Genomic DNA, 55451 nt, shown 5'->3' with positions numbered 1-55451 from the left:
GCTTCTTTCCTGAGCTATTTGAAGCTTAAGTATTGCATAGCTTTGCTCCGTGTGTACTATATTATGAAAGAATATGTAAAGAGAGTGTTCAGTAACACACAGTTTTAATTTGTGTATAATGGAATGTTATTTACAATGTAACACTGTAAATAAGAAAGCAAAAAATTTATGGGAAAATTCAATATTATCTTTGTTTCTTGTTTAAATATATTTTTAAGATAAAGGTACAAAAATAAAAGAAGCATATTACTGGGTATGGTGTGTGACTGCTTGTCTCCAACTAATCTTTTGAATCCTAGACTGGTGATCTGTGTTTATTTCCTTCACAGAAAACTTCCAGAATTTTATCATTGCCTGTCTTGCTAGCGTAGCTCCATGAAGCTACAGCCAATACTAGCAAGAGGGAAGGCACATAAGGTGACTGAAGTCTCAGTATAGAAACACCTACAGTTTCCATTGCAACTTAATATAAATAACAAAGGGAACGAGCAGGAATACTCTGCTTTGAAAAGTTGTAGTGGCAGCTGAAAGCTTAATGTGGTGGTTGATAAATTGTTCCTAAATGTTATATTTAGGGACTCTAGAGCCACATAAGAAAACCCAGACTTTCCTTTTAATTTTTTTTTTTTTTAATGTAAGAAGTGGTTATCAAGAAGATACTAAAGATAGACTCGCTCAGGGGGAGGAAGTTTCCCTGCAACATATAATCATGGCTCTGGGCAGGAACTGATAAAACCTCAGATGAGATTATATACTTGACATGGATGTATGGCCAAATTATAAAGGAAAGACAACCAAAATGAAGAGGGTGTAAACATGAATGATTTGAGAGTTGCTGATTTATAGTCCTTGTACAGGCAGTTACATTTGTCTCGCTATGTTCTCCTAGACAGGTTGGTGCCGCAGTATCTGTTTCTCATTCTTAATGAGACTGAGAACTTAGGAAGAGATGGACTGGCTGCTAGGGAGCCTTTGGTTTCGAATGCTTTCAAAGACCTGTTACCTGTTGTCAGGGATTTTCCCCCCTCTGTAGCTGGATTGGATCACATAAAACTATCAGGACATTTGGAGACTGAAAATCATCTGACCTATTTCACCAGGAACTCAAGTTCTTTCATCCCCCTCCCTCCTAACTTACTCTAGTCATATTTAAAAGTCTTGAGTTTGTTTAAGACCCCTTCTAGAGAGAGTTTAAATACTGGTCAGCAAAATAGGATACCAGCCCTCTAAGAACAGTCTGTCAAGACTATTCTCCAGTATCCTAAATGCTTAAGAGATATTGTAGATTCTGAAGCAGGGGAAGCACTATGGGGAATCATGGAGCAGAAAAGAAATGTGTTTCTAAATTCATTCATGGTACAATCACGCTCAGTTTTAGGTACTGAATCCAAACGTATCAACAGATATAAAATAATCATCACACAAAAGCAGGACAGGTGGAAGCAGATAAGAAGATAACTGTGTTCTCCAACTCCGGGCTCTCAAATTGTGTTTTAAGAAGTCCACTTTTAACATGGATGGCCTCAATTATATGCCCGTTTTTTAATCTTTTTAGGAGTCAAGAATTAGATGCTTTAATCTCCTAGTACAATAAAACCTGGCCTGGATTTCTTAAGACCATCACTGTAACTCCGCTCTGAGTTTGAAAGTGGGACATCTCGAGGGCTTGGTGAGAACTAGGCTATTATTACTTTTACTCTGGCAGATGGTGCACTGTGCTGTCCAGGGCAGTGGTGAACATGTGATTTGGTCAACCTTGCTTGTCTCTTTTGTGGGTCTGCCTGTGACAGATCCTGTTCCGTCTTATATATTGATCTCTACTTTTAAATGTGAACTTGACCTGGTATCTGCTTATATACCCATTGGAATTGTATCTATAATATGCATAAATAAGTTCCATGTGTTATTTTATAGTGTTCCTTTAGGAGCAAAGACAATTAGTTTTGGTTGATAAATACGAAGGCATCTCTTGGGCTGCTAACGATCCCTAGAACATGATTGTTCTTTTGACATAGTGAATGAAGAGAAAGGTCATTCTAGTCTTGTTCTTGATTTTAGTAAAAATACTTTGAGAGGCTAAAGCACAGGAGGATCACGAATTTAAGTTGAGTCAAATCCACATAGGAGGACTTTCAGGGCATTTGGAGGGAAGTCATTCTTGGGTGGAAGACCTCTGTTTTAGTCAGGGTTTCTATTCCTGCACAAACATCATGACCAAGAAGCAAGTTGGGGAGGAAAGGGTTTATTTGGCTTACTTCCACATAGCTGTTTATCATCAATGGAAGTCAGGACTGGGACTCAAGCAGGTCAGGAAGCAGGAGCTGACGCAGAGGCCATGGAGGGATGTTCCTTGCTGGCTTGTGTCCTCTGGCTTGCTCAGCCTGCTCTCTTATAGAACCCAAGACTTCCAGCCCAGGGATGGCACCACCCACAAGGGGCTCTACCCTTTTGATCACTAATTGAGAAAATGTCCCACAGCTGAACCTCATGGAGGCACTTCCCCAACTGAAGCTCCCTTCTCTGTGATAACTCCAGCCTGTGTCAAGTTGACACACAAAACCAGCCATACAACCTCCTAAGGCAATCTAGGTGAAAGCTGTTCCTCCTCCCAAGGAACACTGACACAAGAGAAGACTGAGCCCAGAAGAAGTGAACCATTGTGCATTTTATAAACCTTTTATAGAACCCTATTAACCAGAGAGAAAGCATGATTGGGTAGGTGTCATGGGCTATTAGTAGGAATGGAGGGGAGATTGGCGATGTAAAATTATGCCTTTTAAATTCACATTTGTTTAGGGACATTAAGAATTTCTAAGTAATGTACAGCTTTTCTTCAGCATAGTTTGGGTGCAGGTCTACAAGGTATTAGCCCAGATGTCTGTGATCAGAGAGACCCATAGGCTGACCAGACTGACTGGGCAGTTTTTCTTTTCCCACAAGCTGCTGTCCAAAGGAAGGATTAAATCGAACATTGGCCAGGGCTGCTCCCCAAGGAGCCCACTCAGCTTCCAGAAGCCAACAGCCAAGCCCTAGGTGGTTTACCATGACTAGTTGTGGAGAGTGTGGAGGGAACGTGAGCTCAGTGGTTTCTCCTTTACATGACACTATTACCAAAGCCCTAAAACCGCAGCAAACAAAACCAGGGACAGGGGAGAGATTCCCTGCCATTCACAGCCACAGGGGCTCCTCTGATTAATAGCCTCAGAAGCTGGAGAGAGAAAAACTGAAATAACCCCTGTAACTTCGGCTGTTATATCAGTGTCTATTCATGTGGCCTCGTCCATCAGTGCTTAAGAGATAGAGGATTAAGAAAACTTGGCATCTACCTGCTTCAGGTAGAAGTGGTAAGATTTTAATTTCTTCCACAAACTTTTAACCATGCCCACCACTCTAGTTGATGCTAATTCAATCCTCTAGGTGCTGTGGCTGAAACTCTTGGGTCATCTATTTGACAGTCCTGTGCTAAATAACCAAGCTAGATTTTAGTAGCTTTAAACTATTTGCTCCTGCTTCTGTAACTGGGTTTGGCTTCCCACCCTCCGTGCATTCTCTGCTATTCTTGCCGATAGTGCCTGGTGTGCTATGGTAAGTTGGAGGGTCACCTAGAGGCTGGACCCATCTGGCATACTGGTGTTTCATTCTTCCTGCATGCTCGGGGCTCCTCTTTGTAATCTGTCATGCCACTAACTTGAAAGATAGTACCATAAGACTTTCAAGAGCACAAAAGCAGAGGTTGCTTAGGACTAAGGTTTGGATCCAGACTGGCCCAGCATCACTTTTGTTACACATCATTTATAGCAAGTTGCTTGGGACAGAGCAGGTTCAAAAGGAAGGAATTAGAGAAGGGCATTAATACCAGAAGCCACCAGAAGTTCACTGGGGGCCACTAACTGGACATCTTGTGTGTGTCTTTATCTTCTTTCTTATTCTACAGTTAATCCACCAGGGAGTCCCATGGGCTCCGCTTTACAGGACATCCTGAATCCAACTACGTACCATCTTTACCGATTCCATTAAGATCTCTGTTTGCCAGGACAATTACTACTCTTGGCTGGCCTCACCACTTCCATTCTTTCCCTCACAGTCACTTGTGTACTGGAGCCCAAAGTAGGAAGATTATGGTACCCATTTTGTTCAGAATTTTCATTGTACTTTGCTCTATAGTCCTTCAAAGTTCTAGGATTTGCTTTCCCTTGTTTTATGACTGTTTCTTTTTGTTCCTTTGGTCATTCTGCTCTAGCTACTTTGGCCTTCCTTGCAGCATGTCAGAATTATTACATGTGATTGTACCCTACTTAGAAAATACGCCTGAGTCAGGATCTTCCTCTAGTAGCCCAGACTGACGCCAAACTTATGACTTCCTACCTTAGCTCCCAGTATGCTAAGGTTGCAGTAAAGTGTTGCAGATGAATCCACATGGACTGCTTATCCCTCTGCAAGTCTTTGCTGAATATCACTGTATTTGTTACTTTTCTCATTCTGTTACAAAGTACCTGAGAAAATGCAGCTTAAGGGAGCAAAAGTGTGATTCTTAATTGACCTTCAACGCGGCAGGGTCTAGAATCAAGTAGGACATAGGTCTCCTCTCATGCTTCAGGGGATTATTCATGTTATTATCCTCTGGGCAGGCATGTGAACAGCTACCTAGATTAGGTTAACTGATGTAGAAAGATATACCTGAACTATGAGCCTCACTGTTCTTTGAACAGAAGTTGTCCTGGGTTGAATAAAAAGGAAAAGTGAGGTGAGCATCAACAGTTAGTTACCAGTCTCTGCTTCCTGACTGAATGCAGTGTGGCCATCATCACCCTGGAGATCCTGTCATCATGACTTTCCTAACAACTCTGAGCCAAAATAGACCCATTCTCCCTTAAACTGGCTTTGTCTGGCCATTTTTATTGCAGCGCTATGTAGCAATTACCTCTAAATTGAAATTTTCCATATTGGAGGGAAGCTTGTTAAGACTTGGAAAGTTCTGAAAGGAAGCTGTTAAAACTCAGGAAGTAAACAACTCACAATTCTCAGGAAGTCTCTGAAACTGATCAAACTCACAAGACCCTTTCTTCCCAAAGCTTATACAAGCAGTAAGGATGCTGAGAAGAGAACCCTCCCTAGCCAGCTGCCTGACAGTTGTTCTGTGAGGTCTAGGCTTCTATCTCTTGAGTAGTCAGTCACCCATGTTGAAGAAGGCATTCTGTGCTGCAGCTGCCTTTGAATAGCCAAAGTAACTCCACGAAACTTGCTAGTTCATCAACTTGGACTTTGGTGTCATTATTTCTTGGGTCTGTTGATATTTTCTTATATATGGTGTGTCATGTCTCCTCAGGCACGATGTGGCATAACACACAGCAACAGAAGTCACTTACACTTTGAGAGGAAAAAGTACATTATGTTGAGGAAGAAGAAGGCGTGACAGGAACTTGAGTTGTCTGGTCTCATTGTATCCAGTCAAGAAGCAGAGCCATAGGAATGCTGTGCAAGGCCTGCCTTCTCCTTTTTGTTCAGTCCAAGTCCCCAAACCATGGATGATACCATTCACATTTAGAATGGCTTTTCTTGGTTAAATCCAGAGGTCTGTTTCCATGGTGATTCTAAGTCTGATCACTTTGACAGTTAAGATTCACTGTCCTAGTGGCCTTCCTCAGTGCTCATTCCCTGACCTCCTTCCTTATCACCTTTCTTCTAGTGCTCCAACCTCTCCCTGAAAATGGATCTTTGTATCATATATGCTAATTCTGCAGTTCTTTAATACTTATAAAACCTAAGTGCCTAACACTTAGGTCCTCAGTAAGTGCTTATATACAAGAAAGTTCCTCAGAGTGACATGGAAGGAACAATGAGAAGATGTGTATTAGTTGTCTTTTGCAACAATAAGTTGCTACAAATCCAGCAGCTAAGAACATCATTTTTATCTTCTTACATATCAACAAGTAAGAAGTTCAGTCACCCTAGATGGTTTTGCTGTGCAACTTCCATGGTTAAAGTGACAAACCTGTGTTTCTTTTAGGACGTGCTGGTGATGACTTGTTTCCAATGCATTCATACAGGTGGAAGAATCCGGATGCAGATTGTAAGAGATCTCCAGTTCCTTTTTGTCTGTTGGCTGAGTGTTGCTTTCAGCTTTCACTCACATTATTCCTGGGTACCAGCCATCTTTACAAATGTTCCCAATTGGATAGAACCCCTCTTGTGCTTCAGATCTCTCACCTGTCCTTTGGCCTCATCTTTGCCACGTACACCTGCAAAGCCCTTTTGCTTGTACAAAACATATTCAGAGTGAGGGTATCTTTGAGGGTTGGTCTTCTGCCTTCCAGATCAAGTGGAAACTGTACATTGATAAACTGATAGGAAGGTATCAAGAGCTAGTCCTGGGTTTGTCACTATGTTCCTGTATGCACTTACACATGCCTGAGACTTGAGGGCCCACTTTACACATTTGTCAGATTAAAGATAAAGGGTTAGATCAGAGATCCTTAGGACTTCCTTTATTGTGTCAAAAAGTGCTGGGCCACTACCACAAAATCTTCTGGAGAAGAGGCTCTCACTCCAGCTTTCTTCATATGTCGTGTGACCTCCTGTGAGGTGCCCTATCTTTTCTAAAACCTTGGTAAACTGTATTGAAATTAACTCTCAAACATTTTTGGTAAAAGATAAAAGTCTCAGAGTGCTTCACCCCATCCTCCCTTTTCTCCCATACTCACTGTCTCCTGTCTGTGGGGACAGAGCAGTTTGTCCATATGTAGCAAGATGATAGCAATGTACAATGTAACTCAGCAACACAAATATACAGATCTTACCACTGCACCCACCACAATCACAACGGAGGTATATGCTAGGACGTTCGATGTGGTATGGTCATGTTAGATCACTGAAGGAAACTAATAACTACTCTAGGGCTATAGAATTAACTGCCATCTTCATATCAGAATAGTATGCTGTGTTAAAAGGGTAGGTATTTTTCTCTTTTTGTTTTAAGGAGACTAGCCTTTGGATATAGTAATTGCAAAAAGCAAAATAAAGATTAATGTGCACACCTTGTGGTCTTCAAGTTTAAGAATCAGGACAAAGACTGCATTTTAAAATTTTTCTATAATCTTGAAAGAAATAGGGAGAAAGGTAGCCCTGAAGGATGTAGCCCACTGGCTGAGCAGGGCCTCTGGTTTAATCTTTAAGACTGGAGAAAGAAAAATGTTAGTATTTTAAAAAGATGTTACAAATTCTCAAGGATGCAAGGGGAGAGGGTAAAACCCAGGGATAGTGATTATCTGTTCTCTTAGGGAGGTCTCTTGCTCTTGTATCTGTTTTCTCATCCTCTGAATGGCTGCCAAAGCAGAATCTTTACCAGATGTTAGTGTCTGTGAAAACTGGCATGTCATTCTAAATGTACATGGAGATATACAGGCTGGTAGTAGCCAAGACCTCCGTGACCAGAACAATAGTGACAGGCACCACAAGGTGTCAACACTTACTGTAAAGAATATTCATTGGCACAAACATTAAGGAAAAGAACAATCTAAAAGAACGTAGGGTCCATAAATAGAAGTACCATGCAAGTCCATGATCAATTGACTTCCAACAAATATAGCATAGCAAAGCAATTGAGAAACGTTTTTTTGTAGCAAGTGTTCCTGAGGCAATTAGCTGTAAAAATGGGAAACATGAGCTACACCTCACTCTATGCACACAAGTATCAGCCAAGTGAGGAAATGGTATGCAAGAGAGTCTACCAGAACTGGCTAAGAACAGCTAGAGTCTGTGGCATTTGCACCACGAACCCCAGTTTTCACCTTAACTTGATGCATGGTTTATTCTGGGTATATGACACCAAGGAAACAGGTCCCCCTCTTTCTTTGTTATCCTATTTAAGTGTTTGGTGGAGGGGGTTGGTAGATGGCCTTTGACTCTTGGAGGGAGTATTGTCAGCCCAGAGAAGAAAGTTGCCTTTAAATTACATAAATTTATACACTGACCTACACCTGTTATAAGTAATTTCAGGGAGTTTTTTTTTTTTTAATAGTGTGATTTTTATGACTTTTTCAGACATCCTTAGTGTTATCTTGCTCTCCTCATTCCTGTATTTGTCTTGCTCTCCCTTCCTAATTAGAGCCCCACACCTACACCTACACCATCAGATCATTTATCTGCTAATCCCCTCTATTGGTCCCCAACCCTGGCAATGATTCCTTTTTACTTTGCTGGTTTCTGAAGTTACTACAGGATATATACTGACATTTGAAGAGTTGGAACCAATAACCTCTGATGAGAAAGCATTTGTCTTCCTGGGTCTAGGTAACCTTACTCAATGTGATCCTTTCTGGTTCTATCCATTTACCCTCAAAGTTCAGGATTTTGTTTTCTAGTTGTCACCAAAGGTCAACTAGAAAAATTCTGGAAATGATGTTTTAAAATGCAGCAGTGTGGAAGGTTACAGAATCAACTTGAACAAATCACTAGCTGTTCTATATAGAACCACAAACATACCCATAGAGAGATGGAGATATTCTTAACCAAAGAGGTGCAGGGGACGCTAAGCCACCAAAGAAAGAGGAAAAACGCTAAAAGATTGAGGTATCTCTCACACCCAAGTGTTGGTAGAATTAATACTGTAAAAAATGACCAATTTCTCCTTTGTGCTGATTTTAATGTCACAGATCTAAAAATTCAAGAGAGAATGGACTATCTAAAGGGCAACATTCTGCTTTTGAGTTTGTTTGGTGGTAAACAAATTCATTGATAAGAAAGTGTCTGTGAAGTCCAGGCTGTCAATACCATGAGAGAGCCATTTTCTGTCAAAACTATTCAAGTCTGCCACTGTGAAAACAGTCGTTCTACTAAAAACTATTTACACATCCAGTGCAATCACTATCAGAGTCCCATCTCGTTTTTCACATAAATAGAAAAAAATAAAAGGACTATCCTAAAATTTATATGGAACCACAAAACAAACCAGATAGCCAAACAACCCTGAGCAAAAAGAACGAGGCTGGAGGAACTACCATTCCAGATTATAAGATAAACTGCAGAGCCATAGAAATAAAAATAACATGGTACTGGCACAGAAACAGACATGTGACCAATGGAGAAAAATTGAAACCCCACACATGTACACAAAGCTTCAACCATTTAGTGTTTGACAAAGACCTCAAAAAGATGTGCTGGAGAAAAGAAAGCATCTTCAACAATTTCTACTGGGAAAACTGGATGTCCACATGCAAAAGAAAGAAGTTAGATTTGTATCTATGACCTTGCACAAAAACTAACTCTATAGGTGGACCAAAGAACCAAATGTGAAACCTGAAACACTGAAACTGCTAGAAAACATAAGCAGTAGCCTTCATGACAGAGGGATAGGACAGGACTTTCTGAATCGGACTCTATTTGCCCAGGAGTTAAGCCAAACAACTGGCAAGTGGGGCTTCATAAAACTAAAAGCTAAAGAAACAATTAACTAGGTGAAGTGGTAGCTCACAGAAATGGGAGAGAATCTGCCGGCTGTACACCTGACACGGAATTGATATCCAGAATATATAAAGAACTCAAAAAACGTTCAAAAAACCAAATGACCCATTCTAAAAAATGGGCTATGGATCTGAGCACGCAGTTCTCAGAAGAAGGAAAAATGGGTAAGAAATTCTGCCTCGCTCCTATTGTGTCTCATCAGTAGGGGCAGGCTGCTCGGATTTCCTACCCTTCAGATTCCAAGATGAAAAGGTGAACTTCCTGGTGCGAGCATCTGGGGAAACGTGCAAACTGGACAGACTGATATGCTAATCTAACTATGCATGCTAAAGATGGATCCACTGAATGAGGAGTGAAGACCACGGGGCATCTAGTGTACTGTCATGCAGCTTAGAAGCTGTAGCAAGAAGAGAAGGGAGCTGACTTGGGAGGTAGAGGCAGGCGGATTTCTGAGTTCGAGGCCAGCCTGGTCTACAGAGTGAGTTCTAGGACAGTCAGGGCTACTCAGAGAAACCCTGTCTCAAAAAACCAAAAAAAAAGAAAAAAAAAAAAGAGCAACTGAAACTTGCTGCACAAAAAGCACTACATTTAAGCTCAGGAAACTGTAAGTTGGAAGTGAAGAAATCAAGCAGTAAAGGAAGGATAGAGGCTTCAAATGTACATATAAAATTAAAAAAATCAAGCGATGTAACTTTAGCGGCCAAGGAGTGAGGGCCGCCAACTGAAGAATTCCCCCATGCTCCAAGAGGCTCCTCTCATTGTTCTGCCTGAACGGTGAACTCATTGCTTTCCAAATGTGTAATTTTTCATGTAATTTATGAGACATGGAGACTCTACCTAGAGCCATACAGGAATATATAAAGTGTAGTTTGGGAAACTTAGGGTTTGATTCAAGCTGTTTAATGAGAAAAGTACCTAATATACTGCTGGTGGATCAGAGATCCGTGGTTTTGGGCAGGGCTCGTGGGGTAGTGGCGGTAGCTGGGGGCTTTTTCTTTTCTCTGGATCACTCACTGGCGGCCCTCCAGAGCAAGCCCTTGATCTCCACTACTGCCAGAGTGCTGGAATCCATTTCCGAGGATGCTTATCTGTATCTCTGCCTGAGGAGTCTTCAAGTCCTCCTCAAGAGACTGTTCTGCCTCTGGCCGGCCAGTAGTGACATTCCTGGAGACCATCAATTCAGGGCTCCCAGGAGGTGCATCTCGTTTGACTCATTTGGCTGTTCTGGAAGGAGGAGGGAAGTAATATTAAACAAGACCTGCAATAGAATAAAAAATCCCTTTATCTGTTTCTTCCTCTCATGTATTCCAAGAATACCATTTGGCTCATTATACGTGCTGATTAAATGATTGGCAAATAATGGGAGAAATGGAAGATATTCCTGTGAGTAACTTGATGAAACTGCTGCAGGTATAGCCAGAATTTTAAAGTAGTCTTTGGGCTCCAGTCACCATGTGCTTGTTCTCTATATCTCTGTTTCTCTGTCTCTCTGTCTCTCTCTTTGTGTGTGTGTGTATGTGTGTATATATAGAATATATGTTCGACTATATATACATATTTGGATACATGTACATACATGTACCCAAATTTCTGTTCCTGACACCAGTAGTCTCAGTAATAGTTGTAGATGAACTTAAAAATTACATTTATAGGGGCTGGACTTAAGAGCACTCACTGCTCTTCCAGAAGACCTGTGTTCAGTTCCCACCACCAAGGCCAGGCAGCTCACAACCACCAGTAACACCAGCTCCAGAAGAGCTGGTGTCCTTTTCTGGTCTTTGCAAGCACCTGCATTTATATGCACACAAACACACAGAGACAGCAATTTGAAAAATATAATATTTTAAGAGATTATATGTATATATTACTTTAAAAAATTATTTTGTTGTACTGATACTTGAATCTGACCTACATTCATACTATATAAGTATTGTGTGAGCTATATGCCTGATTAAAGATTATTTAAGTGTGTTACTAGTACCATCAGTTAGTTCTGAAGCAGAGATTTGGCAACGGTCACAAGGTATTTGTGAGACCGAATGCCACATGTGTTTGCTTCTGTTTCAGACATGTGAGAGTCACAGTTCCTACGGTAGCCACTTGGAGATACGTGGAGATGTAACACATTTTTCTTTACTCCGAGGTAGCTGGAATTCAAGTTAATAGTGAGCTTTAAAATGTTTTCTTCTCCATTTGGTGAGGATCTTACTCCATGCTAGCGAGGGCATTTACGTCAACTTCGGGGAATTTCATTCTTTGACATCTAAGTAAAGTTTAGAAAATCATCTCATAAGGATTCTAGTGAGTTACTTAACGACTAGACAAAACCATATTTAGCGTTACAAAGAATATCCATTGTAGTTAGCTATTAGATTAGATACTAATTCATTAATCAAGTTTTGCATAAGTCACACATGTTCCCTGATGGAGAGTTGTTCTGTGAGGCTGCAGTGTTTCCCCCAAAACTCCTTACAGCCATCAGGCACATTAAAGGATATCCAGTTTCATTGGTCTAAGCTGAATGATCGCAATTCATCAAGGCATGAAAAGTCTGTCCAGTCTTCTGGAATATCATTAAATGGTCCAGGGACATTTCCAATCTTAATGATGGCCAAGGGGGAACAACTATTATGATGATGAATGGGAATGAGTATCTGGAAAAAGTTCAAGGCATGCTATACTTCCAAAGACTAATACATGTTGTTTATCTAAATCATCCAACTGATTAAAGAAACACACAAAGCCCAAGACAGTTAAAAGCAAAGAACCAAATAGGGTCTGACCTACCCTGGTATATTTATCGCTGACCATGTCATGCATGTAAAATGTATTGCTCTACCAAAATACTGTGTATATAAATCGGGAGGGCCTTTTAAGGCTGCTGTTGGGTAATATAGGCTGTCCAGTTTATTGCCTGGCTAAATATTTACATAAAATGAGTTCATTGATTGTCGGGAAACTCCATAAAAGGAGTCTTTCAATGTTCCTAACTGATTAGCTACAACTCCTAAGGTTTAGCAAGAGCTGGGAGGTGGTAACATTTAGTACTCCCGTTCCTATAATCAGTGTTTACTTGTTCTGTGGTTTTCATGGCTGATCTGAATTACATTTGGGTGTGTATCCAAGAAGGCAAACCCTTCTCAATTTCAAGAGCAATGCTAAGTTGGCAAGAGAAGTAGGAAATGCTGTTCAGTACTCACCTGGAAGTCTGCTCTTTGCATTCCCCCTTCTTCTTTTCTAGGTGCACATGCCCATTAAACATGCTGTTATTCGTACAGGGAAATCAATGCTAGGTGAATGAAACAGTGGAAACGTGATTTTGGAAAGGACAGAGAAATAAATCCTTTATGCAGGGAAGATTTATTTTTGGCTGACTTTTCCCTGGACAAGTTGGGAGGGAGGGAGTGTTAGCTCCATAGGTGTATGGCAAGGTAGTCCAAAAACAATGTAAGTAGCTCTTCCGCAGGTCTGGGAAGGATCCATTGTGGACGGGAGGCATGCCAACACTGTTTAAGGGAATGCTTATAGATGAGGAAGAATACTAATAGTAAATGATAAAGACATAGGATTGCAGACTTAACTCATTTGGATGCTTGGACTCTTCCCACTTCTGGTTTCCTCATACCTCCCTGGCTTCCTGGCCAGGAATTGTCCTTTGACTGTTTTCTCTTCCTTACTGCTGAACCTTGGTAGTCTCTGTATGTGCTTCTCAGCCCTCTGCTCACTACTCGGGATGATCTTCTTAAGCCTGATAGTTAAACATGTGTCTCTCCTATCTCCAGCATGGACTAGAAAGCTGCACCTAAACTCCAGGTTACCTCCTGAGGTGTCACTGTGACACCTAATGAATCCTCCTCAAATTACTGTCTCTAACCGAGAATATTGAAGTCCTCTTCATCGCCTTTCTCCGTGCTCCTCTTAACATAGAACCCACCATGTAAATTTATGCTTGGTTGAACTCCCTGTATACAAGTTGTCTTTGAGTCCTTATGGACATATATTTGAAAGCTTAGACTTTATCAACATATCTACCCATGCTGCTTTGACATAACGTACTATCTTGCTCTATCCAGACTTGCTCTCTGCTAGTTTCCATGGCCTCTCCACCAGGCACAGGGATCTTTTAAGATATGAAAATCACATCTCTTTCCTAATAACAGCTTCCCATGGTTTTCTGCAGTCAAAGTAATGAAAAGTTCCCATCATGACTTGCAGTGGTCGTCATACCTTGGTACCCCAGATCCTTCCAAACCCATCTCCCCTTCTCTCTCATTTTGTCAACTCCAGCACAATGGCCTTGCCTATGTTCCCTCCATGGCCTAAGCTTATTGCTGGTGGAGGGTTTTTCTTACTAGTCATTCCATCTATCTACTAAGACTGATGTTCTTGTCTCTTTTCAGCTACTCGGGCCTTTGCCCACCCATCCCCACCTCTAAATAGCCTTCAAGGCACCATAACTTAAAATCTTTATCACACATTTTACATCTCCTCTGTTTCATTACCTTGTTTAATTTCTTATCATAGCACCTATGGCTTTTTGACAGTTTTTATTAGCCTGCCCATTTTCTGTCATTTCCATTATATATTTGATGAAGCTAGAGCATACACTATCTTGGTTCTACTCCTTTCTAGAGTAATGTTTAGCACAGAATAGAGATTAAGCAGATATTTATTTACTGAGTTAAGATCGATAAGTATAAGATATCTCTAGAATAATTAGAAAAACTAGGAAGATTTGTCAATGAATTACCCTGACTGTTTATAAAGACAGAGTGTGGGAAAACCTATAGCAGAAGATAATACAAAAGTGAGAGGTAAGGCTTTTGTTTGATCAAGCTGAATTTTTGACTACTAATTATGTTTAATTAAATCAAATTGATCTGGTGGGTCAGAAAAGTGTCTCAAAATCCATCTTTTTACTTGTTTACTTGGATATAAGATTTAAAACTCAATATTTTAGTTTAGGGGATAAAAACCAAAGTAAACAATTGAGAAGAGAATACTGTCTCATATGTGTAACAGTAGCCCCGTGGTGCCTGATAGAAACAGCCGCTTTCTATGACTAAGGATCTCACCCTCTCAAGGGGACAATGAAAGTGAGCCAACGTGAGAACATCCAGGCAGTGGCTCTGTGGAGGATCACTGACATTCTCTCATGGATACTGGCAACTGGGGGTAAACTCATATTACCTAGAAGAAAATCTGCCTCCTGCCCACCCTCTGAGTAAGCTGATCCTTGGGATGCTGGGCATGGAAGCTCAGATCACGTTGTCCCTGGGAGAGGCAAGGTGTCCCCTCTAGCTGCTGGTCCAGGACCTCAGTGGTGCTGTGGAATTGGCACTGCTACAACTCCCAGTAAGACTCGGTCAACCACACCTAGCTGATTAGCCGTTGGACATTCAGCCTCATTAGTCTTTCTCCCCTGGTAGCTTTCTTGTTAGAAAGTTTCAATAAAGGTGGGCCTCACACACTTCTTCAGGAGGGTATCTTCTGGCTCTTGGCAATCTATCCCTGTAGTCTTGATAGTCCAGTAGCCTGAGCAACAAGGAGAAGAAATATCTAATACAACTGTCTCCCTTCATCTGCATTTTTACTTCCTTTCTTTAAAAGCTATCCACAGTCAACCATTGTCCAGAAACACTACACAGAAAGTGACAGAAATAAAGAACTCGTAATCTTTAAATAGTGTGGCATGTTAGAAATTGTTGTATATTTTATGATTAATGTGTCAATATTTTATTGTGCATAATTTATAAATTAAATTTCATCTAGGGTATGTATTATAGAAATAAACTATGCTTAGAGTTCAGTGTTATCTATAGTTTTGAGACATCTGCTGAGATTTTTGAAATGTCCCCACTGATAAAGGAGGACGATTGTTCACATGCACAGAAAAAGGTGGCATGGCAAAGGAATGGGGATCACACTGATTTAAGAAGGATGCTTTCTTAGTGGATTCGAAGTCTGCTCCACAGGAGGAAACCCATGCCAGGTAGTCTAAACCTGGTCAAAAGCCCATAGCTGGCGAGGTTATACACCTTCAAAGAGAACTTACTTGTTCTGCTAAATGGATATGGTGTCAAACTCCCTTGGAAATGTTTATATTTATACACATAGATTTGTGTTTCTTTCCGCCTTGGTCAGGCAGACTTGTGTTTGCAGTGGGAGATGATGAATGCAGAGACTCATAACTGGTCAAAGTGGAAATTAAGCAACTACTGAGTGTTCAGCCCTAAAGAAGGCATCACATCACCTCCTCCATGACCCGGGAAAGTTTCAGATGAGATGGGTGGAAAGAAGGGAGCTGTGAGATGCTGTCTTTTTGACACGGCATGGCTTTGAACTCACGGCAGCTATGGCTATCTGCCCAAGGCCTGCACAAATCTCTAAACATTCTGTGAGAGAAGGGCTCATGAGTCTCCTCTCCTCCCTGAGGAGCTGTGGTAGATAACAATTGCCAGGGGAAGAATATTATTTTCTTCAGTTGTGTAGCCACTGTTGAGTTGTGTGTGCTGCAATAAATAACCCTTGCTAATGTAAACACCTCTAATGAAACCCAGTTGTCCTCCCCCATCTCTCGCTTCTCTCACTCTCACACGCATGAAAGTAGGAGTGGGACTGCCTGCTTCATAAACTTCATCATGGGGTAGATGTTGGGGTTGACCAATTCTAAGCTCTGGGTCTAGGCCTGAGAAGTATCTGAGCTGGTCAGCCCATGAGCTCTCCTGCACCCACATCACCAGGGCGAGGCGAGCTCTCCTGCCCTGCCTCAGCTTGCCCATCCAATGCCATAGCCACCAAGAGGCAGAGCCAGCTCTCTCACTCTCATGCCCTTGGAGCTGGCCCATCTGCAACCCCCAACCCTCCAACCAGGCTCAGCTGTAACCCTGCAGATGAGGTGCAGGGCCTACTCCTTGAGTGTTGTAGCCAGTGAAGGACAGGGCCACTTCTCTCATTCTCATGACACTGGGGCCAGCTCTCCTGCCTGACTACATGATCTCCATAACACAGGGCAACAACAGGATACCCTAGCAAAGTCCCAGTGAGGTTCCAGTATTGATAGTGTAGCAGAAGCCAGAGGCCTCATACCCGACCAACAACTCATGACCATGAATATTTGCAAGCAAAGAAGTGTGGACAAAAGCGTATGCTGTAGGACACACTGCAACACATCTTCCACAAGGAGATTTTTTTTTTTCTCTGTTGTGGAGGAGGTTGCAAGGTTGGAAGGTGTGTGCAAGGGGCAGGGGAGATGAGTGGGATTTGGGTACCAATAAAAAGTTTAAAAAAAAATGGAGTGGAATTTGTTGAAAAGAAAAAGGGGATTCAGCAAGAGGATAGAGACGAGAGAGGAAGGGAAACTGCAAAATGCTCAAATCCATAAATATACACACGCATGAACTTGTCAAAAGAGTTGGAAGAATTCCAGGAAAAAAAAAATGAAAAAGGAAAGTGTAGTTCTAATTTGGTCTTGGGAAATGGCTGTGCGCAAAGCATTAGTGAACACCAAAGTGGAGTATTTCAGTTGGAGGAGAGCAAGCTGTCCTCCGATGGACATAAGGCCTCTGTCCAGATTCCTCATTGATCCCTCTGAGGTCTGCTAAAGACTGCAAAACCCAGGGTCTGCCTTTGTATTCTAGGCAAACCTGGGTTAACTCACAGAAGGAAACTTGCATTAGCTCAGATGCTGGACCTATGCTCTCTGTCTTGGACTATTGCAGGCACAGAACCTGGGGGGGAAATCTGATGAGGCCCCATTAGCCTCTGCCCCTCTGCTAATGGCCTTGGTGGCTGAGCTCTGATAGGTACTAATGACCTGTGGCTGCATTGCCAGAAGCAGGGTGACCAAATTGGTAGTATGGTTATACCTAATACATACTTCTTAGTATGTCACTGAACCCTTGCCATGGGTTAACTAAGTTAAGTAGTTGAGTCTCCCTGCAACCCTGAGATGTAGACTATATCTTTCTCTTTGTTTTTCATACACAAGAGCATGTGCCTCACGTCTGGACACCTGGGCAGAGATTGCCCCAGTCTGAGCTGGAGGAAGCTTTATTTGGACTTTGATTATATAAATATTAAACTCTGCCTTACCTTACAAAATGACTGTTTTGCCGGTCACATTAGTTAGCATGATGGCATTCCCTTCATGTTGCACACTCTTTAACAGCATGCTGTTTTGTGGAGAAAATTGCATTCATGAATAGCCCATTATGAACTTTCAAAGTCAATTCAATTTTTACCCACCTAGAGAAATAACATTTTGGAAGGGTGAGGATGGGGTTCTTTTTGCTTCTTTTATCCCCTTTTCTTCTTCAAAGGAATATACTTGCACAAGGAAGGATTTTCAGATATCCATGCACTGAAAAATACTGGTGTTTTTTGTTTGTCTGCTTTTTGTTTTTTGTTGTTTTTTTAATGCAAATAAAGCTAGAGGTAGCACTCAGCTTCTTTTGATGCCAAGAGTGAATTGTCAGCACTGTGTTGGGCAAGGGCAGGCACACTTGAGAAGACACGTGTGCGAGTGTGGAGTTGTTTGTCAAACACTGCTTTCACTTTAATGGCTGGATCTTAATGGTAACCTGGAAATGGTATTAAATATTTCTACCTTACAAATGCAATAATAGTAATAATAATAATAATAATAATAATAATAATAATAATAATAATAATAATAATAAAAAGCAAGTGCCTAAAAATTCCATGGCTTTCTTAAACTCAAATAGTTGATGGCAGGGCCTCAATTTGAGCCCAGCTAGTTGAATGCCAGATTCAGAACTGGCTCTTCTTATCAACCCAGATGAAGGCCAACAACAGATCTACATTCTTGTTCTATCTGCACTCTCTTAGTGGCTGTAAACCCAGGTGTGGTTAGCAGTCTGCCTACTTCCCTCTGAACGTCATATGTCTCCGTAAATCAGACTGAGGAGAGTGAAACAGTCTGGGATGAATATGTTCCACGAGACTCTGGTAGCACTGGGAATGCCAGGAGTGCTAAAGCTCTTAAAAGAGGAATACAGAGGTTTGGGCAGCCTGCCTGGGACAGGTAGCAAGGGTCTTGGGTGGCTTGGCACCGAGTTGGCAGCTGCTGAGGTGTGAGCTGCTGCAGCTCTGATGTGAGCCTCTGCAGGCATCGAGAGCCTGGCCAAGGAAGGAGTGTCCACAATCCAACAGTGAATGCTCTGAGAGAGAGTGCTCTTCCCGAAGCTCAGTAAAGATAGCTGTGCTCAGACGATCCTTGGTGAAATAACTTGTGTGCTTTATTCCATGTGAACAGGGACTATATGAACCTTGGGGAGTGGGATGGGATTGGAGGGCAGTAAATGTTGTCTATTGGCTGAGTTTGGGATGTTTGCGATGCTCTATTTGCATAGAGAAGGATTCCAAATGCTGCATAACATGACTGACTGTCTGACTGTTCCTCTCAGTTAGTGATTGTGGTTATGCGTTCCAGAGCAGGCACTAGAGGTAGGGAGGGGGCAGCTACACTCCTACCGTCTCGTCTCAGATCTCTGAGATTCCCGGGGTTTGAGCACGATCCACCACACTAGTCCGTAAGCCTGTCTGGTAGTGCAGCCTATGTACCTACACCCAGGGATGTCCTCCATCTCTTCATTCTACTAATGTCCACCGAGAACCTATGCAGTCGGTACTCTCTATAGGTGGATGGATTTAATCCACACCGCTGTGACTGTCAACACTATTTCCGGTGGTTTTAAACCAACTCTGTCTTCTCACTGCTTTGACCAACAGAGGCCTTAAGAGTGTTGGTTTTCCTTTCCTCTTGGAATGTTCCCTCTCCAGATCAGTTTGCCTGATAAATGGAAGCATAAGCAGCTGTGTGAAGGCAACCTTGGTCCGGCTACTGGCTAACAGGCAGCACCAACTGTTATTAGTGTGGGCAAGTTCATGTTGAACCTTCCAGTTACTGCACTATCCCAAACAATCTCTCTATGGAACACGACAAGGTGGTCAACCTAGTGAATCCTGAACACCAACGCAAAGCGTGCAACTAAGTTTGGGGTGAGGAATAACAATTTACTGGGGATCAGAACTCTAGTCTTCATGCTTATACAGAAAGCACTTTAGCCACTGAGCCACCTCCTCACTTCGCCTAGACAAGAAGTCCTGCATATACTCAGGAGCAGCTGTAGACTATGTGTTGTTATTTACCAACATTAAATTGAAGGCAAGAAGTTGAATTATTTTTCTATGACTGTAACTTAGCTCATACCTTTCTAAAAACAGATGATTGGCTTTGTATAGATGTTTGCCTTATTATATAGGTTTGTATTGGAGAAGGTCTTGGTATTGACCTGCTTAAAACAATATAGATCAGCATTACATCACTGGCTTTTATTGGGAATACATGAACATTGTCTATTTGAATACTGAGAGGACAGCAATGAAAGGCCGAAGGAATTATTTCATCTAAGCCCAGTATGGTTTAAAAAAAAAAAGTTTATTGGTCTTACTTAAAGGAGTATGAGCACAGGGGTTACTTACAGGAGTGTGGGCACCCCTCAAACAGCTGGATCACTGAAAGTCCCACCCCCAGAGGTACATATTGTGTCATAGATAACAACTTCAGAAAGCTGCATGAGTGCATTTCCCCTCAGTTACCCTTCTGTTTTCCCATATAATCCAGCACCACCCTAGACTACATACAACTGGATGAGAATCATATACAGTCAGTGAGGAGTGAGTATCTCAGGTGAAAGTCTAATGACCCTCTCCATTCCCTCCTATGGAAACACGTAACCAGTTCTATCTTGTAAAGATCCTCTGTGATAATCATGGTTAGTCTGATTGCAATATGAAATAACTATGCGATGTCCGGAGGGAAGTTCCAACACTTCCTATATTCATTTGTTGTTGTGATGGTTGCTTGCTTTCATTTTTCTCATTGCAGCAATCAAATACCTGACAAGAAACCACTTAGGGAAGGATTTACTTTTCCAAATGGCTCAAGAAGATACCACCATCATGGCGGGGAAAGCGTAGTGGCAGAAGGATGGGACATTACATATGCAGTCAGGAAGCAGAGAAGGGGCAGGAAATAGAACTAGGCTATCAAACCTCCAGACCTACCTCAAGCTGTGCACTAAATATTCAATGACTGGAGCTTATGGGAGACATTTCACATTCTAACCCCAACATAATGCCTCTGATCCCCATGGGCCCATGGCTATCCCATAATGCTAAATGTATTCACTTCAGTTCCAAAAGCCTCATCATCTTTAATAGTATCACACTGTTTAAACATATGAGGCTTCTTCTAAAACTCAAGGCTATCTTTTAATTGTGAGTCCCTGTAAAAATCAAAAACAAATTACATACTTCCAATTTGCAATGGCCATGTTAGCTTTTCTATTGCTGTTATAAATGCAATGACTAAAAGAAGCTCAGTGAAGAAAAGGTTTATTTCATCTTACACTTCCAAGTAATACTCCACCACCAAAAGAAAGCTGGGGCAGGAACTCGGATGCAGAAACTGGAGCAGAAGCCATGGAAGAATGTACCTAACAGGTTTGCTCATGGCTTTCTTGGCCTGATTTCTTATATTTGGGATCACCTGTCCATGGGTGGCATGAAAAACTGGACCCTCTCATATTAATGATCAGTTGAGAGAATGCCCTACAGGCCAATCCTATGGAGGTAGTTCCTCGGTTAAGATGCTTTTCTTCCCAGATAGCCCTTGTTTGTGTCCAGTTGACATAAAAACCAGTCAGCACAATGGCATAAAGATTCTTTCTCAAAAGGAGGAATGAGGGCATAGCAAGGAAAGACTGGACTAAAACAAGGCCTGACCTCAGTGGAGCAAGCACCAAATCCTGAAGTTTCACGAAGATGGAGCTCATGGTGGAATACTCTGGGCTCTAAAGGGAATGTATAGCTCAGCCCCCTTGGCTCTGCACCTGCAGAAAAGATAGCCTCTCTCTGGGGCCAGCTCCAGTCCATCCCTGCACTGTTCCTTACTGGATATCCTATGATCTCTGCACCTCCAACGTTTTCAGGTCTCCCTTGAAATGTAGGCTTTATAGCATCAAGAAAGAGCCTCAGAGGAATTTCAATACTGCCACATATTTCCTAGCCTCAGTGGCTCTCTGGAACTGTGTCACAACTCAATGGCCCTCTCAACCTTTCAACTTTCATGCTTATAATATCTTGTGTGTAGGCATGAAGGTCATTGCACCCACAGATTTCCAAGAAAACCGTTAATATTAAGCATACAGGATTGTCCTCAAAGGAATGGACATAAAACCTGTTCTTCCATCCAGAAAGCTGGGAATTGGAGGTGATGAATAACCTGGTGATCTGCATTATCTGTTGGGCCAGGACATATCAAGTTCCTACAACCAGGACCAGAGGCAGCTAATAATCTAAATGACTGTTAGGGTCAGAATCTCTCTCAAGCTCCCACAACCAGGACCAGAGTTGGATAATAGTACAAATGACTTTTTTTTAATTTTATTTTTTTATTAGTTATTTTCTTTATTTACATGTGATATGATTTCTCCTTTCCCAGTTTCCCCTCCAAAAAACAAAGAAACAAACAAACAAAAACAAGAACAAACCCCTGTTTCCTCCCCCATCCCCATGCTTGCCACCCCACCCTCTCCCACTTATTGGCCCTGGCATTCCCCTACACTGGGGACAAATTACCTCTATACTATCTGTATAACCAAGCTCAGTCCTTCTCTATCTAGCCTCTTAAGCTACTACAGGTACGTTTTCTTTAGTTCCCAACTTCTTGGAGAAAATGACATGTATGCTGAATTAGGTTTTGATGTAATTATACTTCTGTGTACACCAGGGATTGTATTATACCATGAAACATTTTCCAAATTACAATGTGTTTAAATGTGCTGGGAATAAACCACCTGGCATTAGACTCTTTGGAGTGTTTGATCCAGGTTGACAAAGTCAGTCTGAGCCCAGCTTTCATTCTCGCCTCTCCATGGTTCATTTTCTTGCCTGATGCCTGCAGAGACACCATAACTTGTGGCTAAAGCTGCCAAGTTCTGCTGCCTGACTGGTATATGGCCTAGATCCTTTGGACTGCCTAGTTGCCCGGTTGTTTTCAAACCGGGAACTCCTCCTGTGACATTCTCAGTTGGCTTCTCTCCTTTCAAATAAATCTGTGCTTTCATAATACGGAGTCCTTGATGGGTGGTTCTTGCCCTCAGAGTACCTTTCCTGTTACCCAAGTGCACAATGTTTCTCTTTATTGGTGCTATGTCTTTTTATATGTATGTGTGTGCAGAGAACACAGAAGTTCTATAATCACTGTTGATCTTATTTGTGATAAAAAAGAACATTACTGTCTGTGTTTACATGGCGTGTATGTGTGTGTGTATCCATGTGACTGTGAATATACCACAGAACACATGTGGGTGTCAGAGGATGACTTTGTGAAATTAGTTCTCTCCTCTGCTTTTACACAGATTCTGAGTATTGAATTCAGAACTGCCAAGTTTTATGTAGTAAACATCTTTATCTGCTGAGCTATGTCACTGTCTCCCCACATTTTTTGAGGAAAGGTCTTTTACTGATTCAGCTAGACTGCCTGACTAGGGGACCCCAGGGACTCACTTGTCTCTACCCATCAGCGCTATGTTTATAGATGCCTGTCACCATGCTTGGCTTTTTTGTGGATACTGGGAACATAAACTCAGGTCCTTGTGCCTATATATCTGGTTTTTTTACTGAATGAGCCATTTTTTTTCAGACCCATTAATGATGGCAATCTCCTTACCAATTGCAGCTCCTTTCTCAGCCACCTTCTCTGCAGTTTTAAACTTCCCCCTTTCACCTAACACTTGTGGCTCATTCTCACTATAGACATGGAGAAGAGCAGTAAGCAGTAACTATGACACAGCCTGAATGCTTCCTTGTGCTTATATTTCATTGCTTAGAAAGCATCCATTACTTTTGGATCCAGCTTCAAGATCACAGGGTATGGACAGAATATAGCTAGACAGTGTGCCAGGAGATGCCACAAGCAGCCTCCAGCCTTGTTTCTGAAAAAGTCTTTATTCCCTTATGAATTCTCAGGGGTAGTGCTTCTACTGTCCACATTTCTCAGCATTCTGGCTTTCCACACTATGATAAGACTGTTCTATTAAACTCAGCTTACAACACTCCAAGGCTTCTAGTGCACAGTCCCCAACTCTTCCACATTCCTCCTGGTGCTCTGCTATCAAATCTCAAGGCCTGTCCCCAGTGGCTAGCTTCTTCTAGCTAGTCCCACATTAAGGCTAACCTAATTTAGCTGGGGGCCAAGAGTTTATAAACCCTTGGAGGACACTTCACACTCAACCATATTAGGTCAGGACCTGAATTTTATCTTTGTTAGGTTTTAAGACACAATCCTTTTGTTTAGGCCAGGCTGGCCTCAATCTTGCAGTCCTCCTGCCTTTACCTCTCAAGAACCAGGATTGCAAACGTTTTCCACCACACCTGACTTCTCATTGAATGTTGTTGTTGTTGCAAGGAAAACATAGTCTGTAATGGACTACAGGCTAAAGGTCTCCTTTTAAACTTATTTTTATTTTTCTGTGTGTCAGTGTCTTATCAGCATATATGTCTGTCTCTGTGCATACCTAGTGCTTGTGACCAGAAGCAGACATTAGATTCCTTAGGTTATAAGACACTATGTGGCTGTTAGGAATCAAATCCTGGTCCTCTTAAAGAACATCCAGTGCTCTAAACTGCTGAGCCATCTCTCCAGCCTCACAAAATGTCTTTGTGAAAGCACGGGACTATGTGTCTAGGAGATTCTTTGTTTCTTTTCTCTTCTTTTGCTTTCTTTTCTTTTCTTTTCTTTTCTTTTCTTTTCTTTTCTTTTCTTTTCTTTTCTTTCCCTTTCTCTTCTTTCTTAAGGCTTGCACTCCTTCTAGTGGCTCCATCACTCCCCATTCCCTGGCCTTCTTCCATTAGTTCCTTCCTCATCATTTGAGCCTATTGAACTGCAATCCCCATTGCCCATCTTCCCCTTCCTATGCCCACACAATTAGCTATGTGATCCCTTTCAGGTCTGCAATGTTCACAGTGAACAAGTATATCTCTTAAACCCTGAGTTGGATGTTTGAAAGTTCATTTCTTCTATAAAATGGTGGTAGTAGCATTTGTCTAGTAAGATGATAGTGTTACTTCAGAGCAGATTTTACTGCAGTCTTAAAAAGTAAATTCTATATAAATGAATAAATAAATCCATGTTAAATGTACAGTTCATTGGACTTTGAAAAATATGTTTGTTTGTGTGTGTGTGTGTGTAATTGCCACCACAATCAGATATAAAGCATTTCTATCACCTCAGAAAGTAACCCAATATCTCTTTATGAATGTTATTGTTTGAATTAGAATGGTTCTGATAGACTAGTGTATTAGAATAGTTGAGTCCCAGTTGGTGGATCTATTTGGGAAGGATTAGAGGTGTGTCCTTGTTGGAGGAGGAGTGTCACTGAAGGTGGGCTATCAGGTTTCAAAAGCTCATGCTATTCCTTCGCAGTTAGTTTCAAGATACAAACTCTCAACTACTACTCCAGTGCCATGCCTGCTAGCCATCATTCTCACTACCATGATGGTAATAAATTCTAACCTTCTAAAACCCAAATTAAATGCTTCCTTTTATAAGTTGCCTTGGTCATGGTGTTTTATGATAACAATAGAAAATAAAGACATGACACTGTGAGAACAAAAACCAAACTCTTTCCCCCAGCTCCTACATGCCATCCATCACAATTCTAATACCAGATGTATAGGGATGCTCCCTCCACACACACCAAAGAGTTCTCTATCATACGTCAATTGAGTGTTCTCTAATTTAACTTAGTTGTGACAAGTCTGCCTAGAGACCGTACCAGAGCCCATGGATTGAGGGTCCAACGCCTTTTCTTCATTCAGATCCAAGTAGTATGCAAGTAGTATGTTGTTATTAATGCATCTGGTTTGCTGGCTGGATGACTGGCTGTGATTCGGGGTTTCCATGACCTCCTCTTCCTGGTAGATTAATTTGCTAGAGTGGCTTGTTAACAAGAGACACAATGAGATTCAGATGAACAGCCATTTAAACAGATCCACAGAGCAGGGTCTGAGTTTTTCTGAGTACAGGAGCTTTTATCCCAACAGAGTTGGCATGTGCCAGCCACTCTTCTGGCAGGGGATGTTTCCCAATTCAGAACCCATGGACCAGGGATAGCTTTTCATGAAGATTTCATCATATAGCATGACTGATTACTAACCCAAGTTACAGTCTTTCTCCTTTCTCTGGGAAGTGTGTGGTTGGGGTGGTGGGGGATGAAAACTCCAGGCTTTTGATTGTGGCTTATTTCTGGTGAGCTGTGCCTACAGTCACCTCATTAGGGAAAAACAAAACAATAAAACAAAACAAAACAAAACCCTGCTTGTTTCTGCAGAACAAAATTCTAAGGGATTTGAGCACTCCATGTAAGATGTTCCCACCTCTCAGGAAATTATAAAGATTTTAGAAGTTTTAAGAAATCAAGGTTGAAGGCCAACTATATATAGGAGAGATAGTCCACCTGTGTTTCCAGGAAATTGCCAGGGTTTTAGAAACACTGGGACAAGAACCAGGGCACAAACTAACATATAAATATCTTATTATTTTCACCCTTTGTAGTCAGACCCTTTGTATTGTAAGTCCTAGGCAATCACTGATCCTTTTGGTTTCATGATACATTAGTTTTGTCTTCTAGAATCTCAAGCAAGTGGAATCATGTATCTATTAGTGTTTGGATAATTTTATTATTTATAAGATATGTGAATATTGCTATATATAATAGATCAACAGTTCTCAATATGTGGGCCACAACTTATTTGGGGAATTAAACGATCCTTTCACAGTGGTCACCTAAGACCATTGGTAAAACAAAGATATTTACATTATAATTCATAACAGTAGCAAGATTACAGTTATAAGGTAGCAACAAAAATAATTTTACGGTAGGGGGTCACCAAAACATGAGGAAGTGGATTAAAGGAGTGCAGCATTAGGAAGGTTGAGAATCACTGTAATAGATCATTAATTTTCTTAATTGTAGAATCTTAGGTTGGTTGAATTTACCACTCTTATTTATCCATTCTACTGTTGATAAGCTCTATGTTCTTTTCTGCTTGAGCTTAGAGGAATAGCACTGCTGTAGATACTCATGCATATCCTGTCTTCATGTAGATATCCTTTCTCTTGAATAAATACCTAGGACTGAACATTCCAGGTCTGCTATTTTACAGTTTTAGAACCTGGGCAGCTGTCCTCCGATGTTTTTCCCTCTTCCATTTCAGGGAGAAAGAATGAGCTTAACAACGAGAGATATAAATTTGCTTTTCTCTTTGGTGCTCTTCTTATTTGAAACACATTTAGCTCTCTTTTTTTCCTTTCAGTGAGAGAGAAATAGCTAAGAGAAAAAAAAAACCTAGTTATCTGATCCTGAAGCAAGAGGAATGGAAGACTAATGGAAGAGCATGTTAATGGCTTTCTAGGCTAACGGGTGAGTTTTTCCACTGAAGAAGTCCTCCTGTTTATTCCTTTATGCAGAGATTTGGATTCCTCCTAGCTCAGCCTTTGTAGATGTCTGAAAGTAGGGCCAATAATGATTCCTGTGCTCTCACCCATCTTTCCTCTTTTGGCACTGAACAGTTTATAGCCATTCATCTTTTCCTAATTAGTGAATGAGTATCTCCCTTACTATAACAGAATGAGGAACCCAGACTCTTTTTTCCCTTTGCCTCACAGTAGAACTCAAAAGCATTTGCTTGCATGAACACACAAATGAATAACTGAAGAGCAGAACCGCCAAGCCAACAGTTGAGGGTCTAGGAAGGAAATAAGAGCCTGCATATGTTTGTCATTTGCCAGCTCCTCCAAAGGACCAGGGCAAGTAGACTCAATCAAACAAAGCTGAGATCGCTGACTCATTGTAAAGACAGTAGCACTGTGGAAGACTCTTGGGCAAGAAAGGGGTCAAGGGTAGATGTGAATAGAGAGTCAGATCTGGTTTTGAGCAGCTTAAAGCAGACTTTTCAGTGTGGAGAGTCATGGCAAAAAACAAAAACAAAAACAAAAACAAACAAACAAACAACCCCCCCAAAAGGATTTAATGACTTAGATGAGAGACACACACTGAAAGGGTAGGCTCAAGACCAAGTCCTACTTCGATTAGGTAGAGGGAACCATCTGTTGACCTGAGAAAGGGGGCTAGTGCTTTATTTGTGGAAAAGGACACCCTGCTAGATGTCCAAGGAGTGCCTGAAGAACATGGACACCTTTTTTACTGAATAAGAATTTTCTGGAACAAACTGTAAAGTTATATTGATCAAAAACTTTGTTCTATCAATGTTAAGCTAAAGAAAATTTATTGATCACCAAACTGACATCTCTAAAACTACAGAAAACTAATATTCACTGCTAAATCTGGGGAGCCTGCAGACATGATGACACTATCAACTGCTATACCTCTCTTCTCATAGAAGAAAATAGTAACATCTCAATGGCACATCCAAGAATCAAGATACAGAGTTTGTTAGAGTTTTCTTTTTCTTTTTTCTGAGATGGGCTCTTACTCTACCCCTGGTTGGCCTGGGACTCACAATATAAGCCAGTCCCACCTCAGATTCACAAAGATCTACCTGCCTGTGCTTCCCAAGTGCTAAGAGTAAAGGTATGCATTAGCATACCCATCAGAATTTTTTTTTGTTCATAAGAAAATATCTCACTATGTAGCCAAAGGTCTCCTCAGATTTCTTCTCTTCCTGCCCCCACTTCAAAGTGCTTGGTGGGTATAGGCACACGACAGGACATCCAACAAGTGACCAATTGTGTTTCTACTTGTTTGACTTCATTTTCTTAAGAATCCTCTACTTGATGAAACTTTACCCCTCCACCCAGAAATCCGATAGAAACAAAAATGGAAGGAAAAATATCAATAGTGAGCTTGCCTACTGGGCAACAGAGGTCTCCAAGGAGTTCTCACTGTTAACCGCAGTGGTTGAACCACAATTAAAGTTGCACAAAGGGTCAGGAGAGCTACTCTGCTGCCAGTATGAGGACAGGTGAGATCTTCACAAGACTTCCTGGACTTGAGGGACATCTCAGTCTAAATTAAACAGGCCTGGAGAGTTAGGAGGAAGGAAAGCAGGAAGATCTGCACAGAGTCAGTTCAATGCAAAGAAATAAACTTGTTTCCCCATCTACTGGATGCCCAGTCACAATTACCTGGCTGAAATAGAACACAGAGCCAGTTCACAGAGCATTCCAAAGACTCCATTGCCTGCATGTTACACACGATTGGCAGCAAAGACTTGTCACACTAGTGTTGGAGGAAGCATGCTGGGGCTTGTGCAATTCCTGACAGCACTTGTATGGTGAGTAGGGATGTAGGAAACTTTCTAACCATGGAAAATAAACATCTCACCTCCAAAAGGCTACACTCTGGCAAACACCACGGAACAAAGACTCAGTATTGTGAACAGAGCCAAGAATGTCCCCAAAGGGATGGTGGAGCTTGGCATGGATTTTCTTCTCTTCCGTTGCATAATATGGTCATATCATCTGGGGGTAGTGTGTGTGTAGAAGGAAGCCTTTAGAAAGATGGTTGTGCAACAATTTATGGCTTCCCTCGACAACTAAATCTTTTGCTTTCTGATGTACAGTCCAGCAAGCATGGTTTCATCTTCCCTATTTAAACACTTTCTTTTCTTTTCATAAAGTATTTTTATCATGATATTTAAATTAAATAAATCCCCCAAACACAGGAATCTTCCCTCTTCCTCTCCTCCATCCTTACTGCCCATGGCCCACTTAGGTCTCTTCAAACTTTTTATTCTGGCGTTTATGTCCATTGGCTTACATTCTCTTTGGATGTATCCATGCTAAATCTTGTGTGTCAACCTCCTACAGCATCATGTAAGGAGATGGCTCTTTTGTAAGCTTCTTCCTGTTTTCCTTTCTCCCTGTTCTGATATGTACCATAGTTTGTCGCAGTTCTCATCTGAACTGGGACACACAAGAACCATGTAAAGACTTTGATAGTTTCCTTGTGCATTGCCTTGTTTTGCTTTCAGTTGCAGTTTTGTATGCTTACCTTAGTCCTTTTCTCACCAGATCTACTAACACATCTCATATATCAGGTAATTTAAGTATCCCATTCTTCCCTTTGCAGGCCTCCCTGCCAGGGCCCTCTACCTTCCTATTTGTATGCAGTTCTGGAGAACATTGTGACGTTTTCCCTGGAGTGATTTTCTGTCATCTCTGGAATGTTGACTTCTTCTGCATTCTCTTTTCACCCTCTCCTTCTGTAGGACTGTGTACCCTTTGTTCATGAGAAAGAGTACGTAAGGGAGACTTGTGTTTCAACGTAAAGAATGAGCATAGCTCCATGTTTATACTTTGGCCATGTGTAGATGCCTGACTGTAATTTAGTAGCTCATCTTTCACTATATTGTGCTGCTAACTAGAACCAACACCAATCTCTTTCCCAAACATGCCACCTTTCTTTCTCTCCTTTTGAATAACTTTAGAATACCTTCTCTATTACACTAAGCATCAGGATGCTAGTTATTTAGTAGACACTTAAGATATTTGTATGTTTTCCAACTACAGAACTTTTCTTTTGATGATTCCCCTCCCCTTCTTCTCTGTAACCATCTGGAATAACTTATTTGGATCTCGAACCACCTCTGTTGTTTCTCTTATATGCTCATGTCTCTTTTGAGAATTTATTTTGTTTTATTTATTTACATCCCAGCCATTGCCCCCTTTCCAGATCTCTCCTCCTACAGTTCCTCATCCTCTTCCTTCTCTCCCTTGCCTCCAAGAGGGTGCTTTGCCTCCTACCAGGCTCTCCCCTTCCCTGGGGCATCAATTCTCTCCAACATTGTGGTGGTTTGTATATGCTTGGCCCAGGGAGTGGTACTATTAGGAGGTGTAGCCTTGTTGGAGTAGGTGTGTCTCTGTGGGTGTGGGCTTAAGACCTTCATCCTAGCTGCTTGAAAGTCAGTATTCTAGCAGCCTTCAGATGAAGATGTACAATGCTCAGTTCTGCCTGTACTATGTCTACCTAGATGCTCCCATATTCCCACCTTAATGATAATGGACTGAACCTCTGAACCTGTAAGCCAGCCCCAATTAAATGTTTTCTTTTATAAGACTTAACTTGGTCCTGGTGTCTGTTCACAGCAGTAAAACCCTGTCTAACACAAGGATTAGCACATCTTCTCCCACTGAGGCCAGACCAGGTAGTCCTCTGCTATATATGTACCAGGGGCCTCGGACCAGCACATAACATCAGTAATAGTGTCAGGTCTTGATACCCCACCTGCCATGAGATGGATCACAAGTTGGGCCAGTCACTGAACCACATTTCCCTCAGTCTCTTCTCCATTTTTGTCCCTGCAGTTCTTTTAGATAGGAACAATTCTGTGGCAGAAAAATTTGACTGTGGGTTAGCAACCTGTCTCTCCAATTGAAGTCCTTGTCTATCCACTGGAGGTAGACTCTGAGTTCCCTCTCCCCACTGTTAGGAATTTTGGCTAAGGTGATCCCCATTGAGTCCTGAGAGTCTCTCACCTCCCGGGTCTCTGGTACTTTCTAGAGGGTCCCCCCCCACCTCTCTCAGCCACCACCAAGGCTGCATATTTCCATTCGTTTTTTTCCTGTCCCTGTCCCCATTCCTCTGCCCCCATAACTGATTCTGTTCTCCCCCCCCCACTCAGGCCCCTCCCTCCCTCTGCTTCCTGTGATTATTTTCTTTGCCCTTCTAGTGAGATTGAAGCACCCTCACTTGGGCCTTTCTGTTTGCTACACTTCTTAAAGTCTGTGGGTTATATCCTAAGTTTTCTGTAATTTTTGGCTAATATCCACTTATCAGTGAGTACATACTGTTCATTTCCTTTTGGATCTGAGTTACTTCACTTAGGATGATATTTTCTTTTTTTTTATTAGATATTTTCTTTATTTACATTTCAAATGATATCCCCTTTCCTGGTTTCCTCTCCGATAAACAAAAACAAAACCAAAAAAACCCCTGTTTCCCTCACTCCCCCGGCTCAACAACCCACCCACTCCTGCTTCCTGGCCCTGGCATTCCCCTACACTGGGGCATAGAACCTTCACAGGACCAAGGGCCTCTCTTCCCATTGATGACCAACTAGGCCATCCTCTGCTACATATGCAGCTGGAGCCATGAGTCCCTCCATGTGAACTCTGGTTGGTGGTTTAGCCCCTGGGAGCTCTGAGGGTACTAGTTAGTTCATATTATTGTTCGTCCTAAGGGGCTGTAAACCCCTTCAGCTCCTTGGATCCTTTCTCTAGCTCCATCATTGGGGACCCTGTGCTCAATCCAATGGACGGCTGTGAGCCTCTACTTTTGTATTAGTCAGGCACTGTCAGAGCCTCTCAGGAGACAGCTATATCAGACTTCTGTCAGCCAGCACTTGCTGGCCTCCACAATAGTGTCTGGGTTTGGTAACTGTTATGTGGGATGGTCCCCAGGTGGGGCAGTCTCTGGATGATCATTCCTTCAGTCTCTGCTCCACACTTCCATAATTCCATAATTAACATCCATAATTCCAGTTCCAGGGAATCCAGTGCTTCCTTCTGACCTCTGTGAGCACCAGGCATGTATGTGGTATCAAGGAATTCATACAAAAAGTAAAATAAAAATGTATAGAGGTTGAGAGATGGCTCAGCACTTGGGCACTTGTTTTTTCAGAGTCTCTGTATTCTGTTCCAAGCATCCGCATAGTAGCTACAGTCATCTATAACTCCAAGTCCAGGTGATCTGACGTCATTTTATGACCTCTGAGGGCACTTCGTGCATATGGTGCACACTCATATACATAAATAAAATGAATAAGTCTAAACAACGATTTTGATGAATGTAAGTTCTTACACCTAATCTAATATTTTCATAGTATTTTGTTATCTATATTTTCTTTCTTTATTGCTGTTTTTGATAATTTGCATATATTTTAGTGTGTTAGCAAAATATAACTAACACATTAAATCTACAGTGTCACACGTAGTACTGCTGAATATTACAAACTATTCAAATGAGGTGAGTCAAGTAAAAACATTTTAAGGTGTGACAGTTTGAATGTGAAGGGTCTCTCACAGGTTCATGTGCTGAAGGCTTGGTCTCCAGCAAGTGGCGCTATTTTGGGAGGATTTAAGTAGCTCACTGGTAGTGTACCCTGAAAAGAGACACATTCTGCTTCCATCCCCCTTTTTAAAACTCCCCCACCTTGTCTCCTGTTCACAATGAGGTAGGCCATTTTCCCTCGCCATGTGTTCTTCACACAGTATTCTGCCTCATTATACACAAGCTAAGATACAACACAGTTGAATGAAATTATGAGGCAAAATAAATTCTTCATCCTTCAAATTGTTTTGTCAGATATTTTTGACACTGCAATCAGAAAGCTAAGTACCTCAGAATAAAGAGAGAAGACATGTAGACAAAACAAACAGTTACAGGGGAGATACTTGAGGATCCCAAGGAAACCCTCGAATAAGAAGGAAATGCCTCTTTTTCTTGCATTAAGAGAGAGTGTTCTGTGTGTAGTTAATAGATAAAGCAAAGCATGGTGGGAACATTCCAAGTCCCTCTGAATAATGGAAAATGGTGAGAAGTGGCCAGGGGCTGGATTATTGTCTTAGGGTTTCTATTGCTGTGGTGAGACTCCATATAAGAGTTAACCAAGGCAACTCTTATAAAGGAAAACCTCTAAGTGGGTCTGGCTTACAGTTAGTTCAGAGACTTACTCTGTTGTTACCATGGCAGGAAATATGATGGCATGCAGGTAGACATTGCACTGGAGAGGTAGCTGAGATTTCTACATTCTGATCAGCTGACATCAGGAAGAATGAGACACTGGGCATGGCTTGAGCAGCTGAGACTTCAAAGCCCACCCTCAGTGACACTCTTCCTCCAAAAAGGCCGCACCTACTCCCACAAGGCCGCACCTCTGATAGTACTGCTCTCTGTAGGTCCATGTGGGCCATTTTCTTTCTTCCTTCCTTCCTTCCTTCCTTCCTTCCTTCCTTTCTTTCTTTCTTTCTTTCTTTCTTTCTTTCTTTCTTTCTTTCTTTTTTAATGTGTAAAATGGAAGGATTTTATTGTGATACCAGATAAGAAACCATATTTACATCTGCTAGCAACCCAGGAAACATGAGTCAGTACTACTGATTCACATATTCATTTTGAATTAAAGGAAGATGAGTCTGACTGCACTTTCCAATATAAATTGCAATGATTAGAATTAGCACCTTCTCTTAAAGTTCTGTATTGAACCACAAGTAAGTATAGTTTATTCACTGGAGCTAGATCTAAGAAAGCTTACAAACTTTCCAGTCACCTCCCATCTTTGCTGTTACACCTGCCTCTCCATCACCATGCTGGATCCCTCTCATCTTCCACATCCTTTCCAGGGGAATCTCGAGGCAAGTGTGTCTGTCTGTTCCCTTGAAAGAATACAGACAAGCTCAACTCCCCCAACTCTATTCTGTCCTCTTGAAATGAGTTTCATATTGGCAGAATAAATAAAAATACTAGTAGGATTCTGAGAACCTAAATTCTGGTTTCCTTGCATCATAAATTACAGACAACTCTGTCGTATGTTTTGTAGACACCCATTTTAACTATAAGACTTTGTATTTGCCTGGTCTTTCTCATTTAATCTTCACTGTTATCCTGAAATTTACACAAGGCAGTTATACTTTTATAGAAATTCAGTTTCAGAGAGGTCAAACAATATGGCCAAGAACCCACAGGTATAACATAGCAGAATGAGCCAAACTCTTATTACTTCATCTGAGATTCTATTACAGTAATGTGCTATGCTCCAGAGTTTAAGTGAGTGAATCAGTAACTTTCTAAGTCCCTTCAGGGATTTATTTTCTACTTCACCTGGCTATTTTTTCTCCTAGGATGAAAACAGGTATAAACATTTGGTTATCAAATTGGATCCTCTTATTTTTAGTTGCTCTCATATTTATCTCATTTCTAAATTTAAAGGAAGTTATTTGTTCAAATAGTCTTAAGTATTACCTCTCAGAAAACTTTTCAAGTTACCTATTTCTGTTTGTCAAGAGAGAGACAGCTAGCATGTCACAGACACCACTAATTCTTCTAAGAGTTATTTCATATTTAAAACCAATTTAAAACATTAAAAAACCCTCATGGATTTTTATTCTCTAGAGTAGTAATATATATTTTTCTTCCTTTGCACTCAGTTTCCTCTTTCTTCACTTGGGAAATATAGTCCCTGTGTCTCCTGCTGTATCTGTCTCTAACCCAATGCCAGTCTTACAGGAGTCAGGGGGGCTCTTGTTTTCAATGTCTCCTACAAAGATCAAGCCATCCTAGACTGGAAAGTGAAACTTAATATTGAATCATTTGGGCCACATGATCAATACTGCTAACATATACCCAGGAACTACACATACACAAATTAAAAAAAAAAATTGTATGAACAATCCTGAAGAAGTAAAAGAGCTCTCAACGTTATGGCCCTCAACTCACAGTAACTTGTAAAATTTAATACATGAAAAACAAGGACACGGAGCTTGGCAGCACACGTAGGAAATTGTTTTTTCAGTTTCTTCATTTTGATTGTAATGCTTTCCTGTCTTCAGGAGGGAAGGTTTTGACTTTAAAAGTAACGAAATATTTGAGAAGGGAATTTACATCCTGCAGTTCTAAATGGTATTCTTGGGCGATTTTCTCAGCAGTCCATGTTTCTGGAGAAAGTTTATGGTTATTGAGAAGGGTCAATGCTTCTACAACAGTAATCTTGCCTTTGGGAATGTCCATGATATTCATATTAAAGTGATCTCCTATCCGCAGTCTGAATTCCTTTGGTTCTTGCCGTGGTTCAACATCTTTTACCGGCAAGGAAGGCACCGGATCTTTGGAATCGACATTGACATCTCTTAGTCAATGACAGCAGCTTGTTATCTTTTCTAGAAGCTTCTTCTTCGATTCCTGGATACTGACGCAGGTGCTCCTGCAGGAGACCGCGGGTGGAGGTGTGCTTGGGTGCCATGGAAGGCTTCCTCTTGCTAATCTCCTGCTCCGCTCTCTTCTCCACGTTGAAGTTCCTGTAGGTGCGGGTCACGTGAGCCCCCATCTCTACATTATGATGCCCTCAGTTCACTACGCACCTGGGGAGACACCGGCACGGGTGACCTCTGTATGCACAGAGCATGCCCATGTGGGCCATTTTCATTCAAGCTGTTACAATTACAGAGAATCAATCTCCTTGAGTTTTTGTGTTTCAGTATTATTTAAGACAATCCTTCAGTGTTTGTGCAATGTCTCAAAGACACTGAGAAGCAACATGGTTATTTATTTATTATTTTGGTTAACACAAAACTAAAAAAAAAATCATATCATGATTTGCCTTTGCATTATGTTAGCTTGAGAAGGCATCGGCTCACTTCTACTACCAACCAACAAGCAACTAGTGTTTTCCCAACCCCATCCCAAAACACATATCCATCATCTCTTGGGATGTGCTGTACTGAAAGGATGTACACTTGTTTGAATCAAAAATCTCAAAAAAGTGTGTTAGGGTGCATGTGTGTATAATAGAGGTGAACAGTCACTGGGTTGGGAGCTCACTGAAGAGCTAGGCTGGCTGACCAGTGCACTCCATGGTTTTACCTGTTTCTACCACCCTCTTCCCCACTGCTGAGGTTACTGAAACATGTTGCAAGCTTAATTTTTACTTGGGTATTGGGGATCTGAACTCATGCTTGTGTAGCAGGAATTTTACCAGTGTTACCTCTCCCTGGCCTTGAAAATCTAGGAAAAATCCTTATCAAACCTGTACATCTGCTATGACTTTTAAATCACTGCCCTTCACCGTGAGCACACACACAACGGATTTTGATTTCCCCCTCATTATAGATATTCTCGCCCATGCGTCAGCACATTTCAGATGAGCCCTGGAACACACTTGTGTCCTGTGGTTGCACTGCCCAATGCAGTAGCTACTAGGTATAGGGACTATTTAAAATGAAATTCATTAAAAGTAAACAAGATACTCAGTTTTGCAGCTCTCTGTCAAGTGCTTCTGAATTGCATGCAGCTAGTAGCTACTGCGCTAGAGACCAAAATAGGGGGCATATCACCGAAAGGTCTCCTGGTAACAAACAAGACATAAAGTCAACGTTGAATTGAAATAAAAAAAAAACCTAAACATTTAAATATACCAAATTGACTTTTTTGAGTGTGAACAATTAAACATAAATATAGATGAAAATAGATACCATGTTAATCATAGTACCAAACAGCTCCATCAGTTCCCCCTCTCCTCTCAAATCCAATAGGGCCATTCCTATGCTGATTTAATGGAACTATGTGATGTGCATAAGTGATAAACATTTATTATTTCTAAGAGGCATTTTGAAGACTTCTTGCATAGTTCTATACTGATGATCCTATTGTATATGCAAGGGCTTCCTTCCAATATCAGAATTTTGGTGACAATCTAATGAAATATTAGAGGTTCAAGACATATGAAACAAAGATACAGAGGCTTCTCTGTATCCTTTCTGCATTTCTGTCCTTTCTGTGCTTTCTGTCCCACGCCACCATCCATCAATCGTGTCGTGATGAAATGTCACATCACAGGATGGTCTTCGTGACCCTTTGTGAAATATTAACTGTCCTAAAGTCAAAGGCAACATGCCATATCTCCCCAAAAATGTACAATGTCATAGTGAGCAAGCCCTTGTACTTGGGGGTAAATGTTGCAACTCGAGCATTTGCAATGATATGGGCCTGGAAGCAGGCACCCCACAGGACATGTGATAGCAGCAGCCGGGGCAGTGAGACAGCTATGGAGCAGAGGAAGAAGGAGGTTGAGTTTTGTGCCCCTCAAAAGGCTTCAGGGACCAAACCACAGCTTGTGTCTTCCAGACATTGAAGTTCCATCATCTGTTTATGAGAAACCTCCCTCCCACCGCTGACTGCTCCTCCGTTGCGTTTTCAAACAGCTCAGCCCACACAAATGACAGGCTGAAGTTAACGCTGTTTCTCTTAATTGAGGACTGTCAAAAATACCAACATGCTGGAGGTGGTGGGATACGGCTGTTTTGCACATCAGGGTTGCTGGCTCTCATATGATACACTTAATCTGCTGTGGCTCCAGAGTTGTCCTAGAGAATAAGAAAGCAGGCAAGGGACACAATTCCTCCGGGCTATCCTAATTCACGTGTTAGATGCCATTAAACTGGCTAGAAAACAGGAAACAACATAGGTGTTCAGAGCCAAAAATAAAGCCCTGTGCCATGTCAGGAAATTCTGAGGACACAAAGGGAGCCTTTTAATTAGGACTGAATGCCATAATGCACCTACAGAGTAGACCTAGAAGCTCTTGGCATGGACTTCTCCCCAACCAGGTCTCAGGAGCTAAAAATTCACATCTGAGTGGATGGGGGTGGAAGCCAAGACAAAACCTTCATCTCTAGGGGTTGTCTCTCTCTTAGTCTTTCTGTCTTGCCATCTCTCTGTCTCTCTGTCTCTCTCCCCTTCTCTCCCTCTTTCCCTCTCTTCTCCCCTCCCCTCTTCTCTTCTCCTCTTCCTTCCCCTCCCCCTTTTTCCCTCCCCTTCCTTCTTTTCTTCTCCTCTTCCCTCTCCTCCCCTCTTCCCTCCCTTCCCCTCTTCTCTTCTCCTCTTCCCTCCCCTCCCCTCTTCTCCCTCTCCCTTCTCTCTTCCTCTCCCCTCCCCTCCCGTCTTCTCTTCTCCTCTTCCTTCTCCTCCCCTTTTTCCCCTCCCCTTCCTTCTTTTCTTCTCCTCTTCCCTCTCCTCCCCTCTTCTCCCTTCCTTCTTCTCTCTTCCTCTCCCCCTCTTCCCCTCTTCTCTCCTTATTTATAACCCCTCTTGGCAATGCATATCTATAAATGGGTCCTACCAGTTTCCCCACCTCTCTCCTCCACTTCCTGTCTAGGATGCTTCCAAAGACTGTCAAAAGTTGTTGATAGGGAATCCTGTTTATTATTGTATCCATCAATAAATATGAACATTTGGTCACAGCAGAAGTTTTGCTATGCTAGTCATTTCAGCTTAAAATGTAAATTAGTTTTTATTTTATTTCTTAGGAGACAGTTAACACACCAGTGTTGTATAAAATGTAGAAACATGGAAAAGAGAAAGCACATCAGTGTGCATGCTCGAGACCAGAGGCCCTCAATGTGGTCAATGCCCTGACATTTTAGGCTGAATGAGACTTTTCTGGTGAGGAGTGCCTGTGCATGGTTGATTGTGTGCCCATCAGCATCTCTCTGGTCCCTACCTATCAAGCACCAGACACAATCCCCTCCCCGCTCACTACTCCAGCCAGGACAATCAAAAATAACCCCAAACGTTGCCAGTCTTCTCCTGCATGGGGGTAAGTTCTCAGACCACTACCATTGTCATATTGGGCTTAGAAAGGGTTTATTGACTGACATTCTCACTCATTTCTTTTCCCCCCTCCCCCAGGAGACTAGATAACACTGATAAGGTAACTGAATTAAATGGAATTAAAGTTGCCTGCTTTATCAGTCCCCCAGGTGGAGGCAACTGGAGCTTAGGGCAAGCTGGGCTGGTTTTATTCACCCAAGGCCATCTAAAAAGCTGAAACCAGAAATGACAGGTGTAGTTGGACGTGGGTTATCAGGAAGAAGGGCTACTGTATTAGAGTAGGCATGAGGGACCAGGAAAGGGTGAGGCTCTGTCTTAGGTTTAAGCAGAATGACTTCTATCTACTAGTGTGCCGGTGTAACAGAGTATCAGTGTCACTGGTGGGTACCTCTTCCACAATAGCCCCCAAAGAGCCGAGGAACTGCAAGAAGCTTCTATTCTGCGAGTCAAAACACAAATGTGGGGAGCAAGCAAGGAGGGTCTTCTTCCTCCACAGAATTCTCTTTTACTATTTCCATAGGGGCATGTCATGGTCATCCCAGGAATGACTCCCTCATTCTGTAATTATGGCATAGATCCCTCATCTTTAGTATATACTACACACACTGTAACCCTCTCTCCAGTTACCATATTAGTTTTCCACATTAGGTTCTGTAAGACATAGCTTTGCCTTTTGCATAATATACGTATATATGATATGACATATCATATATCATATATGTAATATATGTGTGTAATGGCATACATATCTATGTATACATATACATATCATATTCATTTCATTTTTTTTCACTTTGTAAAGCATATTTGGATGTCTAAATGGTTCATACTGCAGGGTAGCCCTGCTGGCAAGAGAGAAGTAAGATGACCAGGTATAGTGATACATGCCTACGATTCTAGCACAGTCTTGGTGGAAGATGCCTGTAATCCTAGATGGTCATGGCATCACATGCATGTAATCACAGCATGTGAGAAAGTGAGGCAAAACAGTTGAAAGTTCAAGGCCAGTCTGGTCCATGTACTGAAACCCTTTTTCAAAAGGACAGAACCTATTGAAACAGTGGCATTATTGTGTTAAATGGTATGCATTGAATAGTCTTCCCGGAATCCCTCTGCACCCCACCCCCATTAAACTATGTAGCTTAAGGAAGTTTAGTTAAGCATAGCAGAAATCAGAGGGAAGACATGACAGCAGTTGTGAACATTTTCCTGGCTTTCATCAAGCTCAAGTGGCTTTTCATGGCTAAGGATAGAGTTAAATGTTTTCATTAGACATGACCAACATGCGAAGAAGCTATTATAGTGGTGTGGGGGCATCAGTCTTTCCAGGTCCTTCTCAATCTCTTCAGCTGTTCCATCAGTCTCAGTCAGAGTTAGGCAAAACACACTAGGCTTGAGGAAATGGTAGGATAGTTGAGATGAGCTCAGCTCTCAAGCCCATGGTGTCCTATCTTCTCTAAACCCAGGGTCCATCATCCAGAGACACTGGTGATACTCAGAAATCCAGAGTTGTATCAGTCACCTTCAAAAATGTGTGTGCTAGACCAACCTCTCTTTTGCAAGGATGCAAAGCCAGAGCCATAGAGCCATGATATTAAATGCATGCAAGGGCACTCAGAGAGGCAACCCACATTTTTTTTTGGCATCCTTTGGAGGTCAGGAGTGCTTCAAAACGGCAAACAGACAAAAACTAACAGCAATAAAAAGCAAACAATTGTGGAATTCATCTAGGTTGAAGCTGTCAAGAAAAACAAAGAATTATTGATATCTACAACGATGGCACCACCCGTGACAACATTTCTTAGGGGGGTCTCTACATGGAAGTCACAGTGTAAGGTAGGAAGAAGGGATGAATGGAGGGCACACTAGTTAATCATTATTGCTAACAGGACAATATTTTAGGATCACCTAGGAGACATACTTCTGGGAGTGTATGTGCATACAAGTCCAGTGGTTTAACTAAGAAAAGAAGACTCACCCTGAATAGAGATGGCATCATCCTATGGCTGGGTCCTAAGATCAATACAGTGAAGAGAGAGCTGAGCACCAACATTCATCTCTTTTAGCTTCCTCTTATTTTTTTTTTAAATCAATGTATCTTTACTTTTGGCCATCTACATTTTTATTTATATTACTACATGAGCTATTGTAATAAAAATAAGCTCAGCTTGTATTCCATCATCATTATTATGACAACTTTTTTTAATTATTGATTTAAGTTTTACTGAATTATGATGAGAAAAGATACATGATTTCAATTTATCTGAATTTGTTAACATTTAAAAACATATTTTAAGTAAACAGAATTATATCACATTCTTATTTCCCTTTTGTACCCCAACTCCTCCCAGAGACCCCCTTTAATACCTACAATACCTTTTTTGTCATATTTTTAAAATTTATAAAATATTATAACAATAAAAATGAGTATTATAAAAGTTGTTTGATATAAAACAACAATCAATTTAACAGTCTTATGTAGATGCTTGTCTACAGCAATACTGAAAATACATATATTTTTCTCAACAGAAATTTTAAATAACTCCAAACATATTAACTGTATATTTCAAAATAATACATCACTACTAGTATTTTCTTAAATGAACATAAATATATAAAGTCTTTTTGTTTGTTTGTTTGTTTGTTTTATATTTAGTAGAGCTTAAGATCTTGGCTCTTACTGTGGTACAACCCCAAAATAAGAACAATTTTTAGACATTGGATTTCATTGTAATAAGGCTGTACTTCAATGACCCTCACATCACCAAAGGATTTTACCTCCATCATAGCTAAGCTGAGAGTTGACAGCTCTGCTGCACCAAGACCCTGATCGGTCTTGGATTCTGCAGGACTGGACTCAATTGGTTGGGATTGTAAAGGATTGGGCACAGTCATCTGCTGAGATGGCCAGAGCAGACACTTTGCTAATAGAAGGGGCTAGGGAGCTATAAGGAGGTGGAGGGAAATTCTCAGAGGCCTGAGACTGAACCCTCATCTCAGGACCTGTGTGAGCCACCTTTAAATGAGGAGAACTTTCCTACAGGGAAAGTGGGAGCCTCAGTACTCTGTCCTACTCTGCTGTTCCAGACCAAAGAACTGAGCCCACAGGATGAAGGGCAGAGTCAGAAAGTACATGCTTTTCTTTTGCCTTATTCTCTGAGCCAGGTATGGTTTGGGGAGTCTCCTTGGCTTTTAAATCTGGAAACTTTATAAGGAACTGAACTCAGCATTGTCTATAGAGCCAAAAACAAGAACCTGGGGAACAAGGCCCAGTAGGACCTTCATCTAAAGCCAGACTGTGTTTCCCCGAGGCTCTGCTGAGTCTGCCCTCTTGGAGAATGGTGATTGAGCTGGCTGTGGCTTGTTTTGGTGGAGGCTCTGGCATCCCCATGGGGGCCTTCAGGCATATCAGTTACTGGCCTCTTGCCGGACTTTATTTAATACCTGTGTGTGGGTGGGGACTGTTGCATATGGACTTGCTTATTTGCCCACTCACACAAGAATGCTTTGGGGACTCTATACGACTATGTTTGAGTCAAGGGCCAGCGAAGGAACACTTTCCAGGGCTGGCCAGGGCCCTTCCCTGACCCTTCAGCAGCTGAGCCATGTTACAACATCTCCTCAAGAGAAGGCTCTGTTCCCAGAGGATCTGCCAGCAAAGCACAGGAGGGCCAGTTTTTGTTCCCTTTGAGACATTCTTTCTTGCATCTCTGGCAACTGTATCTTGTAGTTTCTCATTGTCCTGGCCCCACATGACTTTTGGTAAAGGGCATAAGTGACTAGAATAGAGCACTAGCCTATTCCTTTACCCTGCCTCCAATACACACATCCTAAGGAAGCACCCTGTTGGGACATATGTCCCCTCCTCATTCCTGTCCAGAGGGGGGGCAACATGGTTCTAAACCCCAGACATTCCAAGTCCTTTGACAACCTCGCATAACTTGTGTTAAGCCTTCAAACAAGAAAGTGTGAGCCAGACATTGTCATCTGTGAGCCAGGAGTTGTACACTTTCCTCAGTCTGGTATTCTCTTCCGTTAGATGGTGAGCTGAAATTACTTTGCCAACCCTAGCCAGCTAGACAACAATGACCATCGTACCTTGTACAACCTTGGCAGTGATGGTTTTCCCACTTAAGAAGGAAGAGTGGCCACCAGTGCCTCAAATGCTCATCACAGTCTCTGCTGACTGTCCCCAGCAGGTTTCAAGGGCTCTGACAAGCAGTGCTCCCTAACTTGTCTTAATTTATATGGCAGTCATATAGGACACTTCTCTCTCTGAAAGGCATACACTGGAAATAGCTAATAGTCAAAACAAACAGCAAAACAAACAACCCAAGCAGACCTGCAGTATGTGCCTTGCTAGAAATATAAACTCAGTCTGGGGTTGGGGCAATGAGTATTTGGGAAGGCCAGCCCATATGTGTGGCTCTGGAAGACTGTCTGGATACTGCCATCTATTGCTAAAATGACTGCACATTCTTAGTCCAGTGCGTGACTTTGCAGCTCCTCTTGTCAAGAGATAAGCCTCTTGGATCCTCATGTACTGGATCCTCATGTCTTGTAAGTTGTTTTAACTGCTGGAGTGTGGATGAGTTAAACATTTGCCAGTTTTTGAGCCAGGCCCTGAAGGATCATTACACACTTTCTTTTACTCTCTTGTAACCACTAAGTGAACAAGCTCAAGATAGTCAGCTGGGAGGTGACAGACATGGCTAACAGTCATTCAACCTCTAGGCAGGTGGTTATCCCAGGCAGGTGGCCATCCCAGAACAGCTGGCTACCAGGTGACCCCTCATTTAATCACAGGCATGCTAAATTAGCTAAGCAGGTTAGATGAGAAGACCCAACTTACCCAGCCACAGGATGCTAAAAGTGGGATGAACGATGGTTGTTTAAATCTACTAAATTTAGGGATCCTATCCCAGCTCCTTAGGGTTACTCTAATCATCCAAAATGATGTATCACTGTAAATCTGCAAAGAGTACTATATGAATTCTTCCATGGAGTTATGGAACTGGAAGAGGCTACAGAGATGGTTAAAAGCATGTGTGAAACCATGGGATAGGAACTTCACTTCCTAACCTCCCATTATCTTATCTAGTCCTTACAACTTATTTTCAATAGTTTGAGAATACCACCAGTCTGAAAGCAGGGCTGAAATCCAAGAGTCATCTGGTCAAAGTTCATACTAACAATAGTGTAGTTAGATTGAACTCAGCCCTGTGGAAAGCTGAAGGCCACATTTAAAGCCTTGGTCCGTATGTTCAAAGAGTATAATTGAGGCCTGCTCACTGACATGGGCGATAACGCAAATAGGAAGATGAACACTTTCTGCTTGTAGAGGGCCAACAAACACTAACGGTTTTGTTCCCTGCTACCGAGATAATACGGGAAGTAAGTTCTATTCACAGCAGTTATGAGCTGTGGGTCGACTAGGTCCAGGCTGGTGGGCTGCTGAGGGAATGCCTTTGCTTAGTAGCACAGCTGGCTTTGAGAACAGAGAGCTGTTTCTGCATTCCTCGACCTGTAGGTTTACATAGATGTCTATCCCTTGTGGGAGAAGTTCCAGTATCACAGTGGTTGAATGTGGGGAGTGTTTATAAGCACAATATCTGAACTACAACCCTAACGCCTTCCTGGGCAACTCCTGACCTCTTAACATTTCTGTTTCTTTACTTTCAAAATGGAGAATAGTAAGATAATGATGAATTAGCACAGGAATATCAGTTATCTTTATTATTAAAAGGGCAGAACCATTATTGAAGTCGAGGAGGCCCTGTGTAAACAAAGATGTATATTTGACTTGGGTCAAGAACTAAAGCCCCTGGAACAAGGTCCACTGGTATCACAGAGACTTTTCTCAGCAATTGGAGCTATCAACTAACAATGCTTAACCTAATAGGTTAAAAAAAAAAAAGACAGTTAGCTCTGTTCAACGTAAATTGGTATCGCTTCCTCCACTTGGAAGTAAGCATGTGCTGACACGGATCTAGCTGTGTAGTACTCCTCTTTGTCCCTCCTTATGCTCTTGTCACAGTGGCTTCTGTCCTCTTGGACAATGCTTCTTGGTCTTAAGGCAGCTCCTGCAGTTCCTGTCAAGAAAGGGAAGTGGTAGAACTTTGAATTTTTTTCAGATATTTTTTCCTTCATTTAATTGGCTAGAAATGCATCTTGACTGTCTAACTGATAATAGAATTGGCCTTTTTCAGATTCCTCAGCATAAAGAACTAAATGAAAGAATATTAGGGAGTGTGTTGGCCTAACTAAGAGAGCTCTTATAGGAGAGTTTTAAAACCTTAAGTTTTTGTTTTTCTTTTCTTTTGGTTTGATATTTTTGTCATAGACATATCTTACTTTATAAAAAAGGAAACACCAAAGGCTATAACTTTTAAAGGAGTCAAATAAAAGACTTCAGCCTGCTTTTGTATTGAGTAGCATCTGGGAACTGTTTGACTAACAGTGTGTGATGTCTGCCTATATAGCCTTTTCTTGCACTTCCAAAACCAAGTGGATGTCTGAGAGTCAACATACATGAAGCAAAGATCGTATATCCATAAATATTTTGTGTGTGTCACTATTTTTCTCACTGCAGCGACATGACATTTGCAAAAGTAACTGAAGATGGGAAGAGTTTAATTTGGTTCATAGTTTGAAGCCTGTCAGAGAGGGAGTTGTGGTAGCAGAAAGTGTGTGATGTCAGTCGTGTGAGGCAGATTACATACGCAGTTAGGAAGAGAAAGAGGCATAAATACTCAGCCCACTTTCTCTTTTTGATCTGGATTAAGACCCCCATGGGTGAATCACCCACATTCAGTCTTCCTTCTTGGTTAAATCTCTGTTGAAACACCCTAAACATGTCCAGAAGTGTGTCTCCTAGGAGATTCTACATCTGATTAGTTACCAATGAAGATAAACCACCATAATACCCTGTGTAGATCAGCTTTTGCATTGTTGGTCTCTATTTCTCGAAGTTTTTTTTTTTTTTTACAATGCCTATTTGTGGGTGGGGTGCCTGCTTATCTATATGTGTGCCACGTGAGTCCAGATGCCTGCTGAGGCCAGAAGGAGGTACTGGATCCCATGGAATGGGCATTTGAGGCCAATATGTGGGTGCTGGAAACTTAACCCAAGCCTTCTACAATAGCAACAGATGCTCTTAGCCACTGAATCATCTCTTTAGTTCATTGCTCTCCCCTCTTTAAAATCACAGATAAGTAAGAAAAAAATTGATAATGATCTAACAAACATTGAGGCAAAGTTTACAATCAGATTTCTATCTTTTATCCTTTGAGTCTAAAAGAAAGGCCAACAGCTGTTATTGACAAAGTGGCTGCTAAGTAAATAAAGAAGATAAAAATGACGTACTAGGAGATGTCACAATCTGCAACATGTTAGGGATTAGCTGCTCTTGTCCTCACCAAGGAGACCAGTTTGGAGGAAAGAGTAAAAATGTGGCTTGATTTAGAGCTGATGATATCGTGTGTCTAGTCACCCGAGATCAAAAGCAAGCTGGCCTGTAAAACATGGCTAATGAAATGAGAATGGAGACCCGGCTCCTCTTGGGTGTGTCAAAGGGAAATATTGCTGGGTAGCGGGCCAAGGGCAAGTGAGTCAGAGTATATTCTATGGGTGTAGCTATGGCCATGTGGCCTTATATTCTACCCCACCAGCCCTTCGAGCTACCGATGTATCAATTGTGTATGATCATTCTCCTTCATACCTGTGACTTGGTGGATGAATGGCTCAATTTATTACCCATGGTGTGTGACTGGAGACCCTAATACTTTGTTTTGGGCTGTCTTTAAAAAAAAGTTTCATGGATTTATCTTGTGAATGTATGTATGTGTATGTGTGTCCATGTGCATGTGTAGTGTATGCATGCCCTCATGGTGTCGGGGTACGTGCAGCAATTGATTTTCAGACTTTCATTTTGTATAATTTCAAGCAGCAGCCTACCTGTCATAATTATGCATCTTTTTTTTTTTCTGAGACTGGAAATCAACACTTGGATAGTGAGATTAATGCTCTTTGGATAACTCTGAGGAATGCTGAGAGCACTGTGAATCCAAGAAAACCACAGTAGTGAATGTCACACTCTTTGCACTGAGGAATTTGTGCGAAGGAAGGAAAAAAAATTGTCTTTAGTATGAAACCTCCCTGAAAGAAAATACTTGCAGCCTATGGTATTTGGCGGGCTGGAAAGAACTTTGTCACGGTAAGTCTTGTTATCCTGTGTCGGGACACATTCTTTTCCAAATACAATGGAAACCATTGGCCTTGCCATTGTCCCTTCTGCAAATTCCATGTGTACCAGATTTTCATGGAATTCCTATTTATAACACGATGGAGGCACTGAAGACCTGTCAGAGCCATGCTCAAAGCTTAACTGAAATGCTCACGTTTCCTTTCCTCCTGGCCTTTGGTTACTGAAAACATTTGCTGAAAATTGCTGTCCCACTAAAGAACTGTCAAAGGTAATTGTGTTGCACAGAAGTTACCAAGAAGCATGCAGTAATATGGTTACCACCTGGCGACCAAGTTCATAGAACCTGTCTGAAGAGCCGCCAGCCCTGCCACATGTGAGTACACCAGCTTCTGTCTGAAAGACAGGACAGCATAAATTGGAGAGGAAGATGTGAATCGGGGGCCTCTTAGTGGGAATTTATGATACAAATCCCCATGTAAGGGCAACTGTCAGGTCACCAAATCCAGTGAGGTCTATGGTTCTGCAAATGGCAGCCTGAGGAAGATGGAGGAAAAAAGAAAGAAAGAAAATCTCTTGGGGGATGTGGACTTGCATGAAACAAGTAGAAGCCACTTTGAGAATCAAGGTCTAGACTTGGGTACTACTTTCACAGCTAGCAATGACCTTGGTGTCTTAGAAAATAAAGCTCAGACGCCTGCATTGGAAAGGGCTGTCTCTGAGTACTCCCTACTCCTATCCCTTAGCTTTTGTCTGCTCTGTGCCCTTCCAGAGAAGCTGTTTCCTGCACACATCCCCACGGAAGAAAAGCATGCCCATTCCCAGAATCCACTTGTGGGGTCTTATGTCTTCTAGAGAAGGTGTAGCTCTAACCTGAATTTAAATATTGGAGCCTCTACTCATGTGGCCCAAACTCCACTAAGCCTCCAAATATACCATGGCTGCTTTGGGGAGAGCCTAGGTCTACATGACGTTGTCTTTTCCTGAGGCCAGAAACTGTCTAATTTGGCTAGACGTGAATCCAAGTGATCTCTCATCCAAGAGATAAGATGTGGCTTAGAAATGAGGTACTGGATGGAACCTGGACTCATAGTTGTGGGATCCCTGGCTCAAATCTGAAGCATCCTGATGGAATTTGGAATAGACAGTTATGTGCAAGCTTATGTAGAGTTCCTTCATTAAAAAACAAAACAAAATGAAAAATTTTTGTTAGTCACAGTTGAGAATTTGTGAACCAGAATATAATTCTTACTTCTCAAGCTGTAATTAAGTTGAAATTAAGGCTTGCTACATAATCTATACAAGTGAAAATAAGGCATCTTTTAATTTTTTTCAAAAAGCAGGTAGATAAAGACAAAGATACAACAAAATTTTCTTTTGTTATGTCTTGTCATTTCACAGTATTATGTTGCTTCTGGGATCAAACTCAAGGCCTCGTATATGCTAGTCAAGTGCCCTACTCTTAAGATAACTCCTTGAGAGTAGGTGTAACCCTTCATAGGTACTTACAAGTGATGATGGTACTTTTTCAACCATGTCATCCAACAGGGTCAGTGGGTACTGGCTCCATCTGGAGAGTTTAGAACATACAAAGGAACAAGAAGTAGCAGGGATAGGACTGTACATGTGCTAACACTGCCTGGTGCATGTGCCACTGCTCTATTGACTTACAAAGCATAGAGCCAAAGACTTTGGTCAAGATGACCATAGCAGTAAACAGAGTGTGAAGTCTTCTGATTATAAGAGTTAAAATGAATCCTTTCTGAGCTGAAGAGATAGCTCAGCAATTAGGAGTGCTTGCTGCTCTTGCAGAGAATTCAAGTGTAGTTTCCAGTACACACATAGCAACCCATATCCAAGAAATATATGTATATGTGTATATATATGTATATGTATATAATAAAAATAAACAAAATTATAAAAAGTAATTCTCTCACATCATTGTGGCCAATATATAGCTCAAGAGCTATCAGGAAGTTTCTTGATCGCTTTTGGATTCCTACTCTGTCTTATGTAATCTGGTTTTAACTCCTGGGTGTTTTTTTATTAATTCATGTCTTAACTCTGCTCTTTTTCTCTTTGATTTTATTCAACCATGTTGAAATTCTTTGCAGTATCTGGTACTTTTTAGGTTTGAGTGCTTTAAGTGCTCATGGATCAGAACTCAGAGAATAATATGTCAATCAATGATGCATCGAAGGCCTCTCATATCTGATTATCTGTAAGTCTTTTCTGGATTGTTTTGGAAGGAAGTGCAATCTCTTGCCAGAAAGTATGCGTGTGTGCCTGTGCATGTATATGTGTATATGTGGGAGGGAGTCGGAGCAGGGCCTTGGGAATGCTATGGCTTTCTACTATGGCAGCTTTCCTTTGCTTTATCTCTGCTTTTCTTTGTCCCTGTTCCATAAACATGAACTAACTCTATGACACTCACCATGACAGAAGAGACTTTATGGCTTTAACCACCAAGCGTGGGCTTTAAACAAAACCCTTTCCACAGTGGGCCTTATCTGCTTTTCTTCTGAAATATTCATCACTTCTACTCAACTGAGCAACTCAGCGCTTCCTCCAGGAGAATCATCTATGTTTCTACTTGTCTGAAAGCACTTGGCTTCCCTTTTTCTGCGTTCTGCCAAGATAATTAGCATTCTTTCTCTCATTTCTCACTTTCCAAAAATGTGTTGAATGTATTTATGGCAAATGATCGCTCATTCTCTTGGACAGTGTTTCTTAGTTTGTTTTAAAAGACTTACTGTCACCTTAAATGGGTTTGGGGTAGGACGAAATGATAGTCATGGACATTACATTTGCAACCAGAAGACATGTAGAGATGCTAATCTCTGATGGAATGCAGACCTGTTCACTTTACTGTTAGGTGAAGCCTTGCTTTGTAGTTAGTGAAACAGGAAAGTTCTAGAGAAATACCATCTTTTACTGTTTCTCATTGCCAAATTCTGGTCCAAATACAGTTCTAAGAATCCTGGTTACTTAATTCCCATGGTTTAAATAGACAAAGAACAGAATTTTGGTAGACGGTTGGATGTGGCTTGACTCCAGAGACTGTCAAGAGATAAGTGGTGGAGCAAATGAGAAAGCTGCTGCAAAACACACAACAACCCTGGGATTTCTAGGGGACAAAGTCTTACGAGTTCTTAAAAACATTGTTCCATGGAAGTGCAACCAACCCTTCACACTCTCTTGTCAAGCCTGGTGCTTCTCCCCAGTGTTTGAATTCTGAAGTTCTGTGCTCTCTCCCCATTCCTTTGTTAGCAGATGGAATCTTTGGTTCCAAGGGAACATCCCCTGCCATTTCATACCCATGAGTTTCTCCTTCAGATCTTTGAATTTATTATCCCAAACCCCTTTTAATGCTTGAAGACCCATTTGAATTCCTACCTTGTACATTTTCTCCTTACTTTGTGTTTCCACAGAAATTTAGATTAAACCTTACTTACATTTCAGTAGGTGTTTTGAACAGATTGGCAGTCGGATCATGCACATCAAGGAGTAAGTGTCAATATACCTGGAATAACCCCTTGTTTGTAAGTGCTCCTGCACAAATACTGATCACGGAATCTGACTGAAAGTGTAGCCAATAGGCAACCTGATGAGCCTTAGTCCCCAGGAAAAAATTACATAGGAAGCCATACATTTGGTTCAAGGTTAAGTGGGAGATGTGTTTTTAAAAGTGAAATAGAATTTTATCATATGCAATTTACCTTAAACACACATGTTGACAGGATGATGGGGTGTTTTTCTCATGGACCACAATATCAGTATGCCACTAAGTTGTTTTAAGTTTGAGCATTGTAGTTTAAGCGTGAGCTATCAGCTCTATCTCTTAAAAAGAAAAGGTGGTGACAGGTTATGGGAGGTGGAAAAATGTCTCTACTGATGTGTGTCTGGGAGTTGTGTTCCTTGACATCACTGACCCACTCCCTAGATATCTGGACTCAAATCCTATCTAGCTATAGACTCGTGTTGCAATTTTCAAGGAGCTTTTATCTTTGCTCCAGGTTGCTCTTTAATCAGGTGTGACTTCTGACACATTTGCTTTAAATCTCTCTCTACTCCCCTGTCAAGCAGTTAATGATCTCAAAATGTCACAGTGCATTCTTCAGATTTCCCACGGAGTCCAAGGTGGATAGAATGACAAATAAATGGAGAACAGAGAATCACCTGCTTGGTTTCTGTGCATACACATCATGCTCTGGGCATGCACACCACTCTGCCTTCAGGGACTTGGGAGCCATGAGCAAGCAGTAGCCCAGGGTCAGGCTCGGGAGGCCACAGTGCTTGTTTGAATGCTCCACTCTCTTGACATCACTAATCATATTATCTTTTAATTTGTGTTATGTAAGTTGAGCCTGATGGGTCAATGGAGCATGAACACAAATGAACACAAACAGAAGATATGCATGCAGTGTATGTATTTGCTGTTCTGTGAGACACATTTGCAGTGTTCACACTAGCCCACAGACACAAAGTTCTGGTGGATTTCCAATTCGCTGACCAGACTCAGCTCACGTTATGTCTACAGCATACAAAGCAAGCTGGAATACTAACATCTTTCAAAGTATTCCCTTCTATATCCAAACCAGATCCTTCTGTGAAAGTAAGAAGAGTTGATAGTGAGCAATTTAGAAAGCTTGTTATGTCCCACAGGAGCCAACCAGCAGGCAGGCTGAACATGACACAGAGGGAAAGACAGGGTAATCCAGAGGTCTTTTCCCTTTCAGACTTCATTATTCATCACTAAGCTAAAATGTAGAGTGTTGGTAGGAACGTGAATGTATGAAGAAGTAAAATTGTCCTATTAGTGTGGTACTTGCATAGTCTTAGCAAGAATGAAATAATACATCCAGACGAATAAAATATAAACTGTGTAATTATGGTAATAGTGTCACAGGTGAAATGCCCTCAAGGTTTCATTTAAAACTGGAATTGTACAATATAAAATCAATGATAAAATCCAAACAAGTCAAACTTGTAACTTAATTTTTCTAGACTTAAAATAATATTAATACCAATTTTAAATTGTATCCTGATGTGTGTTGAAGGAGAACATGGAAGAGAGAGAGAGAAAGAAAAGGCTTTCCCTTTTAGTAACTTCAATAGCATTTCACCCATGAGAAAAACATTGCCTGGTAGTACAGTTTAAAGTAAGTAGTCTTTTTTGTTTGTTTGTTTGTTAAAAAATTTTTATTTTTTTATTTTTTTTAGATATTTTCTTTATTTACATGCTATATGATTTCTCCTTTCCCAGTTTCCCCTCAAAAAAAAAAAAGTAGTCTTTAATTATAATACTACACATCCATGTCAGACTTGTCTGTGAGAGGATAAATGTGTTGTGGTCTCTAAGGACAGGGATAGTATGGCCATGGACCAGGGAAAGAAGTCATGTTGATGACTATTTAAGTATCAGACTACATGTGATCATAACAGCACCCAAACATTGAAACCTTTCCCAGTTTCTTTATACTGAAGGAGTTATATTATACTAAGGAGTATATTATACTAAGAGAGGTCTTCACTTCATTTAAGGGTCAGCCTAAAATTAATTAGAAAGATAAAGGACAGTGAAACAAAGTCAAACAAACAGAAGCAGGGCTGGAGAGATTGCTTAGCAGTTAAGAGAGTGTACTGCTGTCAAAGAGGATCAGGGCTCAGTTTTTAGCACTTAAGTGGGTGGCTCACATTACCTGTAACCTAACTCTTGAGGATCCACTGCCCTCTCCCAGCCTCTACAGGCACTTGTACTCATGTGCACATACCCTGACACAGACACAGGCACACACACACACACACACACACACACACACACACACACACACACCCTACACAGAGAGACATGCACATAATTTAAAACTAAGGAAGTCATGAGTCCAAGTATGGGCAGAAATGAATGGTTTTGCAAAGAGGAAAACAGTGGCGTAAAGCCAGATATTCAGAGCTGGTTCTCCAGAATGAGCAATGCAAGTTATAAGCCTAGCAAAATGGACTGGTGGGTGAGGTTCTTGGGAGATTGCTCAGCAGCAAGAAGACCTGAGTTCAGGTAACTAAAAGTCACACGGATGTTCAAGGGTGAAGCCATTATGTGGCTGTAATTCTGTCCTCTGAAGATGTAGATAGCAGATCTCTGGTGCAACATGTCTAAACAGACTAACTAGATCTGAGAGCTGTGAATTTGATTGAATGATCCTGCCTCAGTAAATGGGATAGGAGGAAGATTTTGAACCCCAACCTCTGGCCTCTACACATACATGCACACATGCAAGTGTGAATCTATACATGTGTTTTCCCATAAACATACGCATGCATACCACACACACATACCCAGGAAAAGAATGTTTAAACAGCTAGAGAGATGGCACAGTGGGTATTGTCCATGCTCATCAAGAGAGAACCAAGTCCATGGACTTGTCCTCTGACCTCCACTGGCACACCCACACACATAATAGGATTCTAATTAAATGAAATATCTTGAAAGAGACAAGACAAAATTTATCAACTTTAAGAATAAAATATACAGACTAAAGAAATTATAGATGAACAGTTGAATGCATATGAATTCTACAGCTGAGATGGAGCAAAGCAATTTTGTAAAATAATAATAATAAAAAAAATCAAGAAAACCAACTATGAAGACTGACTCAAGATAAAACTCGTAGTTGAATAGTCCTGTGAAGGAAATTGAAGCCATTGTTTAAAACCTTCTACAAAATGATTAGACCATTTCACAGACACACTCCACTAATCATTGAAAAGAGATGGTGTGCTGGGTCAATGCTGTCTAGTTCTGTAAATATGAGAAGAGTCAACACATACAAGTTTATTTTATGAAACTCTGGATGCCAAAATTAAAGACACTAAAGGATCTAAATGCTGCAGAAGTTACCTAGGAACAAAAGGGTGGTGGGTGGAGGTCTGAGGTGGGGTATTTGCCTAGCCTGTTCAAAGCCTTAGCCCAAACATTTTTAAACAATAAGGCAGATATACTATAACATCTTTAGAATAGCTAAACCTGATTTAAAGATGTACATTAAAGGTGCAATGATCAAGATGTATTACTGGGACAGATAGATCTGCAGATTACAAGACAGGATTAGGCATCCAAAGATAGGTCCACAAATCTGGCAAAGGTACAAAGACAACCTATGAAAGAAAAAGATCCTCATCTCAGCAATGTTGATCCTACACAAAGGGGAACGTTGACCTAAACCTCTGTTTATTCAAAAGTCAATCCAAGCTGAGTTCTTGACCTTAATGTAAAAGTATACAAATTATAAAAGAGGAGGAGAAGTTCTATATCCAGAGTGGATGAAGAACTCTCGAAATTCATCAGTGTGATAACAGTCGAATTAAAAATTGTGCTACTTGAGCATCCCGTCAAAGAGGACCGATGGAGCCCATTCAAACATACTAATTCCCAGAATAATTAACTATCAAAGAAATTAGAACTAGTGGTAGGATGAGATGCCACTATGTAACCATTAGAATGGGAAGCCCTCCCAAGTGTTGGTTTGAATGTGACAGGAATGTTCACTTGCAGCTGGTGGGAAGTCCAAGTGATACAGCAGCATCCTGAAGACCGTTCCGTCATTTTAAAAAATATCAAACAAAGCCAGAAATGTGGTTCAGTGGTAGAGCACTTGTCTACCCTATCAAAAACCCAGCTACATACTCCTAGATAGAGAAGTAAAAGGTTATGTGCACACAAGCCTATATGTAAATGTTTAATAATTCACAATTTTAATGTCATTTAGTGAACTAGTGGATTAATAACCCCTCTAGCAATCAATATAATGGAATACTCCAAAAAAACCACAAAAAAACAAAACAAAAAAGAATGACAGTATGTAATTCTACTTAGATTACATTCCAAAAAGGACAAAGCTGTGGTGAAGAGAATAGATTGATGGTTTCCAAAAGTTTGGTAGGTAGTATCAAGTAATAAACCAGGGCCATATCTTTGTTAGTACTCCTTTATAGGAAAAATTTGGTAAAATAGTTCTGTATCAAATGTGTGTGTGTGTATGTGTGTGTACCTGCCCATGCACACACATGATGTGTCTGGTATATGCTATATGTATATGTATGTTTAGGCATCTTCCTTTATTTATTTGCTTATTCATTTATTTATTTTTGATGCAACATTTCAGCTAGATTAGCTGGTCAGTGAGTTTATGAGGTCTGTCTGTTTGTCCCCCACATTGGGTCATTGGGGTTAAAGGAGGGTGGGTACCATGTGGGCACTGAGGATATGAACTCAGGTCTTCATGTTTGTAAGCATTGTAACTACTGAGCCATCTCCCCATCCCAAGGAAGCCTTCAGTTTTTTTTTTTTTTTTTTTTTT

The 55451-nt window shown here is 41.3% G+C and overlaps 1 long non-coding RNA gene and 1 pseudogene across 4 annotated transcripts; both read right to left on the bottom strand.

The window, feature by feature from the left end:
* Positions 1-10348: 10348 nt before the first annotated feature.
* LOC116092390 lies at positions 10349-29673 on the bottom strand. Of its 4 annotated transcripts, XR_004119245.1 has the most exons (7): positions 29565-29673; positions 25326-25489; positions 19694-19775; positions 17554-17633; positions 14650-14994; positions 12660-12748; positions 10349-10683 (listed from the first exon to the last, which is right to left on the bottom strand). It is a non-coding gene; the product is annotated as an uncharacterized LOC116092390 (long non-coding RNA). The 4 variants fall into 4 exon arrangements; XR_004119242.1 differs by lacking the exon at positions 19694-19775; XR_004119246.1 differs by lacking the exon at positions 19694-19775 and having other exon boundaries at positions 14836-14994.
* Positions 29674-34994: 5321 nt separating this feature from the next.
* Positions 34995-35610, bottom strand: LOC116092389 (annotated as a pseudogene).
* Between the last annotated feature and the right edge of the window lie 19841 nt (positions 35611-55451).

The sequence above is a fragment of the Mastomys coucha genome, unplaced genomic scaffold, assembly GCF_008632895.1.
Source record: "Mastomys coucha isolate ucsf_1 unplaced genomic scaffold, UCSF_Mcou_1 pScaffold15, whole genome shotgun sequence".
NCBI classification, from domain to species: domain Eukaryota; kingdom Metazoa; phylum Chordata; class Mammalia; order Rodentia; family Muridae; genus Mastomys; species Mastomys coucha.
The sequence above is the reverse complement of the archived record's forward strand: the minus strand, read 5'-3'. Positions and strand labels throughout refer to the sequence as shown.